Below are 60,948 nucleotides of genomic sequence, written 5' to 3'. Positions count from 1 at the left end.
ATATGTGTAAACATATCCAAATTAGTTTGGCAACACGAACCTTGTCATACAAATAAAATAAATAGAACCAGATACTGAGTTCTTCTAAATTTATATTGTAAATGGTTAAATGAGAAACGAGAAATAAAAAACCTACAAATTTAAACAAGTAAACATGTAAAGTTTGTTTTGTAAATTGTTAAATAGAAGAAAAAAAATCAAAGAACTTACAACTTTATGAAAGCCTAAATTTAAAAGTGAAAATTCAAAATTAAAACTAAAAGATAAGCTAACTAAAAGTAAAAAATAAGCTTGCAAATTGTTGGTATGAGTTTCCCCAATTAATGAAACAAGCCTAGAAGACAAAACAAAATTTAGAACACAAAAGACATAACAGTGGGAACCGAACTCGTAATGTTCAGTTAATCACATAACTCTTGCATCCATTAAGCCAAAGGGAGAACTTGTGTATTAACTTTCTACATCAAATTTATATATATTAAAAACATACATATTTTTTAAACAATATTGGGCCGTAGATGCTTTGGGCCCTGCGCGGTGGCACTTCTCGCACAGGCCCAAAGCCGGCCCTGAACGGCGACTACTGGTGGTCTAACATCCGTAACACTATTACACATTCAACAATCCGAACAAACTAACCACGTACAGTTAGCAATTCTAATGAGTCAAATACTCGTTGCTCTCACTTCTCCGGCTAACATTCAACTGCTTCACATTCTCCACGCGCCCACCAATGTATCTCCACCCACCCAAAATCTTCAACAAAAAACCCAAATTACACCATCATCAACAACCACCTGACAGATTAAAAATCCAATCTTTAGCTACCAAAACCCCCCCTCTTTCCATGAATAAAAACCCTAATTTTCTCCCACATTCTTTGCAGGTATCTTTTCTTGATCCTTTACATACTTATGGAGTTTTTGCTGTATCTTGTTTTCACGGGTTTTATGTGTTCACATCCGTTGTTTTAATATTCAGTTGGTTCACTTTATATAGGATTAGGAAACAGAAGACGGTATTTAGTGGATGTTGTGGTTAAAGATATAAGTTATTGTCACTTGCTTAGAATGATAATTTGCAGAATTTTGTAACAACAATTAATGTTTTCCCATTATGACAACTAGTTCTTGGAGACATACAAGTTGCTATAAATTTTCAAATCGGTATATTTGCGCTGCTATACGTTAGTTAAGCGTCAACGAGTTGTCATTGTTATAGTTCCTTCCTTTGATAAGTTTATATTATGATATTCTCTTTGACATTGAAGACTATATGATTAGGGGTTAGAGTAATGTGGTGCTTAACTTTATATGATACTTCATTACAGGGAATGTCTCTTGAGTTGAGTATAATGGACATGGATGATAAACTCGTTGCTAAAGGTGAGAACTTGACAAACGCTAATGTTCAGTTCATTGCCACTTACTACTGGTTTGTTAAAGATTCAAGATATAAGTTCTTGTCACTTGCTTCCAATGAAAATTCGTGGTAGTTAATGTTTTCCCATCATCAAACTAGTTCTTGTTGCTCTTCTATAGATAGCATTAGGTAAAAGATTTCAAATTAGTATATTTTCGGTATACATTAATTGTCATTGTTTGATTATTTTTCGGTTCTCATATCGAACACTGTACGATTAGAATTCAGGCTAATGTAGTGCTGATTATTCTTATGCTACTTCATTACAGGGAATGTCTCTTTGAGTACAATGGAAATGGATGATATACTTGTTGCAAAAGGTGAGAACTTGATATGTATTACTGTTCAGTTCATTGCGACCTAATAATGTAGTGCTGCTGAACATTTTCTTCACGGATTTAGACTTCTTACTAATGCGCAGTTAATTGCACAACAAGATTGGAAGGGGAGATAAAGTTCTTGGATAACAATATAGCATACCAAACTATATTATCAAGTTAAGTATTTATTATACTTCTTAAAGACTTGTTGGTAAAACTAAGATATATTTGTTAATTTTTCCGACTCATCAAATGTGTAGATTGTCAATAACTCGAAGTTTTTTTTTTTTTTTTTTTCTGTATCACTGTATGTGTAGATTGTCAATAGTTGACTCATGCGATTGAAACCCCAGGAAACCATTGCCGCCCACAAGCTTGGTTTTAAAAAGTGTGCCCTAGGCGCGGGGCACACTCTGGATAGCGAGAATAACGACACTTTTTTTAAAGAGTTAAATGCTATTTTAGTCCCTGTGGTTTGGGCCATTTTGCCAGTTTAGTCCAAAGGTTTGAAACGTTGCCATTTTAGTCCAAATAGTTTCAAGTGTTGCCATTTTAGTCCACTGGGTTAACTCTGTCCATTTTTTATGTTAGCTAGAAGGGTAGTTCGATCATTTTATATGGTCGAATTGCCCTTCTAATTAACAGAATTACATATAAAATGACCGAAATGCGCCCTTCTAGTCAACAAAATAAAGGGATGGAATTAACCCAGTGGACTAAAATGGCAACGTTTAAAACTATTTGGACTAAAATGGCAACGTTTCAAACCTTTGGACTAAACTGGCAAAATGGCCCAAACCACAGGGAATAAAATGGCATTTAACTCTTTTTTAAATATAAATAGCAATTGTATAGCTATAAAATAGCTGGGTTTTAGGTTTTTGTTAAATATACATGTAAAGTAGCATATATATACCAGTGTATTTTGATATAATATACATATAAAATTAATTTTTTTTTTCTAGTGTATCACTATTTATAAAATAGCCGCCCGCTATTTATCGCTATTCGCTATGTAACATATAGGTACCTTATTGCTATTTGTCGCTATTCGCCATTAACAACTATGCATATAGGTTACGTATATAAAAGTATCATATATAGACTATAGAGCTTATTGATATCAGTGTTTTGGGTACGTGCCATAGAAGCGTATGCGAAATGCAAGGAAATTTATATAAATACCTTGTGCGAATATATGAAGCGGTGCGCTTTAGCGCCTCGGCTAGGGACTCAATCGCCCCGGTGCTCCTCTCATTTTTCAAAACCAGGTAAGCAATAGTTAAGGTTCATTTTGTCATGAACTAATTTTTTTTTTGAATAAATCTGTAGGTGTCTTGGTTTTAAAAAACGAGAAAGGCACAAAAGCGATGGGGTCTAAAACCGAGGCGCGAAATGTACAACCTAAAAAGCACGTTGTATCACAATCTATTGCACAAAAATGATGGAAATACATGAGGCACGCTCCTCAGAGTCAACTTTTTGCCAAAAGAAACGCACCTCATGTGCGCTTCTTGTAAAACTCGTGCCTCGTGTAGGCTGATGGCGCCTCGCGCCTAGGCGCACCTTAGGCGCGAGGTAGGTGTAGTTTTTGTATAAGATTATTGTTGTTATAAACAATAAATTTGGTCTTTAATTTTCTTCATTTATGATTTATGAGGAAAAGTTCAAGACAAGTTTGTTGAAAAGGGGCCGTATCCTATGCCTGATATCCGCGTATTTACTTTCACAATTTCTATATAATGGTTGGTGTTGAGGCCTTAAAGGTATAGAATACAAAACCCTAGAAAGCAAGAGCGCCGACCGACGTCTTCATCGATACGCTGTTCTTCACTAGCTTGATTTCATTGGTCTGCAGTCTGCTCATAATTCGTTTTTTTTGAAACTCTGTAAGTATATTCACTTCTGTAATCTTTTCACACACGATTTGTGATCCGCTTTCTTGCATCTTTGTATGCGATATATATATATTTTGACAATGTGATTTTTACAAAGTTCTTAACTTCATATATTGCTGAATTAAATTGTGGATCTGTACGAATAAGAATATTTCTTGCTGTTTTTGGATTGTCGTATCGTCTGTTATACTCTCTAGGCTCTAGATTCTGATATCTGATAAGCACAGGGATGGAATTCTGTCTTCAATTGCATTCGAGTCGAGATTTATATTCCCGTTTTCGTTGTTTAATTTAATTTAGATCTACTGGTGTTTACCTAGAGATGCTAAACGGGTTGTGTTTGCGGGTGGCGGGTTCAACCCGAACCCAACCCAAAAATCGTGTCACACATGAACCCGAACACAACCTGAATATTCGTGGGTTGTCCCGAACACGGTCCGATCAACTCGAATTTTTAATTTTTTATTGTTGTATTAAAATTAAAATATTACTAAAAAACACAAATGTATATAATACAATTACATTTAATTTAAAAAATCTTATGTCAATTTCTCTTTAGTTATGGCATAAAATGCACACTCAATCTAAGATATAACATAAAACATATTGTTAAAAAATAATATATAATATAAATGGGTCAACCCACCAACTCGGTCGGGTCGACACGAACCCAGCCTGTTTTGCTAAATGGGTTTGCGGGTTCAACCTGAAATTGACCCCAACCTGTTTAGACTAAACCCAAACCCGTAAATTTCGTGTTAGGTTCGTGTCGTGTCAGAAATTCACACCCCTATGTTTAGACTTTCATCATTTCATGCTTAATTTTTATACAGAGTTAGTTCCATCTTATCATTCATAGGTAGGGTCAATTTAATTAATTATTTTATCATTTATTTATCTCAACTCTTGTGTATTTTTTTTGATAAAGCAATCAACACAGATGGATAAGAAAATTGCGAAGAATCAGGATTCAAAGAAGGTACCCGTGGGTCCTAAAGGCCAGCCATCAAGAAGGAACAAGAGAAAAGGGGCAAACCCTAAGCGAATCCCACAAAACACAGATTCTAGATTCTCAGGTACATTGATTTGCAGTAACTCCGCGTGTGGGGCTGTGCGTTGCGTTTTTTATCCCTTCTGTAAGAGGTGTTCATGCTACATTTGCCATTTATTTGATAACAACAAAGATCCTAGTCTTTGGTTGGAATGCGCATCTGATTCTCCATCAGACTCATGTGGGTCATCTTGCCACGTTGAGTGTGCCTTCCGACGAGGAAGGGTCGGTGTAGTTGATCATGGCCAAGGGATGCGGCTCGATGGGGGTTACTGTTGCGCGTCATGTGGTAGACGCTCAGGGATACTTGGGTGAGTCCTTCTTGAGTTTGGTTCGAAAATGTTTTTATACAAAAATTCATTGCAATATGTTTTTCTCCTTTTGAGTTTAGTTTACTCTTTTTGGTTGACATGTTATCATTCTAGGTATTGGAAGAGGCAACTGACCATTGCAAAGGAGTCCCGCAGTGTCGATATCCTATGCCATAGGATATATTTGTGTTTTAGGCTTCTAAATGGCACATCCAGGTTTAAAAACCTACATCAATTTGTTATAGAAGCAAAAAATAAATTAGAGGCGGAAGTGGGCCCACTGGATGGGGTCCATGGCAAGGTGGCACCATTTATTGTAAGCAAACTCTCTGTCGCAGGAGAAGTGCAAGCATTGTGTAATGCTGCACTCCAAAAGGCAGACGAATTTTCTGCCACACGTTCTAGTCCCCTGGGTGGTAAAGGTATCTCCTCCAACCTGGCTTCTTTCGCTTAAAAAATGGGTCGGGTTGGGTTGAATTGGGTATGCGTTTTATGTCCAAATTGTACTTTTTTAAAATCATTAGTACATCAATTAAGATTACAAAAACCGTACTATTCCTATGCGCGTTTTATTTAGGTGGTTTTGTGCTTCTTCTAGCTAGTTTTTTCTGTTAAAGACCCGAATTGACCCTTCAATTCCTATGCGTGTTTTATTTTTCTCTTTGCAGAAGGCTCCGTTCTTCAAAAGGAAGGAACATCTGGTGCCAATGATGCTGAACCAGACTCCATGCTTAAAGTCCGAGACTCTGGCAAACTGCCACAGCTAACTTGGGTTGAAGAACAAGGAGGCTTGGATGATATGTCAGGTCCAGAATTGAGTGGGCTTGGTCATATGGTCAGGCCCGACACTTCGAAAGCTGACGGGTCACCATCTACGTCAAATGGGCTGGACAGGAATATCGTCATAGTTCTTGATACAGATGACGAAGCTGCTCCAAATGATATCCCTAGGGATGACGCAGAAAAATCGGCCCAACATGGGCCCAATGTGGAAGTGGCAGCTGTTAACCCCCAGGCCGGGATGACAAGAAAGAGGCCAGCTAATACAGAGGCCCATGATTCTGATAACCTGGAGCAGAAGTATGAATATTTTGTGCTGTTCCGAAAGCTTGAGCGTGAAGGGCACATCACAAAAGAATTTAGACAGAAACTGTTCACGTGGTTTAGTCTGAGTTCAACCGAGCATGAACGAAGAGTGATCAATGCTTTCATCCGAACACTCGGGGATGACCTTCAAAGCTTAGGAGAACAGTTGGTTGACTCCTTTGGGGATATAGTGAACAGCAAAAGGCCCAAAACTTAATTCTGCCGTCAGCTTTGGCACTAAACAAGAGGGACTAAAATGTCACCGGCGGGCTTCTTGTGGGAAGAAGGGCATCCATCCGTATATGGATGTTGAGTTATGGGCTTGGGTTGGGTGGGTGTTGCAGTTGAGAGAGAGATGAAGAAGGGTATCAGTGATGGAAATTTGACAGTCGAAGATGGTTTCTGATCGACGAGAGAGAGAGAGAGAGCAAGATGAGTTGGATATGTTTTTAAAACTTTTTATTTTTTTAGTGCTATTTGGTAAAAAGACTGAAATACCATTTCATGTGTTTGTCAAGCACATGGCTAGAGTTTACTGAGAAATTGTATGGAGTTGATGTGAAGGATGAAGAGTGTAGCAAAAACTATTACAGGGAGTGAATGTAATCTTTTTTTAAGAGACATTCTCTAATTTGGAGCTAAATAAAGGACAAAATTGCATTTTAGTATAGTATTAATGTTATTTTATCGATATGGAATCTTACTATTCATTGGTTATGTTGAGCCCTATGTTGATTAATTTTCTCGACATTTATTTATGAGTAAAAACAATTAGGAGCGTTTGATTCGTAGAATGTTTTCAAAGAAATTGGAGTTATAAAGTGATTTTCAAATGTGAAAGGTGTTTGGTTTGTTTAGATAAAGAAGGAATTGAAATCTTCAAAAACTGAAACTATAAAAATACCCTAAACGAGTCGAGCCGAGTCCGGGTTCAAGCCTATTTAACTTAAAAAGCTCAAACTTATCTCGATTCAAGTTCTGTTTCTAAAGCTTGCACTCGGCTTATATGGAGTTTTTCAAGCTCAGGTTTGGCTCATTTATTATTTATTCATCACTTTATATTAGTTATTATTATTATTATTATTATTATACTATTATTTTGCAACATGTTAGTGTTGGTGTTAGTTGTACCATATGCATAAACTTTTTTTTGTGCTCATTTATGTTGTACAATTTACTTGGTTAAACTTTAAATACATGTAAAAGTATTGGAGTAAAGGGTATAAAAAGGATAAAAAAAGCAAGTTAAAAATATTTTGCAACATGTTAGTGTTAGGTGTTAGTTGTACCATATGCATAAACTCTTTTTTGTGCTCATTTATGTTGTACAATTTACTTGGTTAAACTTTAAATACATGTAAAAGTATTGGAGTAAAAGATGAAAAAAGCAAGATTAAAAAAAACCAAGTGAGGTAAAATCAAATATGCCAAAGTTACAACTTCAATTGATTGTTTTGGTGTCTTCTTTTGGTTGGGTGTATAATTTACTTTAATTTATTGTTGAATGGTTCACATTATCTAAATTTTGAGAAAGCTGATTTATTTGATCTTTTTCCCTTTCTTTTTTTATTGCCTCTTGGTCAAATCAAACAAGATATAAGTTAATTTACAATTTTAAAATCCATGTCCTTTTTAAAATCAAACAAATTGATGCAATGGTTGTTGTTATGTATGTATTATGGTTTGTATAGTGGTAATGATATATATTATATATAGATATAGATTACGATGAACATGTCAAACGAGAAAAAATAGACGCGGGTTCATCGCAACACACGTGTCCTAGATCAACTTAGTTATTTTATTCTATGTTTTACGTTTCACTTTTATTTTCTTCGCATTAGCAACGCGCGGGGTGCTTAATACTAGTTATTATGTTATTTTTCATAATTTTATAATTTACTTATTTTTCATAATCTTATAAACTGTAATTATTATTTAAACTAATAATATAACCCGCAAATGATGCGTTGCGGGCCTGTTGTAAACATCGAATGGATTAGTCCAGCGTAATATCATGCGTTAACCATATGAAAATACATGTTTCGACGTATTCAGTTCAACTCAATGTAACATATATAAACATTGTGGTTGAAATGTTTTAGCGTCGTTAGGTTACGACTATTGACAAAAAAGAGGACTTTCATAAACTAATGGCCCACTTTTCGCAAAAAAATGGTTCTCCTCGAAAAACAAAACATAAAAAATTTTACGTTTCTTCTTTCCAATTTTTTTCATGAGAAAATTGCTCGGATAGTCTCTGTGGTTTGTCCATTTTTCACATTTAGTCCCTAACTTTCTAAAATTACACCTATAGTTCTCAAGTTTTTGACTTTCGTTCACGGATAGTCCCTAGCGTGGATGAGGGTTAGTTTTTGGTGTTAGGTGCGTGTGAAATGACAAAAATACCTTTACTGTCATATTTTACAATTTATGTGGGATCCACCACCCACCCTACCCACTTCATCTTCTCCACTCCACACCACACCACCACCGCCATCTCCACCTTCAACCACCGCAACCTCCACCGTCGCCATCATCACCGCTCGCTCGTTCTGGCTTTGGCGGAGTGGCGTTAGATTCCTGCTTTTGGAACTTGAACTTTATTAAGAAACTTTATGACATAACATATATAACATAGTTATATCTTAATCCATATCTCGACTTGACCATGTCGCATTGATTCCTCAATAGAATCAAGAAAAAGCCAGAACGAGCGGTGATGATGGCGGCGGTGGTGGTTGTGGCGGCGATGGTTATGGCAGTGGTGGTTACGGTGAAGGGGGGTGGTAGGTGGTGGTGGTGGTTGAAGGTGGAGATGTTGGTGGTGGTGTGGAGTGGAGTGGGGAAGATGAAATGGGTAGGGTGGGTGGTAAGTCCCACATAAATTGTAAAATATTAATTATATTTCTTTTAACTTTTTAGTTATTAATTTGACAGTAAGGGTATTTTTGTCATTTCACACGCACCTAACACCAAAAACTAACCCCCATTCACGCCAGGTGTCACACCCCAACCGATGGCAGAATAATCGGGATGTGGCATGATGCGAATAGGTTGCTTGAGAGAATCCACAACGACTAATTGTGACAATATTTAATAAGGTTCAATTTCCCATACAATCAAACAAACATTCTCACAAAAACGAAACGGATTCCAGTAGTTTCTCAAGCAACAAAACATAACATAACAAAACTTGCAATTAAGTTTAGGCGGGTTTCTAGAGTCCTAAACCATTTCCAGCAGTATTCCATCAACCTGTCACATACGTTAAAATAAAAGTCAATACAATAATGTAAAGGTGAGTACACAAGTTTTGCATAAGTATAGTAATAAAGCGTTTACGCATAACCAGCATGTAACACGTAAAGGGGCGAATCAAGTTTGTGGTTTATTGGGTATGCCTATTAGTTTCTTATAAAATACTTGTTGGGATTTTGAAATTATTTTTTCTTATCATTCAAAATATTTAAAGTTTAATGTTCTTAACAACTACAATAAATTAAAATATGATTAATTACACACGTATAATTATCATTATAAAAAATTTAAAATAATAAAAATATGTTAAATTTAAGATGGCATAAATATCTAAAATAAAAAACAATCTACTTTTATATAACTGAAAACTGTTAAGAAAAAATATTCAAATAATAACAAAAAATCTAACAATAAAACAAAGAAAAAATATTCCATTTTACTAATTCCACAAACACGAACTTGTTCATACCTAAAACTTAGCAAACACCACCAAATCTCCACCCGATTTGTTCGGATATGAACCCAACAAACACGAACTTGCATCAACATGGATGTGTTCCTATTTGTTCAGATCTGAACCGAGTTGTAGAGATTTTCCGATTCGCTCAGAGCTAAAACCCATATGTTCCGATTTGTTCATATCGTTGACAACCACCACCAAAACATGTCTCACACGCCGGATTTGATAACCTTTTCTGCAATAGTAATGGGTGTTTAATTTGGAACAAATATATGGTGGTGGTGGGTGTTTTGGTTTAAAGGAGAGATGAATGAGGAGAGAAGTAGTTTTGGTTGAGAGGAGAGAAATAATGTGTGTCTCTGAATAAATCTTATTTAAACTCTTTAATGTGTGTTTTTGATAAGAAAGAAAAATCCATATTTAAAACTTAAAAAATAAATATACACATTTAATGCAAAAGCATGATGTTACATGCTCCTCCTTGTCCACACAAAAAATCAAATCCACAACTCACTTTCCATTGCTTTGAAAAAGTACGTAAGTGGTCAACCAACAACCTCTGCAACCTGCATTCTATAAACAAATATAGATCCGAAAATGCCCTTCACCACTAATGTAACAACGAAGACGCGTCTGAATCCGGACCGCATATAGAGTTTCTAAAGTTTTCTTAACTTTATAGGGTTTCCTCTATAATTGGCCTATATATATATATATATATATATATATATATATATATATAGGGAGCCGCTAGAATGAAAACCACCCCGAGTTGTAAGAACCGCGAGAACTACACCCCACGGGTGGGCGTTCACCATGATTTTTTTACAACTAGATGTGTGTATTATAAACACAGCCGTAAAAAAAAATTTTAAACGCCGCGGTCGAGGGGGTAGTTTTTTACACCACAAGTTTGGTGAAAAAAAAAGAAAAAAGAAAAAAAATTAAAAGTACCAAACTTTTGGTGTAAAAAACTACCCCCTCGGCCGCGGCGTTTAAAATTTTTTTTACGGCTGTGTTTATAATACACATATCTAGTTGTAAAAAAAAAATCATGGTGAACGCCCACCCGTGGGGTGTAGTTCTCGCGGTTCTTACAACTCGAGGTGGTTCTCATTCTAGCAGCCCCCTATATATATATATATATATATATATATAGGGAGAGGATCATGAGAAAACTACATCTAAATGAGCAAACTAGAAAACTAACTAAAAAAGCCTAAAAAAGGTAAAAAAAACTTACCAATTTTTTTTTACAATTTTTTATAAAAAATCATTATTTTTTATATATAAAAAAATTTCAAACTGCACATGTGCATTATATGTGTACTAAACATGTACACTATATCTGTAATAGTACACATGTGCAGCACACACTTTTTTTTTTGTGTGTTTTTAGGCTTTTTTAGTTAGTTTTTTGGTTTTCTCATTTAAACTAGTTTTCTCATGATCCATCCCATATATTATATATATATATAAACAAAATTTAATTATTGGGAGAAAACCTTTTTAATTGAGAAAACTTAGGAAACTCTAATCTCCCGACAATTTTTTTGAAAAAAATCACACGTGTAATATACACGTTTTTAAGAGTTTTGAGCGAAAAAAAAAAACAAAAGCACCGAAAGGATATTTTTTTAAAAAATAAACAAGTTTTGCGCAAAGCTACTGTAACATATGTTACACAAAAACTTGTTTATTTTTTTTTTAAATTTGGTAGGATTTTTTTTGATATTTTTGCTTAAACCCCTTAAAAACGTGTATATTACATGTGTGATTTTTTTCAAAGCAAAAAATGTCGGGAGGTTAGAGTTTCCTATGTTTTCTCAATTAAAAGAGTTTCCTATATATATAGTGGGAGTTGGCTACAAAGTCCATTTTCTACAAAGTGTAAAAAGTCATAAAACACCGTAATGCCAACCATAAAACACACTCAAAACCCACAAATAACAAAGTGAATATTACTAAAACGACATATTTGTGGGTTGTGTTGTGTTTTGGTTGGTAAGGCTTTGATTATTGAATGATTAACATTAGTGTGTTTTATGTTGATTATCATGTTGTGTTTTATATTCATAGTTTTACGATGGTCTGTTTGAAGTTTTTATAGACTGTTAGGGTTTGGATATTGTGTTTTAATGATATACACCCTGTTATTTGTGGGTTTTGAGGGTGTTTTATGGCTGAAATTGTGGTGTTTTATGACTTTGTATACTTTGTTTGAAAAATGGACTTTGTAGCCGAACCCCACCCTATATATATAGGATTCTGTTCAATTAAGAACCATCACGAGTTGTGAGAACCACGAGAACTCCTACTTTCCGCGCGAGTTGGGTCACCAATTTTTGTACAAACGTAGATAAAAATGTTATAAACACATCTGTAAAAACAAAAAAAAAATTGTCGAGTCGGTAGTTACGCCGATATAAATTTTATTTACGCCTGATGTATATTTTCTTTATGGCAATGTAATTTTTTTTTACATCGGAGGTAAATTTTTACATGCGATAACTTTTTTTTTTTATTTTTTACTCTTTTTGCTGGAACAAGTGACTTTTTACATATGGCTTTTAGTTTTTTTTATTCAAAAGGGCATTGATGAAACAGTGGTTAACCAAGGGAGGTTAATTCACTGGTCTCGTCAAGTAGGGTTAATCCCTTCTTTCCGAGGATCGGTGGCTGGATCGTCCGCTGGTCTATCTCCTGCACAAGGAAAACAAACCGTGACTCGTAACAAGGAGGATGGGGTGGGGGGTGCTCCTTGTTACCACTCTCCGGCGTGAGAATCAGTAATTTTCTTGTGAAGCAAAGTGTGTGATAGTAGTAGTAGTAGTGAGAGAGTTGAGAAGAGATACCTCAAACCTGGTTTGGGATGGGTATTTATAGCCGATGAGTGAAGGAGGGTAATTGAGTGGCTGGACTGACAATGCGCCGCCCTTATGCAGGTGTGTCAGGCTTGACGGTTGTGGAGGTGAAGCCACGTCCTACTGCGGTGTCAGTCTGTTGCTTATGTGTGGCTGACAGGCGACTGTCATGGGTGCCACTTGCACTGTGGTGTCAGTCCCACTTGCCTCGTGGGCAGGATGCGGTGCCACGCCGCATCGCTGCTTGCGGTAACTGCCGTTGTTTCCGCGTTTTCACTCTGGCTAGGACTGCGGGATGCGGTGCTAGGCCGCATCGCACTTGTGGTGACTGTTGCTGTTGTCCAGATCCCTTGTCGTGACGAAAATGTTCATAGGATGTGGTGCCAAGCCGCATCGCTATGTGTACACCCATTTTCATACACAAGGTAAGTCTTCTCATCACTTGACAGATTGGATTCGACCGCTGTGTTCGCGCGTGCCCGCACGGACACAGATAAGTTCTTGCCGGTGGGGGTTCTTGATGAGGGTAATGGTCACTCGCAGCCATGCTGGTGCGAGATCTGGGACCATACCCCTTCAAGTTCCCCCAGTCTAGTGTTGTTTCCTCATGCAAGTTGCATGTGGGAGGAATACTGGACTATGAGGTCGACTGGGTACTTTGGAAGTTGGAGAAGATTCTAGGCCAGACTGGTGGCTCCTGCTTCAAGTAAATCAAGCTGGGGATCTGGTAGAGTCATGTGACGTCTCTTCCGTATCGGTGAGCAAGTTCCGTCTGATGCGGAATTTTCAGCCGAGGATTTTGATCCGGTAGTATGGTCTTCCTTTTTCTGATGTCATCAGGGTTGGTTGCCACCTGTTGGTGTGCCGAACCGACCTTTGTGTGACAACCGGTGATTTACGGCTCTTAATTACGTGATTAACCGGTGATTAATGCGATAGTAAATAGTGTTTACAGCGCAAATTAACTTAATTAGGCCTTTGGAGTGCCCAGGAACGTTTATTCGACTATACAGTGCGCGTGTGGTGATTTACGGGAAAACTGCTGAATATTACGCGACAACCAACTGATACCTTACAAAATACTGACAACGCCGACAAGTATGAATGTTACACCAAAATTTTATGTTTATGAAATTAATATTGTGAATTTATGAGGCTTCCGTGCGACACAAATGCAAACGTGAATTGAAAACGCGAAGAAACGCATCGGCAACAACACGAAAGCAACGGAGACGCCTGTCACCTTCAGAACCTACATTTTACGCTATATTTAGCTCCGTAATGAAATTTTAGTAAGTACAGTCGAAACCGGATCGAGAAACGAATTAAAAACGTCAACGAGGTAATTCTTCGCGATTTTTACCACAACCGACTAACGAGGGGGGCCAACATCGAATACCGATACTATTTTTATATTTTTTTTAAAACCAAAAATTATGATTCACGATATTTTTTTTACGATAATTAGGTTATAAAAACGGGTCTTATAGAAGTAACGGGCCACTAAAACGCGAGAGTTGGGCTTGTGGGGCTTGGGCCCAAGCCCAAAGCCCATTAACAAACATCCTGCTTATAAAAGGGCCTATTACCCTTGACCTTTCTCATTTTTGTGCAGACATAACAGACCAAACACACTCACACACGCACAACTCTCTCTCTCCGGTAAAAGTTCCGGCCGGCTATGATCGGCGACAGCGGAGGTGGTGGCGGCGCCGCCGCAAGCGGTGGCGGTGGAGTTCTCCGGTGAGCCACGCTCTACACGTACCCTATAAACCCCCAAAACCACCCAGCTCCCTCGTTTCTATTTTTTTCCGGCGACTGGTGCGGTGGTGCGGTGGTGCGACACATTGAGAGGCGAGAGAGAGAGAGAGAACCGGCGGTCGGAGACTCGGACCGCCGATCGATGCATTTATCCGGTGGTCTTCTCCGACAAGCGAGACCTCCCCCCCTTTATGTGATTTTTGACCGGTGGTCACCCTGACCGACCATCGGTCGGTTCATTGATCCGACGGTCCTTGCTTCTAACCGACGGGTTATAGAGGTTGATGGTGATATTGTTGATGATGAAGATGGCGGAGAAGATGGTGGTGGTAGGGACGACGCCGACGGCGGGGCGGTTGGAGACTTGGACCGGTGGTCCTTGCCTCGATCCAGTGGTTCCTTTTGGTCCGACAAGTTCAAGTGATTCAGGTACCAGGTTCAGCAGGTTCCGGTTCGGGTGTTCGGGTAAGCCGCGGTTCAGGTCTCGGTCCAGCAGATTCAGGTCACGGTCCAGTCAACGAGATGATACGGGTTTTATTTTCGGGTTTGGTCAAGCTTTGGTCAACAGTTTCATGTTCGGGTCAAATTCCGGGTTTTGGTTCGAGTCAACTCGGTCAAACCGAGTTAACTCGGTTCGGGTTCTGGGTCAAACACGGTCAACAGTGGCCTCGGTTCGGGTTCGGCACGGCCAGATTCAGTTTGGTGCAGTTGGGTCGACTTGGTCAAACCGAGTCGACTCGGTCAAACCTAGTCAACTCAACGAGTTGACTCGGTCAACCCAGTCAACGCCTGACACAAGAAGATGGTAAAAATTTTACGGCGCAATACATTTCGTTATTCTTAAAGTTTTATTTATTTACATGTGAAACGAGCTCGAATCAATTATATTTTAGTTCGCATCTTGAAAATATTCGACAAATCTTATATAAATATTGTTATTATTGTTTGATAAATTGTTGAATTGAGATATAAAGACAACTTGTGTTGTCGGGGGCGTCTAAAAACAGAGGAAACTCTGCCCGTTTTTTCGAGAAAACCCGTTAAACAAACGCGTTTTATTATAAACGAAAACTATCAAATTCAAACAAACGACTATTATAAAAACAAACACCAATGTATATTACTTTTGACGACACGTTACAACATACGAAAACAACGTTAACGCGAACTTTTTTTATAAAAACAAATATAATGGATTACATTTGGTTCGAAAGTCAAAAACTTGGAAACGTATTATGACATAAAATATAATTACTTATGATTATTTCAAACCTCAAGGTTCGGAAATTCTTTTACAAAATAAATGTATTTAGTTATAAAGGGGAGGGCTATATAGAAAACCCTATATATATAGAAAACCCTAGAAAACCTAACCTCCCGACATTTTTTTTTGAAAAAAATAACACATGTAATATACATGTTTTTAAGAGTTTTGGGCCAAAAAAATCAAAAAAGCGCCGAAGGAATGATTTAAAAAAAATCAGCAAGTTTCTGTCTTTTGTGCCTAACACATGTTAGGCAACCGAACATTGCTGAAATTTGTTTATTTTTTTTAAAAACATCCCTTCGGCGCTTTTTTGTTTTTTTTTGGCCCAAAACACTTTAAAACATGTATATTACATGTGTTATTTTTTTCAACAAAAAAAAAAGTCGGGAGGTTGGGTAAAAATGGGGGGAGATTTGAGTTTCCAGAGTTTTCTAAAAATTTAAGGGTTTTTTGTCTAGCCTTCCCTTAGTTATAAGTATTTCAAACAACAAATATTCGGACATTCTTTACAAATAAATATAGTTAATTATGTTTAGTTAAGACATTGAAAACTCGAAATTTCTTTTTAAATATAATTATTATATTTATTTCCAAAGTCAACGACTCGAAAATCTTATAAACTAAACATGACATCTATATTTATTTTCAAACATCAAAAGCTCGATGATCCTTTATAAAATGAATATAATTTTTATATTTATTTCGAATGCCTAAACGACATATACATACAAGACGCAATATATAATGCGAGTTGTTATATATTACTTTTATACAAATATTCTCACATACACATACGACTTCTCGAGACGGCTAATGCGATTATAACGATATAGTTATATTTTATATAAATATTTCTTTATTTTTAAAGCTCTCGAGGATTAAGACTTTCCAAGACTTGTTAATCCTTATCAACGTTAAACGAGACTTAACAAAGTTAACTTAATCATTTTCATTAAGTTAATAACTTACCGTCGAATCGTTCGGTTAACGATTCGGCAGAGCTCGATGACACGTAGTTTAGTTACTGCGTTTATTTAGAAACTTATTAGATAATCCGTGTTAGGAATATTGTAGTATGCACGCTAGCAAGTCAAGTCCTGGAAACGACATCGTGAAGTCGTAATTAGCTAGCTTTGCACAAGGCAACTCAGGTGAGTTCATCACCCCACCTTTTTACGGTTTTACATTTTTGTAAATGTTTTCCGGGTGGAAAGACATGCACGATTTTCAGAAACATACAAAGTTTTCGATAAACAAAGACTGTATATTTTTAGACAAAGCACGTTTTGCAAGAACATACAAAGTTTTGAACAAACGCAAAACTCGTATTTCTAAATCATATTATGAATGGATTTCGAGGAACTCAAATGATTTACGAAAGGGTTATACTAAACATACCGGTTTTTACAAAACAAATGCGTATTATCGAAATGTGAATGATTTTCATAACTAGGGACGGGTCGTCTGGGGATAATATATAGAGACTAGGGAGTTGGCCTTAGAGGCTGGGGAGGTTCAGCATTAGAGGCTGGGGAGGTTCAGCCTTAGAAGCTGGGGAGGTTCAGCCTTAGAGGCTGGCGAAAAATACATGTTACAATTATTACAAACATTTATTTACATGGTATGGTTAGCGTAGGGAGGGTTTATACTACTAGATCATGTGAGGGGTGGGTACAACACTTAAGGCCATTAATCCTCGTTGTTAGGACCGAGGGACACAAGAGTGATAGATCTATTTGGGTGTAGCGAGCCCACACCCGTGAGGCCGGGGCGGCCCATAGAGGTGACTGTGTCTTACCGCCAAAGCCCAGTAACAAATTTTCTAGGTTTGAGTTTTCCTGCACTTCCTCACACATACCAGTGGCTTTGCAACCCATTGGTGATCTCTTGTTCCTTATTGCTACATACCAGGGATTTTTATCATACACACTTACAAAAATACTTGATTTATACAAATTAAATACCATGTTTTATACAAATTCAAAGTATAGGATTATACGGGCATAGAGTCAAAGTCAGGGTGGGCATTGACGGTTATACAAATTTTGCAAATACAAGAGTTTACAAATACATGGTTTTACGAACATAAATCGTTACAAATACAAAGTTTTCATATAGCTGGGCAAGAAAATGATTTTATATTCGTTTTCTCAATATTATTTCATAAACCGGTTATTCAAAAGATTTATTTCAAATCTTTTACAAACAAACTATGAACTCGCTCAACTTTATGTTGATTTTTTCGCATGTTTCTTTCTCAGGTTACTTTTCAGAAACTATGCCACGGTTGGAATAGGAGAACCATGTGGAGTCGAGTACTTAGTGGCGTTCAAATTTCTAGAAAGACTTAGATTATTTGCTTCCGTTGTGCAATGAAGATACCAGTCTAGTCATGCCAGATCTGATAATTTCGGGGTGTGACACTTTGAGACGGTGACTGAAGATGTCAGTGGCCGCAACTCTAGTTGTAACCTCTGCGGTAGCGTATGCAATGCTATAAGTGCCTTGCTATCGCTTTATGTTTATCAACTAGACATGGAACGATGATCCCTATTTTGTGGGGTGTTCGTGTTCTTCCAGTTTAGCTCTCAAGTAACTGCACATCCTTTTCGGTTACCTCGTTCCCTTACATTGTTGGCCGTGTTTGGTCGAACAATGTGGGGAACTTGCGTCATTGTTGGCCGTGTTTGGTCGAACAATGAGAATCGTTCACTTGAACTGTGGGCAAATAAACATGGTCATAGGTATGGTAGTGCCCACCATTGTTTATTCTATGCGGTCCATAGGTGGGCAAAAAAAGTCATAAGCAGACTTGTTACCACTGTTGCTTGGTTTGTTGCTCAAGGAGATTACCTTAGATAGTTAGGAATCTGAGTGAAACTCGTCCGCATTCGTTCTGTAGCCACTTTCCTTCACGCTTAGTTAGAAAGTAGTTTTTCTGGAAGTAGCTTCGCTCATCTGTGTGATGATTTAGTCGTGGCTCTTCCATAGCTACCGTTCGCGTAGTTACTTTCGCCGCAGCTACTCATGAGTGTCTGCGGTTTGTAACAGAAGACTCGCTTTAAAAGAGTGGTATGCTTTGATGTAGCTCTTGAAGGATTAGGAGTCAGGGTTGCTGATGTGCGGTCGCGCATCATACTTATTCCTTTTCCCTATGGAGAAGCTGTTTGCATTCCCTCTGTGGTTGTGAACCGGACACGAGGGATTTGAAGCTTGAAGAAGCTTGAAGGGAATGCGGTTTGCCTCATCCTAAGAAGCGGTTTTCGCAGTCCAAAGAACAACGCCGGTTCTGAGTATCTGACATACCTGTGCGGGCTCGTGTGTGTCATCTCCGCATATTCCACGTGTGCTCGTGGGTATATGAGGATATTGGTTATTCCCCTTTGCATAGTGTAAATATATATTTTCTCCTTTTTTGAGGGGTATGTAAAAAACGACATGCGGTATGGGTTATGGTGCGGAATACCAGAAACCGCATGCCGCTTAATTTTGAATGTTGTCGTCGCTTTTTTGTTGTACACGTGGTAGACCGCACGTGTGAGTTGGTAGAAGTTGGTGGGATTGACCTGGCATATGCTTAAACAAAAGGACGTTTGCACTGCCCAAGGCAACAAATGCACTGTAGCAGTAGTGTAAAAGTCTCTTTTATCAGGCGCGTGGGTGGCGACGCGCGCGTGGTAACCGTTAAAGTAACCGTTGCTCTACACGTGGCATCGCATGACTAGTTCCTTTTTTGCACGACGTTTCGGTTACTGTACAACATTAATTGCGATGAGTATAAAAGGGGAAACCCTTTGGGGTTTCCCCTCACTTCTTTGAAAATTCAAAAAAATTTTCGGTGAGAGAAAGTGAAAACCTTCGTCTTCTCCGATCAATCCTTTGCTTTTTCCGGTGAGGTTTTTTGGAAGTTCCTGAACTTATCCTACATTTTCTTTCTTCTTCTTCGTGATGGCTGAACCATCCAACCCACATTCTTCTCCGGGTGAAAACCCTGAACCTTCGTCACAGGTGGCGGTGGAGGAGGAGGCTAAAGGTGACGCTCCCGAAGAGAAGTTGCCGGTTTTGAAGTGGTCGAAAACGTTGTTCGACAATCTTTTGAGGGACACTCAGATGCCACCAGAATATGGGGCTATTTACCCACAAAAGGGTGACACCGCCGCTGATGCTCCGACGGGGTATGTCACCATGTGGGCTGACTTTTTCGGCGTCTGTAACCTCCGACTGCCGTTAACTGTGTTTGTCGCCGAGGTTTTGGAGTGGTATAAACTCCACATTTCTCAACTGAGTCCTTTCGGGATGATCCGGGTTCGAAACTTTGAGTATACGTTTCGTGCCCTTGGTATGGAACCCATCGTCGGAGACTTCTGGTGGTTCTATCAGATGACAATGTCGATGGGTTTCTTTTCTTTCCGTCAACGGGATGGTAGCCCTAAGTTGATGGTCCCTTCGAAGGGTTTAACGAAGTGGACAACAAAATTCTTCTACATTAAAGCTCCTGCTGTTGCTGCTAAGTTGACCTTTAGGAATGTGATAGACCCGATCATTCCAGAGAACATTAGCGTCCCCAAGGCGGATATGGTGGACTGGTTCCCGAGGTTGCGGATGATCGGGTGGAAGAAACTGAGTAACTCGTAGTTGTGGGTGTTGCGGATGATGCTGGGAAGGATGAGCATGAAGGTAAGGCCCGTTGTGCGGGAAAAAGTGGTGGTAAGTGTCCTTTTTCTCCTTTCGGTTTTTTGCTGTCTTGTTTTTATTACTGAGTTTTTGATATATGTGCTATCAGAGGATGCCCCCATTTGGAGAATGTTTCACCCGGACTTCAAAGGCAAGGTTGAGGTACTTGCTTGTGCGGATGGTGAGGGAGGGTTCAACTTCACCATTCGTGACAATTTCCGGTTGCCTGATCGGAAGGCAATGGAGGCAGAGCTGCGCAAGGCAAATGTACAATAGTACATTCTTCCTTTAGTGTTTTGTAAATAAGTTGGTCTTGCTGATTGTTTGTCGATGTACAAAAAACGCAGGAGATCTTGGGGCCTTGGAAGACCCTGATGCCACAGGTGTTCCCAAGCAGCACATGGAGAAGCATGGTGACAAGCAGTTCCGTAAACCCAAAAAACCGCATGAGCCGGTTGTTGTTCCTCCTTTGGTGCCGGAAGTGGCAGGTATCTCTCGTATTCGTTTACGCAAATACGACGATTACGTGGTAGTGTTTGACACCCTTGAGGGTTTGGGTGTTCCAGGTGGTGATGCGGCTGCGAGTTGATCTTCTGCGGGTTCTAAACCTGCTGATGAGAAGAAACGGAAAGAGGATGTCTCTGCTGCCGGTGGGCAGAAAGGTCCGAAGCTGAGAAGGACCCAGACGGCTCCCATCTCGCAGCCGAAACCTGCGGTTGTAACTGGTAAGTTGACCATATGTTTACAAGTGTTTGTCATTCTAGCTTGTAACTTATAGATGTTCTTTGCTTTGTTGTAGAAACGCGTGAGGAAAGTTTTTCCTTTTTTGACATTCGTTCTTCTCCCCCGCGAGACGCGGCTATGGACGTGGGAGTCCATGAGGAGGATAGGAGAAGCCCTTCTATCGAAGTAGTCACTCTGCCATCTGCGCATGCGGAGGATACTGGGAAGAAGGCTGCGGGTCAAACCATTGCTGATACGTTGGATTCGTCCAACAACCTAATTGACCCGCAGGATAGTGAAGTTCTGGGGAGTGAGAAACTGAGGTCCCCTGATGCTGAAAAACCGAAGTCCCCCGTTGCTGAGAAGACATCTGGCTCAACTGCGGCGAGCACGGGGGTTGAAGATCAACCGTCTGAATTGGAATTTTATTACCGTTCTTACATGGAAAACCAGAGTGTGAATTATCATCGTCCCCCTTGGACTGTATACAAGGGGATGATATATCCAACGATCCCTCCGCTTGCAGGGATATCTTAAGCGGTTTGGGTACACCTTTTGAGGTTCTTCGTGCTCGCGGTTTGCCTCGTGAGAACTGGATAAACCAGCTCTCCTCCATACTTGTTGGAAGTTCTATAATCGCGAACGCAATTATAGAAGATTACAAGGTCTTGGGCCGCAAAGAGGAGGAAACCAGTCGCCTGCGGGCTGAGGCTGAGGCAACGGTGAAGGCTGCTCGGGAAGGTGTGGAGCAGCTAGAAAGAGAGAAGGATGCTTTTGAGAAGCTAAAGTAGACTGAAGCTTGGGCTACAATTGCTGGCCTTAAACAGGTTCGTACTCTTGCCAAATTGCTTTCTGATGAGCGCAAGGGTTGGAGGGAAGCTTGTGCTCGAGAAAATGAAAAACTTTTCCGTGTTCGTCAGGAGCTGACTAATCTCAAGGCGACGAATGCTGCTTTGATGAAAGAGAAGGCCGCAGCCGAAGTGGTTGCCAAAGAGGCAAAGGAGGCGGAGGCACGCGGCGCTGAGGCGCTTGAAGAGGAGAATGTCGACCGCAACAATTCAAACAAAGCTGTTGAGGACCTCAAGGTATGAGCTGCGATTATACTTGAGTTTGTTTCCTTGTTCCACAAGTATAATTGATTGTCTTCCTATACTTGTGTATGCTTTGTTGTTTGAAAGGTTGAAGTGCAGAACCGGGTGACCATTCTTGAGGAGGTCACTGCCCGCGCGACTAAAGCTGACAAATCGCTAAATTATGGACGACCTTATGCTATGCCATACACTTATACTACACTACTCACTATACTATTCGCGAACGCTATTTTCGAACGCGCGTAGGCTTTGAATAATAGGATTCTGTATTCGGAGGCAGTCAGAATGCTCTATGTGCTTCTAGGAGAAATACGTGCCTATCTGCTCCTATGTGCTTTAGGAGGACTATGTGCTTCTGTGCTTCACGTGCTTATATGCTTCCGTGCTTATGTGCTTCTGTGGTTATGTGCCTATGTGCTTGTACGTGTTTCTAAGCTTTAGTAAGTATTATACGTGTGAGGTGAGATTCGATTATGACGTGTCTAAGACCTATGACGATGTCTGTTGCAGACAATGTCAACTGGACATCATCTGGACCCCGACACCCATGACTCTCTCGCCAAGAACAGAGGGACAAACGCCTTGCTGCCATCCTCGCTAAACAAGTGGCCAAGGTTGTGCCTCAGATCGTGAGTGAGATTTACGAGAATGTGAGCAAATCGTCTGAGGAGTCCAGAACCGAAGCTCCTAAAGATGCTACCAAGACTGCTTTCAGCTTCAAGCAGTTCAAGGCTTGCGGTCCAAAGGAATTCACTGGAAAAGATGGCCCAACGGCTAAGTCACTCTGTGCCAGAGTGGATGTCCGGAAAATCTCCGCACTCTAAATGCTACCGGCGTCTTCCAGTCCCGCGCACTAGACTGGTGGACGGCCGAGAGGAACAAACGCGGAAATGATGTAGCCTATGAGCTGACATGGAAGGAGTTGAAGGCCATCATGATGGACGAGTTCTGCCCTCCCCATGAACGCCAAAAGCTAGAGGACGAATTCTGGAATATTAAGCAGAAGGATGGTGACAACGCTGCCCTGACTGCTCGCTTTAAGCAGCTCAGCATCATCTGTCCCGATCAAGTGAAGACGTCTAATATGACGATCAAGAAGTACATTCGAGCTCTACCCGACTGTGTTGCAGATTTTGTGCATGCCGCAAAGCCAGCAACGATCGAAGAAACTTACTTGCTTGCCGCCGAAATCAACGACAAGCGGGTAAAAGCTGGTTTTTGGGATAAGCCTTCAAATTCTTTGCATCAACCGTCAAGGTCCTCACTCCGCAAGGAGAAGAACAACAACAGCAGCTCCTGCAACAAGAACTGTGCTGTCACCACCACTGTTGCTCCACTTCAAGCCATACCGGCTCAGAAGCAGTCTCACCACTGCCCAGCACCAGTTACCTATGCACCACCTGCAAAGCGTGCATACACAGGCACCCACCCTGTCTGCCCAACATGCTCATATCATCACCCGGTGGGTCTTGCCTGTCGTTTCTGCGCTCACTGCAACATGTACGGCTACTTTACTGCTAACTGCCGTACTGGTCCTCGTCAAGCACCAGCTCAAGCCACTGCTCATCAAGCTCTGCTTCCAGCCCCTCAAGGCCAACACGCGGCTCAGGCACCCGTAGTAAACGCCCGAGTCTGCTTCGCATGTGGTGATCCCAACCACTTTGTGAACACGTGCCTGAACAGGGTTGTGAAACAAGAGCCCCAGCAGCAGCATCACCAACAGCAGCAGCAACAGCCTCCACAGCAACAGCAAGCCGCACGCGCCAGAACTTTCAACATCAACGCGCGCCAAGCCCAAACTGACAACAACGTGGTCAATGGTACGTTCCTTGTGAATGGTATTTATGCTTCATATTTGTTTGATACTGGAGCCGATAACTGCTTTGTATTGTTTGAATTCGAGAAGCTCCTTAGTCATAAGCACTCCCATTTCCCTTCGACGTTCGATGTAGAAGTCGCCACCAGAAGAACTGTCGCCGTTAACTCTGTTCTTCGTGATTGTACTCTTGAGCTCAACAATCACATCTTCCTAATCGACCTTATTCCGATGCAACTCGGAAGTTTTGACGTCATAGTAGGCATGGACTTTCTTCGCGAAAACCATGCTGAAGTTGTGTGCTTCGATAAGATGATTCGATTCTCGCTCGCGAATGGTGATTTATTGTGTGTCTATGGCGAAACTGCTTCGAAAGGTCTCAAACTCATGCCGTGTGTCCAAGCTAGCAAGTATCTCCGCAAGGAATACAGGGCTTTCTTGGCTAACATTGTAGTAGCGGAGAAAGAAAAGAAAGGAAAGACATAAGTGAAAGACATAAGTGAAAGACGTTCCTGTGGTTCGCGAATTTCCTCAGGTGTTCCCTGATGATCTTCCTGGACTTCCGCCAAGTCGCGATAACGACTTTCGTATCGACCTCATTCCTGGAGCCAACCCTGTTGCCAAAGCTCCTTACCGACTCGCGCCTTCCGAAATGCGTGAACTCTCGAGTCAGGTTCAGGAATTACTTGAGAAAGGCTTCATTCGCCCGAGCACCTCTCCTTGGGGCGCACCGGTCCTTTTCGTCAAAAAGAAGGATGGGTCGTTCAGGATGTGCATCGACTATCGGGAATTGAATAAGTTGACAATCAAGAACCGCTATCCCCTACCTCGAACTGATGATTTGTTTGATCAGCTACTAGGTGCTACGTGTTTCTCGAAGATCGATCTACGCTCAGGCTATCACCAGCTACGCATTCAAGAGGAGGATATACCAAAACCGCGTTTTGCACTCGTTATGGCCACTATGAATTTGTTGTTATGCCTTTCGGATTAACCAACGCACCCGCGATTTTCATGGATCTAATGAATCGAGTGTGTAAACCTTATCTCGACCGTTTCATCATCGTGTTCATCGACGATGTCTTGATCTATTCCAAATCGAAAGCCGAACACGCGCAACATCTACGTCTGGTTCTCGAGCTACTCCAAGGGAATCGACTCTATGCCAATGTCACACCCCGATTTCCACACGTTTCACCGGTGGGCCCGGTGGGGGATTACCGTGACGTAGTTGGCAACAATATAGTCAAACCACACAATATTTAAATGCACAGCATAAGCATAAAGATAGATATATTTCAACCATCAAATGTAATATCCAAGTATCACAAGTAGTCGAAATAAATCCACAGGGGATCAAAATAAAAGAGGAAATAATTGTTCAACAGATAATGGCATCCCAAGCTTGCGAGACTCTAACGATGCTAAGGAGTGGCCAGCCTATTTCATGTAGAACCTGCATTTAATCTTTTTGGGAAAATACGTCAGTTTACACTGGTAAATACATTCAACCGAAACTTTTGTAAAAAGTTTAATAAAATTGATTTGAATGCACAAGGCACAAACTCTTTATAACTTGGGATAATTAATCAATCAAATCTTGTAAAAGAATTACATGTTCACTATGCGTTCAGTCGCCCGGGTCGTGCCGGGTTTAAGGTTAATTAACACACCACATAGCAAAAAACCGTGGCGGGAAAACCAACGCTCATACCTTTATAATCATGGACACATTGTCGGGTGTACGCCTACACCCGCGTGTCAAGGTCGTGGCCATTTCGTAAAATGATGCCAAGGATATCCGGGACATGGTCATTAAACTCCTAAAGGCGTAAAGCCAACAAAACCAATTTTTAAACGGGTCACATTGATAATACCCAACTACTAATGAGTTAGGGTCAATTGCCCGACCAAGCGGTATTTTATATACCGTACCCCAAGCCCGTATAAGGGGAAATAAGTTAAAAGTATTTACCTGAGCAAGTAATAATGACAACAAGCAAATGCAAGTATCTTTTACTTGTCTCCTATTCTGGAACGAAGGTTTATAATAACCTATTAGAATCCTAACGGGTCTTTAATTTAGCCTTAGCTTAGACCGGTCAGTTTCAAAGGATAAATACGGTTTAATCGCATGAAAGGCGAAAACCGGGAATGGAATGTGGTTTGGACCCAACAAGTTTGAAGACTTGTTTTATATGGGTAATACAAACACATTCTGGATTTTGAGGTAAAAACGATAAGGTTTGACCCGTTTCGGCTAGTTTATGTAAACTAGTTACATAAATCGAACCGGACGCGTAAAAGGCATAATGGGTAATCGTAAGTGTCCTACACAGGTTTCCTAAGTTAATATGCTCTAAAGAGGTTGCGGTATCAGTAGGATACCTTCCATTATGCCCATAACGAGTTTAATCCCAATATGCACCCCGTAGGGGTATTTTGGTCATTTTAAAGATTATAAAAGAGGTTTCCGAGTTCTACAGGAAATCCGAGTTTTCTGAACAGGTTATAAAGTTTAGAATACTTTATTTATTATTTAAAATCAGTAGCAATTGGATTCGGGTCAAAATACCATGTAGAACTCATTTTACGCCCGAAAAGGGTATATTCGGTATTTACCGAATCAATGCCATAACCGCAGGTTATGAGCAGGTTAAAAATAATTAAAAATCTTTAAAAATCCCAAAATATTATCTTACATCAGTGTGTAAAAGGGTTGGTGTTGATATTTGGGTTTAGATAGGTTTTATGCTAATTGTGCCGTTTAATTACTAAAGTTTCCGTAATTGCGCTATTTAGCATAACTCCTATTCTAGACCTCGGATTGACATGAAATTTTAGGGACATGCTTAGAAATCAGTAACTAAGGTTATTGTTCTTTCACATGTCCAAAATTCTCGTTTTAAAGTAAAAAGGCGTTATGGTCAACATTTAAGCATATAACGGAAATGTGCAAACGACTCGGATAAACAACGAACCGGTCACAAAGGGTTATACCATCATGTAACCTGGTCCTAAGAGAGTCCCAAGGCATATCTAAAACATACCGTAACGGGTCAGAACTGAAGTCAAAGCAAAAGTCAAAGTTTTGCGACTTTCGGTTCCGAACTGGGTCAAAACAGTAAATTGTCGGATCAAACAAGCTTAGACCAGTTATAATACTTACTATCATGTTATATGAGTGATAAAACAGGTTACACGCCATCTACGTTGTTAATTATGCATTAAATCGCAATTTAGCATTCTGTTGACTTTTTCTAAGCAAATTTGACCCGACATTTGGACTAGTTAGAGTGGGAATCAGAGGGTGCCCTTTTAAGGGTTTAATGCCCACATGATTACCAACATATAACTACCTTTGTTTCGATTAATCACTGGACCATTTGTGATTAACCGTGAAGTCAATCGTTAATTACGACGGATTGACTTTTACGCTATAACTAAGCAAAAACTAAACTACGAAGGGTCAAGCACACTTACAAGAGTCCTATGCACGACCAGGGATGAGTAGTGAAGGCACTTGAGCTCCAGAAATGATCAATGGGCAGATGGAAGGTGTGAAGAACATTGTTGCAACTAATGGCCCTTTTATAGTAAATCATACACCTTAGATCATTGACAACTAAGGCTACAAGTGTTCTTACATCATCAACATCTGTCCCTGAGTGCTAGGGGACGTTTAGGGGGCGCCCATGCTCATAATAATGGCTCATATGCCGGTTAAAACACCAAACAGTGCTTCTGTCCGAATTATCAGCATCTGGGAGGCTGACGCGGCCCGCGTAAAGTCCTTCAAACCTTTACGCGGCCAGCCTGAATCTTAATGTCAGAGCCCATATCTTCTACTGTCAGCGCGGCCTGCGTAAGACCCTTTGCTACTTTTACGCGGCCCGCCTGAGACCTGTTAATAAGATTTTCAAATCTTTTTCATTATTGCAGTCGGCCTTTGGCGTTTCGAAGGGGTAACTTTGCACTTTGGGCCTCTTTTATTTATGTATAAGGGCCTCGTGACTTTTACCCGTGCCGTTAAGTCCTCGGTTAGTTTATTACTACCCGAAAAGTCCTTTCTTTCAATGTTGACGCTCTTAACCCCTCGCATACGAATTTGATCATAACTTTCTCATTTTAAAACGGAACCTTACGAAATTTTTATCGTATATTCTAGTGAGCGTAATTTACTGTTACAAAGTCTTGGTTTTGTTAAAGGGTCACTCAGAGGTATAACTTAAACATGTTGACACATTTAACCCCTGTAGTTTGTAATCTCTCACTTTCTTCCACATTTCGTTCCGTATGATCCATGATTCATTCGTTTGAAGGTACGAGCATCATTTAGGGTTACTGTAAAGTATATTTATCCCTTGTTGACATTTTGAACCCTCGGATTCACATACTTTCTATGTTTGTCAACTTTAGTCCTTATTTAGTATCTATTACCACGTGTAAACTTATGACACGTGTCAATACATTATAGGACGCAAATTTTCGAGGTGTTACATCCTCACCCCTTAAAAGAAATCTCGACCTCGAGATTTACTGAAACAAATGAGGGTACTTTTCTTGCATCATGGATTCTACTTCCCACGTGTACTCGGGACCTCTACGGGCATCCCATTTTACCTTCACAATCGGTATATACTTCCTGCGAAGTTTCTTAACCTGTCGATCCTCGATCGACACAGGTTTTTCAACAAATTTTAAGCTTTCATCGATGTGCACATCTGTATGCGGTATAACTAGTGATTCATCAGCGAAACACTTCTTTAGATTGCAGATGTGGAACACATTGTGGATACCACTGAGCTCTTCCGGTAAGTTTAATTTATAGGCAACCGATCCGACACGTTCGATTACCTCGAAGGGTCCAATATATCTCGGGCTTAACTTGCCTTTCTTACCGAATCGCATCACCCCCTTCCAGGGTGATACCTTTAGCAATACCTTGTCGCCTACTTCGAAATTGAAAGGTTTACGCTTCAAATCCGCGTAGCTTTTCTGCCTATCTCGGGCAGCTTTCAATCGATCGCGAATATGGACAATCTTGTTCGTTGTCTCAAAAATTATATCAGGTCCTGTCATCTGGACATCTCCAACTTCTGCCCAACAAACGGGCGTTCTACACTTTCTACCATATAAGGCTTCGAAAGGTGCAACCTTAATGCTCGTATGGTAGCTGTTGTTATATGAGAACTCGACTAATGGTAGGTGGTTATCCCAATTACCATCTAAATCGATCGCACATGCACGAAGCATGTCTTCCAATGTTTGGATTGTACGCTCACTCTGTCCGTCTGCCTGAGGGTGGTAAGCCGTACTGAAGTTTAAGCGTGTGCCCAAAGATTGTTGGAAACTTTTCCAAAAGTGTGACGTGTATCTGGTATCTCTGTCAGAGATAATAGACACAGGCATGCCATGAAGGGATACAATCTTATCTACGAACAACTGGGCTAACATATCGGAGCTATGAGTCTCCTTAATGGGTAGGAAATGTGCTGACTTAGTCAGTCTATCAACTATTACCCATATCGTATCGTTTCCCTTCTTTGTCTTTGGCAACTTGGTGATGAAATCCATCGTCACCATTTCCCACTTCCACTCGGGAAGTTCAGGCTGTTGTAGCAAGCCTGACGGCTTTTGATGTTCAGCTTTTACTTGCGCACAAGTCAAACACTTTGCTACATAGGTGGCTATAGACTTCTTCAAGCCTATCCACCAAAAGTTTGCCTTCAAATCCTGGTACATCTTATCCGCACCAGGATGAACGGAATATCGGGAACTGTGGGCTTCCTGAAGGATAACGTCACGAAGACCTCCGTACACAGGAACCCATATCCTTCCATTTAGTCTCAGAATTCCGTCTTTGCCACAGGATAACTGTTCTTTAGTTACTCCTAGCTTTGCGTTAGGATAGTTAGCTTCTGACACAGCTTCCTTCTGTGCAGCTAACAATCTCTCATTCAGACTGTTCTTGATTTCAATGCTCTTGGCATTGATCCTTATTGGTTTCACTCTTTCTTTTCTGCTCAAGGCATCTGCGACTACGTTGGCTTTGCCTGGATGGTATCTTATTTCACAGTCATAGTCGTTCAGAGTTTCCATCCAGCGTCGCTGCCTCATGTTCAAATCTTTCTGATTGAACAGGTGCTGGAGGCTCTTGTCATTAGAATAGATCACAAATTTAATTCCATACAAATAGTGCCTCCATAGTTTTAGTGCAAATACAACGGCACCTAACTCCAAGTCATGGGTGGTGTAATTCTTTTCATGCACTTTTAATTGTCGTGAAGCATAGGCAATCACCTTGCCCCTCTGCATAAGCACACAACCCATCCCGGTGTGTGATGCGTCACAATATACTACAAATTCTTCCATTCCGTCCGGCAATGTCAACACAGGAGCATTGCTTAGCTTCTATTTAAGGATATCAAAAGTTTCTTGCTGCTTAGGGCCCCAATTAAACTTTATATTCTTTCTAGTTAAAGAAGTTAGGGGTGCAGCAATTCTTGAGAAATTTTCGATGAAGCGCCTGTAGTATCCTGCTAGACCTAGGAAACTGCGAATCTCCGTAGGCATCTTCGGCTCCTGCCAATTCATGACGGCTTCAACCTTGGCGGGATCCACTTGGATACCCCGCTCACTGACTACATGTCCAAGGAATTGGATTTCTCGTAGCCAGAATTCACATTTAGAGAATTTGGCATAAAGTTTTTCTTGATGAAGCAATTTAAGGATACATCGAAGATGCTGCTCGTGGTCAGTTTGGCTTTTTGAGTATATGAGGATGTCATCGATGAAGACAATGACAAATTTATCCAAATGAGGTTTACAAACGCGATTCATGAGATCCATGAATGCGGCAGGTGCATTAGTGAGCCCAAAAGGCATCACTAGGAACTCGAAATGACCATAACGAGTCCTAAATGCAGTCTTGTGCACATCTTCATCCTTGACCTTCAATTGATGGTAGCCTGACCTTAGTTCAATCTTGGAAAAGTAGCTCGCTCCTTGCAACTGATCGAACAGATCGTCGATCCTGGGCAAAGGATACCTATTATTGATAGTAACCTTATTAAGCTCACGGTAATCGATGCATAGGCGCATCGAACCATCCTTCTTCTTAACGAACAAGATTGGTGCTCCCCATGGAGACGAACTAGGTCTTACAAAACATTTGGCTAGCAGGTCATCTAGATGCATTCTCAATTCTTTCATTTCTGTTGGTGCCAATCTATAAGGTGCTCTTGCAATAGGTGCTGCTCCTGGAATGATATCAATACTAAATTCCACTTGCCTATCCGGTGGCAAGCCAGGCAGTTCTTACGGGAAAACTTCAGGGTAGTCAGAGATGACTGGGATGTCTCCAATCTTGGGTTTCTCCTCACCAATGGTCACCTGTGCCAGATAAATGACACATCCCTTCTTCAAACATCTGGATGCCTTTAGCATAGACACTTGCGCAGGCAATCCATGCCGAGTATCTCCCTGAATGGTAAGTGGTTCTCCAGACGGAGTCTTGATCACCACTTGTTTCCTGTTGCATACAATCTGGGCTTGGTTATGCGATAACCAATCCATACCCAACACTATGTCGAAACCAGCTAGTTTAAAGGGTAACAGGGATAAAGGAAATGAGTGGTTCCTAATGGATATGACACATCCATCTAACACGGTTGAGAGTGTTTCCATAGTCCCATCAGCTAACTCTACCTCAAAATTCACATTCAAGGTTTTAACATGCAATTTTAACAACTCACAAAACTTATTATCCACAAAGGATTTATCTGCTCCAGAATCAAATAATACTCTTGCGAATACATCATTAACGAGAAACGTACCGGTTATGACATTGTCATTCTGGATAGCCTCTTGAACATTCATCTGAAAGACCCTGGCATTGGTCTTTTTCCCTTCTTCAGCCTTCTTCACTAGCTTTGGGCAGTTAGTCTTGATGTGCCCTTTTTCATTGCAACTATAACAAGTTGCATCCTTGAGTTTCTTGCACTCAAGAGTCCTATGCTCAGAGGACTTGCAAATTCCACATGCCTTCGGCTGGGATTTCTGTTCATACCTGCACCTTCCAAAATGGTGCTTCTTGCAAACATTGCACTTGGGCCTATCATGTCACACCCCCAAAATCCCACACGCGGAGTACCACCGCTTGGGAGCGTGACATGACCAGGATCTTAACCACCAATCATATTGAACATGTAATATAGTTAAGTATAGCGGAAGCATTTAAGTAAAACCCAAACATAGGTGTTAACGTATGAAATATCATAAGTGCTTAGTAAGCATTCATGAATCCATGTCCACAACGACCTGCTCCTCCTTGTGCAAGCTCCATAAAGTACCTAAGGTCCTGCAAGGCATGCAGCAAATAATCAACAAACTAGTTGAGCGAGTTCACAGAAAGTAAGTTCGTAACAGTAATGCGTAAGTTCATCTAGTGGGGGCTTCCCATGCAAGTATATCTACTGGTGAGGGATTCTCACAAATTATCCTTAACAATGGGGGATTCCCATTATGGTACTTACTAGACTAGTGCAACCATGTGTTCTTCTTAAACCGAGAACAGGAATACGTACTAGGTCACGTAGGCTTTACGTGACGTGCCCTTCCCCGAGGACAGTGGTACGCGTGGGGCTACGTAGGCTTTACGCAGCGTGTCCTTCCGACCCGGAAGACAGTAGATGGTATTGGGTTACGTAGGCTTTACGTAACGTGTCCTCCCGACCCGGGAGAAAAATGGTAATTACTGGGTTACGTAGGCTTTACGTAACGTGTCCTGACTATCCTGAGGACGATGGTCTATAGTCTAGTGATTGCGTAAGTACGAGTAATCATATCATATCAACATTCCAACCCAATTCCCAACCCGGGAATCCCATGCCTTGGCTGTGTGAACTCACCTTGGTTTGCTCGGCAGATACACAATAAAAGGTTCTTGAACTAAGATGGTCAACCTCGTCCTAACAGGGTTACCACACGAGTCAGGTTTTGACTAAGGTAAAACACGTATGCGTCACATAAGTTAACACGTTACTATCACGTATAAATCATGGCAACGTTTGACAGTTAAGCAATACATACAACTTGTATGGTTTAAACAAGTAAGCCCAAAACTATCTGGCCCAACATGTTGTGCGATCCACAACATGTTGTGCGATCCAACCAAACCCGGCCCATCAATAATATACAATCCAATAGCATATCAGCCCAATACACCAAACACATAACAGTCTTGTGCGACTAAAGATATAAGCCCAATGTGCTCGGCCCAAAACAATTAGACATCAACCGGCTTGTGCGATTCAGATCTGTTTGTGTGACTGACTTTGGGCTTGCACGGCCCAAACGGCATAATGGCTCAACTTGTGCGATTAGAGTGAGCTTGTGCGTTGGGAGGCCCTTGTGCGACTGGGGATTATATTGTGCGATTAGATTGGGTTGTTCGATCCAATCCATCTTGTGCGCGTGGAACCTTGGGCGGTCCAGCCCAACACAACACGGTATAACAGGCCCAAATAAGCAGACCTTGTGCGATCCAGGAACCTTGTACGAGTGGGCTCCCTTGTACGATCGAGAGGCCTTGTGCGGCTGGTCTTAAGTGAATCCGATTTTATGCTAAACAGTTATGTTATTCCCATAATTCAAGCAATATTATTCCAATCACCAATTAATTCGGTTGACCAAAATAACCGTTTCCTTAGTTACAATATTCAATTAACACAATATCAACCAAATCACTTAGTAACATATAGATCAAACAGGGAAATCAAGTATCAACCTTACATGAACCCTAAGTTAATCAAAACATAATAACATGTCCATCATCCAATCGAATATTATCCTATCACAGCCGATTAGCATTTGATAGATTCTATTTCATCATACTAACAATTCGGGAACAATCTATGCTAGCCGATTATCAATCGTTTAATCTAATATTATCATACAAACAATCCAAACATATATCATGTTAACCGATTTATCAAGCATCAACAATTACTATCTGAATAATATCATACATCCGATTTGTGTGAACATACATAAGAGCCGATTTAACAAAACACTTATCAATTAACATCAAAATCAAGCATGGCAACAAGACTCCTCGGTTATCATGTAGGATCGCTAATAACAACAACATTCAATCAACACAACACTAATCACTAACATACAAACAATATACACTAACCGATATCAAGGAGGGTGAACTGGAATTGATCCAACTTGTGATCTTGGTGTCGTCGGCTTCCAAGCAAAACGAGAGGGAGAGAAAGTCGTCTAGGGTTTGTGTGTGTGTTGTGTGAATTGTAACCAAAGAGGTGTATACCCTATACCCTAATTGTTATACGCATAGATGGAGTGGGCCGAAACCCCTTCATGAGTTGTTCATGGTCCGAGTATGAGTGGCACGGCCCAAAGTGGGCTTGTGCGGTTTAGCTTATGTTGTGCGTTTGGTTCGTGAAACATTCACTTAACATACATACATACCATGCAATACATACACATATGCACATAATAACAAAACATTCATTAAATCATGGTATCACATAGACACGTAACGTTACATCAAAGCAAGTCTAAAGTCCGAGTTGTCACATTATCCCCAACTAATTGGAAATTTCGTCCCGAAATTTGGTATGCACTCACTGAGGGAGCGTTCAATCGTTCACTGGTTTTCCTGGGGTGTCACATCCTCCCCCCGTTGATCTGGAATTTCGTCCCGAAATTCCGAAGTAGTAGCTTCAGCCTCAGTAGTGGTTGCATCGGTTTCGAATATCTGAGGGTACTTTTCTGTCATCCTGTCTTCGCGTTCCCAGGTGTACTCTGGGCCACGTTTGGAGTTCCAATGTACTCGAACAAGAGGGATTCTCTTGTTTTTGAGGACCTTCACATCCCGGTCCGTGATTTCAACTGGTTCCTCGACGAACTGCAACCGCTCGTCGATAGTGAGTTCCTTGAAAGGAATGATGAGGGTTTCATCTGATAGGCACTTCTTCAGATTCGACACGTGAAAGACATTGTGAACTGCCCCGAGTTCAGCTGATAGGTTTAGCTTGTATGCTACTTTGCCAATCTTTTCTATGATCTCGAATGGTCCGACATACCGCGGATTTAGTTTGCCCCGTTTGCCAAAACGAACCACACCCTTCCAGGGTGAGACTTTTAATAAAACTCGGTCCCCGACCTGAAATTCCAATGGCTTTCTACGCTTGTCCGCGTAGGCTTTCTGACGGTCGCGTGCTGCCGCCATGCGTTGTCGTATCTGTGTAATCTTTTCTGTGGCGTCCACTACAATCTCCGGACCCGTGATCTGACTATCCCCCACCTCTGCCCAACAGAGAGGTGACCGGCATTTACGTCCGTACAATGCCTCGAATGGAGCGGCTTGGATGCTGGTGTGATAACTGTTATTATATGAGGACTCCACCAAAGGGAGGTGCTTTTCCCAGCCGTCGCCGAAATCAATGACGCATGCCCGAAGCATGTCTTCAAGAGTTTGGATCGTTCGCTCAGACTGCCCATCCGTCTGAGGATGATATGCTGTGCTCATGTCTAATCGTGAGCCGAAAGATTTGTGCATCGCTTGCCGAAGCTCTGACGTGAATCGTGCATCCCGATCCGAAATGATGGAGGTGGGCACCCCGTGCCTCGAAACAACTTCTTTAAGATAAACGTCTGCGAGAGTGGAGAACTTATCCGTTTCTTTTATAGGTAGGAAGTGTGCAGGCTTGGTGAGTCGATCCACGATCACCCATATGGTATCATTCCCACGCTGGGATCTAGGTAAGCCCGTAACAAAATCCACGGAAATTTCTTCCCATTTCCATTGAGGTATCTTAGGCTGCTGAAGTAGGCCAGCTGGTTTCTGGTATTCAACCTTGACTCTCGCACAGGTCAAGCATTTTCCAACGTACGTAGCGATGTGGGCCTTCATGCTAGGCCACCAATAAGTAGTTTTGATGTCGTGGTACATTTTATCCGCCCCTGGATGTGCCGAGTAGCGAAACTTGTGAGCTTCATCCATTACAAGTTCGCGTAGACCGCCATAAAGTGGGACCCAAATACACCCCGTTACATAGTAGGCGCCGTCTGCCTTCTGTTCCATTCGTTGTCGTGAGCCGCGTAAGGCTTCAGCTTTGACATTTTCTGGTTTTAATGCTTCTACCTGAGCATCTCGTATCTGTGCAGGAAGGCTAGACTGAATCGTAAGCTGTAGCGCTCGCACGCGCCGAGGTAAAGTGTCTTTCCTACTGAGGGCATCAGCCACAACGTTGGCTTTGCCTGGATGGTACTTGATAGCGCATTCGTAATCGTTCAGTAATTCAACCCATCGCCGTTGACGCATGTTCAAATCCTTCTGCTTAAGGATATGCTCGAGACTCCTGTGATCGGTGTAAATTGTGCACCTGGTACTGTACAGGTAGTGTCGCCATATCTTAAGCGCGAAAACAACAGCTCCCAGCTCTAAATCGTGCGTCGTGTAGTCCCGTTCGTGAATCTTGAGTTGACGTGAAGCGTAAGCAATAACCTTGTCGCGCTGCATTAACACACATCCAAGTCCCCGAATGGATGCATCACAATAAACTACGAAGTCATCTGTGCCCTCTGGCAGAGAGAGGATAGGCGCACTACAAAGCCTATCCTTTAGGTGCTGAAAGGCAGTCTCCTGGGGCTCTCCCCAGCGATAGGTGACACCCTTCTGTGTCAGTAGCGTAAGCGGCTGAACAATCTTTGAAAAGTCTTTAATAAACCGTCTGTAGTAACCTGCCAAACCCAAAAATTGGCGTATTTCCGTTGGTGTATGTGGTGCAGGCCAGTTTCTGATCGAGTCTACCTTGGATGGATCGACATGGATCCCATCCTTGTTCACTACGTGGCCTAAGAAGTGGACTTCACGAAGCCAGAAGTCACATTTCGAAAACTTAGCGTACAGCTGCTCCTTCCGTAGGAGTTCCAAAATAAGGCGTAGATGCTGCTCGTGCTCCTCCTGACTCTGGGAGTAGATCAGAATGTCGTCGATGAATACTATGACGAACTTGTCTAGGCAGGGTTTGCACACCCTATTCATAAGGTCCATAAATACGATAGGTGCGTTCAATAATATCAAACCATCCACCATATCAAACATAAAGTGTAGCAGTTAAAATAATTCATAAAACCCAATACGATTGATGTTCAAAAACTTTGTTTGAGTAGCAGAAACATAATAATGAAAACCCAACATAAGTTATAAGTTCAAATATCGTTCATTGCGTCTCCTCGTCCTAACACGAATGCTCGACCTCTTGCCTCGTTGCCATTGTTGTTGTTGTTTCCCCCGTTGTTGTTGTTGTTCCCGTTGCTCTGGTTATTGTTGTGGTTCTGGTTCTGGTTCAATTGAGGACAATCGCGTTTGTAATGACCTTCTGCTCCACACTGGAAACATCCCCGGTTTCCACGCTGTGGCTGCTGCTGCTGTGGGTTCTGCGGAGCTGGTTGTTGCGGTTGCTGGTCCTGATTTGCAGGCCGTGGGCTCCTACAGTCTTTGGCCTCGTGACCCATCTTGAGACATCTCTGACAACGGCCCTTGTTGCACTGGCCGCTGTGATGCCTGTTGCAGTTGTGACACTTGGGGTGAAACCCTTGATACCTTTTCTGTCTAGGACCACCAGAGGATTGCTGACCAGGACTCTGGTAGTGGTCAGTCTTCTGTTGCTGAGCTTGAGACTGAACGGATGCTGAACCTTTGCTTGAATCCCCATCCCACTTTCTTTTGTTATCACTGGGTGTAGTGGGAGTAGCAGCTGAAGTGGTAGCACTGATGCGTTTGGGTAACTTGTTTTGATCCACCGCCTGATCCGTGAGGCGATGAGCAAGACGCTGAATGTCTTGGATGTTATCGAGGTTAGCCGACGTAACATGGCTCTGGATCTCTGGCGCAAGTCCCTGGAGATACAACTCAATGCGCTTCACTGGAGGGTCCACCATAGTTGGACACAGAATGGCCAGTTCGTTTGACCGTTTCGTATAGGCTTCAATCTCTGACCCCGTCATTTTCAAGTGATAAAGCTCGTTCTCCAACTTGTGGATGTCATCACGCGTGCAGTATTCCCTCTTAATGAGTTCCTTGAAGTCGTTCCAGGGTGTGGCGTTAGCAGCTGCCAACCCTAAGATCTGAACTTGGGCGTTCCACCAAGTTAGTGCTATTCCTTCTAGCGTGCCAGTGGCGTATTTCACCCTGCGAGCCTCAGGGCATTCACACATCTCAAAAACTGACTCTAGCTTCTCGAACCAGTGGAGGAGTCCAACTGCTCCTTCAGTGCCACTAAAGGTACTTGGACGACAGTCCATGAAGTTCTTAAAGGTGCAAACTTGCTGTGCTGGTTGACCTATTGTGTACGGATAGGGCAAAGTTTAAATACAAGGGCTAGTTTAGGAATGTAGGATCTAATGATCCTAGCGTAAGTTATGACTACAGGATATACTACCTGCTTGAGCAGCTGCAAGTGCCGCAGCAACTTGAGCTTGGACGAGAGCCTCTAGCTGGGCTTGTGTCATGTTAATTCTTCCAGACATGATCTTCATAGTAAAAGTAACGTGAGTGAGAGTGGTTCGCGAGTGGGGCGATGACAGAAAAGTGTAAGCACGTAGGGATTCTCATGCTATAGTATCATGTGTATCTAAACGTAATGCGAGCAAAGTTCTAAGCAGTTCTAGCAAACAGGCAATAAACATAAACCTTATCACCTAGGATGTCGAGTCTTGCACGTGGAGCGAAGCGTCGTTGTGGATCGTTGAGAGCACTGTTCTGGTTATAGTCTGGTTTAATTAAAAACGTTTTCCCATATTAAAACCAAGTTCTCTATAACCAATGGCTCTGATACCAATCTGTCACACCCCCAAAATCCCACACGCGGAGTACCACCGCTTGGGAGCGTGACATGACCAGGATCTTAACCACCAATCATATTGAACATGTAATATAGTTAAGTATAGCGGAAGCATTTAAGTAAAACCCAAACATAGGTGTTAACGTATGAAATATCATAAGTGCTTAGTAAGCATTCATGAATCCATGTCCACAACGACCTGCTCCTCCTTGTGCAAGCTCCATAAAGTACCTAAGGTCCTGCAAGGCATGCAGCAAATAATCAACAAACTAGTTGAGCGAGTTCACAGAAAGTAAGTTCGTAACAGTAATGCGTAAGTTCATCTAGTGGGGGCTTCCCATGCAAGTATATCTACTGGTGAGGGATTCTCACAAATTATCCTTAACAATGGGGGATTCCCATTATGGTACTTACTAGACTAGTGCAACCATGTGTTCTTCTTAAACCGAGAACAGGAATACGTACTGGGTCACGTAGGCTTTACGTGACGTGCCCTTCCCCGAGGACAGTGGTACGCGTGGGGCTACGTAGGCTTTACGCAGCGTGTCCTTCCGACCCGGAAGACAGTAGATGGTATTGGGTTACGTAGGCTTTACGTAACGTGTCCTCCCGACCCGGGAGACAAATGGTAATTACTGGGTTACGTAGGCTTTACGTAACGTGTCCTGACTATCCTGAGGACGATGGTCTATAGTCTAGTGATTGCGTAAGTACGAGTAATCATATCATATCAACATTCCAACCCAATTCCCAACCCGGGAATCCCATGCCTTGGCTGTGTGAACTCACCTTGGTTTGCTCGGCAGATACACAATAAAAGGTTCTTGAACTAAGATGGTCAACCTCGTCCTAACAGGGTTACCACACGAGTCAGGTTTTGACTAAGGTAAAACACGTATGCGTCACATAAGTTAACACGTTACTATCACGTATAAATCATGGCAACGTTTGACAGTTAAGCAATACATACAACTTGTATGGTTTAAACAAGTAAGCCCAAAACTATCTGGCCCAACATGTTGTGCGATCCACAACATGTTGTGCGATCCAACCAAACCCGGCCCATCAATAATATACAATCCAATAGCATATCAGCCCAATACACCAAACACATAACAGTCTTGTGCGACTAAAGATATAAGCCCAATGTGCTCGGCCCAAAACAATTAGACATCAACCGGCTTGTGCGATTCAGATCTGTTTGTGCGACTGACTTTAGGCTTGCACGGCCCAAACGGCATAATGGCTCAACTTGTGCGATTAGAGTGAGCTTGTGCGTTGGGAGGCCCTTGTGCGACTGGGGATTATATTGTGCGATTAGATTGGGTTGTTCGATCCAATCCATCTTGTGCGCGTGGAACCTTGGGCGGTCCAGCCCAACACAACACGGTATAACAGGCCCAAATAAGCAGACCTTGTGCGATCCAGGAACCTTGTACGAGTGGGCTCCCTTGTGCGATCGAGAGGCCTTGTGCGGCTGGTCTTAAGTGAATTCGATTTTATGCTAAACAGTTATGTTATTCCCATAATTCAAGCAATATTATTCCAATCACCAATTAATTCGGTTGACCAAAATAACCGTTTCCTTAGTTACAATATTCAATTAACACAATATCAACCAAATCACTTAGTAACATATAGATCAAACAGGGAAATCAAGTATCAACCTTACATGAACCCTAAGTTAATCAAAACATAATAACATGTCCATCATCCAATCGAATATTATCCTATCACAGCCGATTAGCATTTGATAGATTCTATTTCATCATACTAACAATTCGGGAACAATCTATGCTAGCCGATTATCAATCGTTTAATCTAATATTATCATACAAACAATCCAAACATATATCATGTTAACCGATTTATCAAGCATCAACAATTACTATCTGAATAATATCATACATCCGATTTGTGTGAACATACATAAGAGCCGATTTAACAAAACACTTATCAATTAACATCAAAATCAAGCATGGCAACAAGACTCCTCGGTTATCATGTAGGATCGCTAATAACAACAACATTCAATCAACACAACACTAATCACTAACATACAAACAATATACACTAACCGATATCAAGGAGGGTGAACTGGAATTGATCCAACTTGTGATCTTGGTGTCGTCGGCTTCCAAGCAAAACGAGAGGGAGAGAAAGTCGTCTAGGGTTTGTGTGTGTGTTGTGTGAATTGTAACCAAAGAGGTGTATACCCTATACCCTAATTGTTATACGCATAGAAGGAGTGGGCCGAAACCCCTTCATGAGTTGTTCATGGTCCGAGTATGAGTGGCACGGCCCAAAGTGGGCTTGTGCGGTTTAGCTTATGTTGTGCGTTTGGTTCGTGAAACATTCACTTAACATACATACATACCATGCAATACATACACATATGCACATAATAACAAAACATTCATTAAATCATGGTATCACATAGACACGTAACGTTACATCAAAGCAAGTCTAAAGTCCGAGTTGTCACATATCACCCGACTGTCGATCATTCTTCTTGGTCTCTGATCCCTTCTTGTGGTCACGATTCCCCTAATGCTTCTTGCTTGACCGACATGAATCATCATCTTCACATTTCCTCTTCTCAGTGTCAGCATTTCTCAGAGATCTCTGTCTCACTGCATCCAGTGTGAGAGATAGAGATATATCTGCTACGGATCGAAATGTAGCGGGCCAAGAGGCCTTCACGCTAGCTTTTATCTCTGGGGCCAAGCCCCCAATGAAACGTGCGATCCGTTTAGGTTCCGGGGTCACAAGATACGGAACCAATCTTGACAGGGTGTTGAAACTCGTGAGGTACGCCTGGCAATCCAGGTTCTTCATGACCAGTGATAGGAAATCAGATTCTATCTTCTCAACCTCGTGTTGAGGGCAGTAGTTTTCTTTGATGAGAGCAATAAATTGTTCCCATGTCATGCTATACAAGCAACCTTTCCTGAGGCTTGAACTAATGATCTCCACCACGCTAGGGCTTCACCCTTAAATGATTGTGATACAAACTTCGCCACATCCCTTTCAGCACAACCACTATGTCCACAACTGTGTCCATTTCGTCCAGCCAAGTCATGCAATCCACAGCGCCTTTCTCCCCAGTAAAATCTCGGGGCTTGCAGGAAACAAAATACTTATACGTGCAACCCTTGGCGCGAGGTGCATGATCGAACTCTATTTTCTTGGGACGGACACTATTCTCATTTGATGAGTGCCGATCGTCATCTTTCTTAGGTTTAGACTGGGTCGAGGGTGGTTTGCTATGAGATGCAGAATGGGTTCTTGGTTTTGAGTGTGGTGCAGATAGGGTCCTGCTTCGAGACTCGCTATATTCTTCGTACTGCCGTTCTAAGGCCGTCTTAACAGTGTCGTCTACTAAAGCTTTTAATTCAGCGCCCGTTATATTAATTTGGGCGTTATCGTTGTCATTCTCCTTTGAGTGACTATTAACTCCATTTGGGTCAGCCATCTTGATCTGCTACAAAAGAATATGACAGAATTTTATTTAGGAGTTTATTGTGGAATTGTCTTTTATGGTAATTCATTAACCATGGTAAACATAGACCATATTTGGTTAATTTGTTACTCACTTTTATTTAGGATTTGAATATAACTTATCCTATTTACAAACAATATTGTTAGTGGCACAAAAGCCTAGTCACAAGGACGTTTTATATTATCAGCCAGGATTTCAGAGAATCAAGGCTTGAAGGTTTGAACATAGTTCTTTTACCCTTTCTGACAGGGAGTCATAGACTACAACTGTCCTTTGTCTTATATGGCAATTAGTATGGCCCGTAGGCACTACATCACTAATGGGTGTTTGATAAGCAATCATCTTAATTGATGATTTAAACCCATGATTTATAAACCATTAATTTAGGTTTTTGGAATCCTTTAAATGATTCTTATATAAGAATGACACGTGTGATTTTAACGAATCACGCCTGCCAGGGAGGTTAACAGGTTTACAGAGGTTAACCGGAATCTGAATCCTTTAATCAGGTCTTACCATCTTGGCCAGGTCTTATAACGACACCAGGCTAGGTTTCACCACTAAGATTCTTTATTTAATAACTGGTAGGCAGATTGATTTTAAAGGAATGATTTTTGATTTATTTATTTCATATAATTATGCATATAAAGACAGAGATGAAGTTTATAAACTTAACATTCCAATACATGTAAAAGATTACATACTGCCCTAAACGGGACTTTGAAATAGACAAAATACCTACTCAGAGGTTTATCAGAAAACAAGTCCACACAGGGACCGAATACAAGGATAGATGTCCTCACAGGGACTGAAAGATAAGTCCTCGCAGGGACTAAACACACAATAAATGTCCACGCAGGGACTAAAACAAGTCCATGCAGGGACTAAATACTAAGACAAATGTCCACACAGGGACTTGATTGAAATAGGGAATACAATAGAACATATAAAGACTAATGATCTCGCTTCTTCTTCCCCTTTAGCAGGTTTGCTAAGCCCTTGCGGAATCCACGATTGTTCTTTCGTTCTTGCTCAAAATCTCGCTCTACCCTATTTAAACGGTGGAGGATTTCTTCCTGCTCCGGTAGGGAAAAACGTGGCTGCTGCGACGGTTGCTGAACCGGAGGTCTAGCAGGTGCTGGATACCCATGAGCTGCATATCCCAGCCCCCAAGGATTTCGATAAGGTCCTTCGGGATGGAGAGCGTTGTAATTGGCCGCTACCAAGTATGGGTCGGCATCAGCATAAGTATAGTGGGTGTGAGTTGGCAACTCAAACGGGTTATATGCTGTGGATCTGGCGTATGTAGGTATTGGGTTATCGTAACCGAATGGTGGCGAAGGTGGTGCAACTGGTGCAGAATTCACCTCTGCTGGGTGGTTCGAAGGTTCACCCATTTGTGGGTCTTCAGGCAATGGCGGAAAATGACTTCCACTCGAGTGGCGAGGGGTGCTAAAGTGAAAATCCCCTCCTCCTGTGGACATCCGTGCGCCTGATCTCCTACGCCTTGGCGGATCCGGAGGTGCTTGTTGAACTGGTGGCGGAGGAGGCGGTGGCGTAACTGCCACGAAACGTGAATCCTCGGAAGGATCCTGCTGTTGCTGCTGGTGAGGTGAAGAATGGTGAGAGGGTGTAAAGTACCACTCACACTTGTTAAACCTTGCTTGGAAACTGTCTGGACCCTGATAAGGTGTTCCATGGAAGGATGACCCATCAGAGATCTCGATAGGATGGTTGGGGGTACCTCTTGCAGGTTCGATGGGATCCGTATCCTCGTCCATGTCTACCGCATTGTCTTCGGAGAAGTGGTCCTCTGGTCCTAGAGGGTTAAAACCTACTGGTTCTTGGACATAGCCTGCCGGGTTGAACTGGCCTTGGAAGAAAGGAGTAGGGTCGCCATAGGAACGGTGCGAAACAGAACGCTGGAGAGGTATAAATGAAGGTTGAGGGTTATCGGGCTCGTTTTCCGGATTCGGCCCAAATGAGTGACGGTATGAAGGTGTCGAACTGTGTGAGGTAGACCGTCTAGCGGGCTCAAAGAGGTTCCTTCGACGCCTCTGAGGTTCTTCACTCCTTGTGCTGGAAGGAGCTTGCATGTTTGAAGGTCCGGCCTCGTGATCATTGTGGGTAGTGATCGTCCCTTTGCCTCTTCCTCCTCTTCTAATTGCTGGTGGCATATTTCCTGCTTTCACAATTTTAAATCAACAATATACAATAAAGGACAACTAAAGAAACAATTCGAGATTGTCCTAAGTTCTTGTCTAGACTCGATTATGTGCAATTGTGTCATTGAGATTAAACACAAAAGACTAGTGTTTAATTCACTCAACGTTGGCTCTAATACCAACCTGTCACACCCCGATTTCCACACGTTTCACCAGTGGGCCCGGTGGGGGATTACCGTGACGTAGTTGGCAACAATATAGTCAAAACACAATATTTAAATGCACAGCGGAAGCATAAAGATAGATATATTTCAACCATCAAATGTAATATCCAAGTATCACAAGTAGTCGAAATAAATCCACAGGGGATCAAAATAAAATAGGAAATAATTGTTCAACAGATAATGGCATCCCAATCTTGCGAGACTCTAACGATGCTAAGGAGTGGCCAACCTATTTCGTGTAGAACCTGCATTTAATCTTTTTGGGAAAATACGTCAGTTTACACTAGTAAATACATTCAACCGACACTTTTGTAAAAAGTTTAATAAAATTGATTTGAATGCACAAGGCACAAACTCTTTATAACTTGGGATAATTAATCAATCAAATCTTGTAAAAGAATTACATGTTCACTATGCATTCAGTCGCCCGGGTCGTGTCGGGTTTAAGGTTAATTAACACACCACATAGCATAAAACCGTGGCGGGAAAACCAACGCTCATACCTTTATAATCATGGACACATTGTCGGGTGTACGCCTACACCCGCGTGTCAAGGTCGTGGCCATTTTGTAAAATGATGCCAAGGATATCCGGGACATGGTCATTAAACTCCCAAAGGCGTAAAGCCAACAAAACCAATTTTTAAATGGGTCACATTGATAATACCCAACTACTAATGAGTTAGGGTCAATTGCCCGACCAAGCGGTATTTTATATACCGTACCCCAAGCCCGTATAAGGGGAAATAAGTTAAAAGTATTTACCTGAGCAAGTAATAACCACAACAAACAAATGCAAGTATCTTTTACTGGTCTCCTATTCTGGAACGAAGGTTTATAATAACCTATTAGAATCCTAACGGGTCTTTAATTTAGCCTTAGCTTAGACCGGTCAGTTTCAAAGGATAAATACGGTTTAATCGCATGAAAGGCGAAAACCGGAAATGGAATGTGGTTTGGACCCAACAAGTTTGAAGACTTGTTTTAGATGGGTAATATAAACACATTCTGGATTTTGAGGTAAAAACGATAAGGTTTGACCCGTTTCGGCTCGTTTATATAAACTAGTTACATAAATCGAACCGGACGCGTAAAAGGCGTAACGGGTAATCGTAAGTGTCCTACACAGGTTTCCTAAGTTAATATGCTCTAAAGAGGTTGCGGTATCCGTAGGATACCTTCCATTATGCCCATAACGAGTTTAATCCCAATATACACCCCGTAGGGGTATTTTGGTCATTTTAAAGATTATAAAAGAGGTTTCCGAGTTCTACAGGAAATCCGAGTTTTCTGAATAGGTTATAAATTTTAAAATACTTTATTTATTATTTAAAATCAGTAGCAATTGGATTCGGGTCAAAATACCATGTAGAACTCATTTTATGCCCGAAAAGGGTATATTCGGTATTTACCGAATCAATGCCATAACCGCAGGTTATGAGCAGGTTAAAAATAACTAAAAATATTTAAAAATCCCAAAATATTATCTTACATCAGTGTGTAAAAGGGTTGGTGTCGATATTTGGGTTTAGATAGGTTTTATGCTAATTGCGCCGTTTAATTACTAAAGTTTCCGTAATTGCGCTATTTAGCATAACTCCTATTCTAGACCTCGGATTGACATGAAATTTTAGGGACATGCATAGAAATCAGTAACTAAGGTTATTGTTCTTTCACATGTCCAAAATTCTTGTTTTAAAGTAAAAAGGGCGTTATGGTCAACATTTAAGCATATAACGGAAATGTGCAAACGACTCGGACAAACAACGAACAGGTCACAGAGGGTTATACCATCATGTAACCTGGTCCTAAGAGAGTCCTAAGGCATATCTAAAACATACCATAACAGGTCAGAACTGAAGTCAAAACAAAAGTCAAAGTTTTGCGACTTTCGGTTCCGAACCGGGTCAAAACAGTAAATGGTCGGATCAAACAAGCTTAGACCAGTTATAATACTTACTATCATGTTATATGAGTGATAAAACAGGTTACACGCCATCTACATTGTTAATTATGCATTAAATCACAATTTAGCATTCTGTTGACTTTTTCTAAGCAACTTTGACCCGACATTTGGACTAGTTAGAGTGGGAATCGGAGGGTGCCCTTTTAAGGGTTTAATGCCCACATGATTACCAACATATAACTACCTTTGTTTCGATTAATCACTGGACCATTTTTGATTAACCGTGAAGTCAATCGTTAATTACGACGGATTGACTTTTACGCTATAACTAAGCAAAAACTAAACTACGAAGGGTCAAGCACACTTACAAGAGTCCTATGCACGACCAGGGATGAGTAGTGAAGGCACTTGAGCTCCAGAAATGATCAATGGGCAGATGGAAGGTGTGAAGAACATTGTTGCAACTAATGGCCCTTTTATAGTAAATCATACACCTTAGATCATTGACAACTAAGGCTACAAGTGTTCTTAGATCATCAACATCTGTCCCTGAGTGCTAGGGGACGTTTAGGGGGCGCCCATGCTCATAATAATGGCTCATATGTCGGTTAAAACACCAAACAGTGCTTCTGTCTGAATTATCTGCATCTGGGAGGCTGACGCGGCCCGCGTAAAGTCCTTCTAACCTTTACGCGGCCCGCCTGAATCTTAATGTCAGAGCCCATATCTTCTACTGTCAGCGCGGCCCGCGTAAGACCCTTTGCTACTTTTACGCGGCCCGCCTGAGACCTGTTAATAAGATTTTCAAATCTTTTTCATTATTGCAGTCGGCCTTTGGCGTTTCGAAGGGGTAACTTTGCACTTTGGGCCTCTTTTATTTATGTATAAGGGCCTCGTGACTTTTACCCGCGCCGTTAAGTCCTCAGTTAGTTTATTACTACCCGAACAGTCCTAACTTTCAATGTTGACGCTCTTAACCCCTCGCATACGAATTTGATCATAACTTTCTCATTTTAAAACGGAACCTTGCGAAATTTTTATCGTATATTCTAGTGAGCATAATTTACTGTTACAAAGTCTCGGGTTTGTTAAAGGGTCACTCAGAGGTATAACTTAAACATGTTGACACATTTAACCCCTGTAGTTTGTAATCTCTCACTTTCTTCCACATTTCGTTCCGTATGATCCATGATTCATTCGTTTGAAGGTACGAGTATCATTTAGGGTTACTGTAAAGTATATTTATCCCTTGTTGACATGTTGAACCCTCGGATTCACATACTTTCTATGTTTGTCAACTTTAGTCCTTATTTAGTATCTATTACCACGTGTAAACTTATGACACGTGTCAATACATTATAGGACGCAGATTTTTGAGGTGTTACAGCCAAGTTCTCCAAGTGTGAATTCTGGCTAGAGGAGGTTCAGTTCCTGGGTCACATTGTCAATAGTCAAGGTATTCATGTCGATCCCGTGAAGATTGAAACAGTTAAGAGTTGGATTACGCCGAAGAACCCGTCTGAAGTCCGTTCTTTTCTCGGACTAGCGGGCTATTACCGACGATTTATCGAAGGATTCTCAAAGATCGCTGTGACTCTTACCACTCTCACTCATAAAGACAAGCCTTTTGTTTGGGGAACCGAACAAGAATCTGCCTTCCAAACCCTCAAGCACATGCTTTGCAATGCTCCTGTTCTCGCTTTACCCGACGGAAACGACGGCTTTATAGTCTATTGCGATGCCTCGAACCTTGGTCTTGGTTGTGTTCTCATGCAACAGGACAAGATTATAGCCTACGCATCTCGTCAGCTCAAAATCCACGAGAAGAACTATACAACCCATGACCTCGTGCTAGGCGCAGTTGTTTTTGCGTTAAAGATTTGGCGATACTACCTTTATGGTACGAAGTGTACGATCTTCATCGATCATAGGAGCCTACAACATATCTTTGATCAGAAGGAACTTAATATGCGTCAACACCGATGGGTTGAGCTTCTCAACGATTACGACTGTGAGATTCGTTATCACAGGCAAAGCATCCCCAATGTTCAAGCCCAGCATCATCTCGAAACTCTCATCCGCGAAGCCCAACATGCATGTTTCAATGAACGCATTTTGAAGAAGGAAATGATACTGTTGGTGCACTACATCTGTCGACTTCGTCTTGTATCGAGTTCCCAATGTTCAAGCCCAGCATCATCTCGAAACTCTCATCCGCGAAGCCCAGCATGCATGTTTCAATGAACGCATTTTGAAGAAGGAAATGATACTGTTGGTGCACTACATCTGTCGACTTCGTCTTGTATCGAGTCTTAGATTACATTGTATAGATTAGGGCACATTTTACGAGAAAATAGGATAGTATATGTGTCGTGGTTGCTGATTTCGCTCATAGGGTTTTAGCTAGGGGTTTCGCTCATATGGACACCAGCTGATTTCGTTTATGTGGTCAGATGGTCATTGGGGCGAAATCTCAAGCACTATATATATGTGCACTTGGGCGAAATCACATATGAGTTGTATGAATTCCATACCGAGGTGCTGCCGGTGTGAAGACTGACTGTAATTGCTTTCAAATCAATACAATCAGTAGTTAAAGTGAAGAATCAGCTGTTTCTAGCTTTGTTTCTTGTTTTCCGCACCTGAAACAGAGTAAAACTTCTCTGAACGACTCATTCGGGTCAGGTCACCGATCCTACAAGTGGTATCAGAGCATCAGGAGGAGGAGTTCTGCAGAGATTAGCTGGATTTCATCAAGTTTTCTTACTTCTACACCTTCTTTCTTCACCAGAACGAGATTTAATGGTCAAAACATGTTCAAAATTTCACAGACTGTGCGTAATTGGACATAGACAAGTCCCTGAAAGTTTGAGATCTAAATTCTCAGTAAAAATGGACCAAATTACCCTCTGAGTTAATTTCGCTTATATGGACATGTATGATTTCGCTCATGATAACCTGATTTCGTTCCTGGAAATCTTGTAATTTTGCTCCTGGAAGCCTACCAGACAGTAATTTCGCTCTAAAGTACATAGGGATTTCTCTCCTGGGGTATATTGATTGAGGTTTTGCTTTTGTGCACACCTGATTTCGCTCCAGAAGTCCATTACAGTCTGATTTCGCTCATACACACATTCTAATTTCGCTCATGTGATATATTGATAGAGATTTCGCTCCAAATACAAGTGTAATTTCACTCCAAGTACCCAATCACTTGATTTCGCTTCTGTAAACACTGTAATTTCACTCATAAGTCACTGTTATTGAAAAACGTGTTGACAAATCATGGATACCGAGTTCTATAACGCGTTTGCGACTCCGTCTGCTCCGAGCGTCATTGCTCAAGTTATGAATTTAGAAAATGAGACGGGAACCACCCAAAAGCCCCCTAAATTGATGAGTATTGAAGAATACTACGGGTGGAAAGACAGATTCGAGAATTGGGTTCAGGCAAATCATCTTAGATCCTGGGAATGTATACTGAAGAAATACGTGTTGCCTAGAACAGAGTTGCAGGTTCTCAAAGAATTATCTGAGTTTACTGATTAAGAACGGGTTATGTATAAAGCTGAAAAGATGATGATCAGTCTGCTACAGCAAGCCATCAAAGAAGACATCTTCATATTGCTTCAGCAAGACAAAACTGCAAAATCGATCTGGGATGCACTTAAAGTCAAATTTGAGGGTAGCGAGAACATGATTAAGAGCAAGAAGGCGTTGCTCAAGAAAGAGTTTGATTTGTTCAGCAGTCTACCGGGTGAAGACACGAAGAAGCTGATTGAACGTTACTGCCACTTAGTGCGATCCATGTCAATGCTGAGTATTACAAAAGATCGTGAGGAGTGGGTGGACAAGTTAGCTGATGCACTACCGCAGAAAGAGTGGGGAACATATTTGATGATTCTGAAGAATACGGGTGTTTATGATGGGTTGACTATTTCTCAGTTTATCGAGAAGATCGAGAGTCAGGATTTGGAACAGCAGAAGATCGCGAGGATGAACAGTCCAAGTGGTCAACAGGACGTAAAAATGTATTACAAAGGTAGTGTTCCGGTTCCAGAAGCTGAGAGAAGTCCGAAAATTCAGACTGCGTTTAGTGCTGGTGACTCAACAGAGAAAGCTGATCAGACTTCAACCAAAAGCAGCAGTGGTTTCTCATCATTTCCGAGCGTCAATACAAAAGAGACTACATCAAGCCTCCATTCACAGAGCACTAAAACTGGAAATGGTTGTGTGATTCAGTGCAACATAGCTTTGAATCTTCCAGAAGGTCAAAGTTTTTCTGAGGAAACCGCGAAAGATCACATGGCGCTTCTTGGTTCAGTGTTGCTATCTTATGAGGGTCTAGTGGCTGGACGGATCGGGAATCCTATGCTTACCAAAGAGGATTACGATCAAATAGATGCCGAAGAGATGGAACTAATGGATATCAAATGGTGTCTCGCAAGTGTTCTTAGACGAGCTGAAAAGTTCAAGCTTATTACTGGGAGAAATGACTTTCTTGATGCTCATGTATCTACTTTAGGTTTTGACAAATCTAAAGATACTTGTTTTCGATGCAGGGAGAAAGTCTATTTCAAGCGGGAGTGCAAGAACAGAGAAGCTAGTGGTGCTCAGAATCCGTTCGGAAAAGACGACTACTACCGGAAAGCCATTTATCAACAGGTTGGTCAATAGCAAGACTCACAGACGGCTCATGGTAGAAAGATTGAAGATTCAAAGAGAGCATGTTTAGTGAATTTTAACTGGAATGATTACATATCACTTGAAAGCAAAGTCTGTTTAGTTGATCAAGATGATGAGAGGCTACCTGAAGGCTTTAGCTGGGATATGTTTGTTGATGAAAATGGAGGTTTCAAGGCTTTTATTGCAAAGATTGTAAAAGAACCTGATATGTTCACTACATGGATGAAATCTATCGGTGAAAATCTGAAGTCTTTTGGTTCTGATGAAAGTTCACTGAGTGGTGATGAAAGTTCACAGAGTTCTGATGAGAGTGTTCAAAATGATGTTAGTTCAGAAAAGAAAGTTGTTTTTGATCAAACACCATCAGATTCTGGTCTATCAGATGCTGGTTCTGAAAAGTCTGCACAGTTTGATCAGTCACCAACTGATGACAGCAGCAGTGATGATGAGGAAGAAAAACATATTAATATTTCTAAATCTCATCTGTCTCCTGAAAGTTTTCATTTCTATTTTGCAGATCGCATGGAAAAGCTGAAGGTAAAACGAGCTACAAAAGTGCAAAATGAAATGAAGACTGAAAGTGATGCTGAAAAAGATGAGAGTATTCAAACTGAAGAAATCAAAGTTACTGCTGAAAAGACAGTGAATACAGAAGAAAAGGTGTCTGATGCTGAGAAGGTGATTGAGATAGAAAAGGTGGTAGAAGTGGTGAAAACAATCGAAGTTGAAAAGATTGTTGAAGTTGTCAAGCCTTGCACGAAGTGTTTGGAAGGATGTAATGAATGTGCAGCAAAGGATGATATTATTGCTGAATATGAGAAGAAGAAAGAGCAGTTACTGTTCAATCTCAACTATGTGAAAGAATCTTATGATGTCTTAAACAAAACAGTAACTGGTCTTCAACAGACAAATTCAGAAAGAGAATAAGCACTAACGATGATGAATGCAGTCATGATGTCGAAACAGAAAGCGATAAACTTTTACATCGAAAGAATCTTATGATGTCTTAAGAAGAAGGATACTGGTAAGAAACCGACTGTTAGCTATAACAAGTGTCCGCCTCCAATCTGGGAAGGGTATTCGCCTAGGAAACCGAATGAGGAACAACTTGAAAAGGCTGTCAATATAAAGCTTAAAACCGACATAACTGATGAATTACCAGAAAACATTGATGTTACGTTCACCTCGTCTGACACTGATCATGAGTCTGAATTAATCAAAAAGGTGGTCGATTAGGTGTTGGATACTGATGAGGAGTCCGAGTCAAAGTCTGAGTCTGGAGGGTCAAATTCATCAGTCAACAGTCAAAAATCGTCGGTCAAACGGTCTTACAGTAAAGAATTTTTATTATCAAAGGCAAATTTGGATGATGAAACATTTGAAGTTGCATACACTTTAAATGATTCTGACAAATTATACTCTGACAAAGAGTTTCCAATAAGAAATGTTCATTTTGACATGATCAAAAAGGTTTTCAAAATGACAGAAATTAATATTTCTGAAATAAAAGATTTAAATCTTACTAAAAAACCTAAAAAATACACTTCAAGAGTTCAATAACGTTTAAACAGGAAAAAAGGTTTCAATTCTGGTTCTGGTTTTCAAAAGAAACCAAACCAAAATGGTAAACTCAAAAAGAAAGGTCTTGGTTATATTGCACCAGAAAATTCTAAAAATAAGAAAAATTCTAAAACAAAAACAGAATTCGTTTCAGGTGGAAATTCAGAAGATGAACAGAAGAACCCGTTCTGGAGACAATCAAACCAGGAGTTTCTTGCTGAAAAGAGAAGGAATAGAACTGAAGTTCTTCATTCAAAGGAAACTCGAACCTATTACAAATGCAATGAAGCTGGTCACATTGCATGGAACTGTCCGAAAAATGCCAAAACAAAACAGGGAGTTTCTAAGAAATTGAAAGAAAAAGTTGTTGATGTTGAACCACCAACTAAAAACTTCAAAATTTTTGAAAATTCTATTCATGAAGTTGGTGAGTGTTCTAAAAAGAATGTTTACAAACAAAAGGCTGAGAACAACCAAGTGTGGGTTGTTAAAAAGGTTAGTGAGAAAGTCGGCGATGAATCTGGTTCCACAAAGCCAGAAGAGCCACAGGTTGAAGTGAAAATTTCAGTGAATGATGATGATTTCCATCACTGAAATTTGAAGAGGTTAAAAAGAAAGTTGGAAAGGTTGAGATCTCGAATCAGTTTTACAACGAGAAAAATGAATTTGATGTCGAGAAAACATTCAATGGGAATGTTAAGAAAATTTTTGAGAAAATGCTGAACGGGAAAGCAAAGGGGGTTAAAGATTTTTATGCAACTAAAAAGGCAACTTACAACCCTACTGCGCAAGAATTGAAAACCATCAAGTCTGAGAAGACTTAGATGGAAGTTTGTTTCCCTTAATTGTCTTAGGACTATGCCGGAGATCCCAAGTTTATATCGTGGATCAGGAATCAGCATCTTTCATGATTAAAGAGATTGTTTGAAAGTTTTTGATAAATGAGTTTAAATTTTACAGGTTGAATGACTACGCCGGAGCTTCCAGGTGGGTAATTGCGAAGCAGGAATCGGCATTTTCAATTTGGTAAAATGATTGATGTAGACGTAATATTCCTACAATTGGTAATAGTTTGGATATACTTACAAGTGCTTATTCTTACAATTGGTACAGAGGTTGCTTATTTGCAAATGGTAAATCAGGGACATTAATTTGTACTTGATTTACTACATACAAGTGGTTGATGAACAAAATGATGAACCACATCCCCATACTTAATAAGTGGTAAACTTACAAGTGGTAAAAAAAACAAACTCATTTTCCGGAAAAATCATTTTGATTAAAACAAACTTAAGTGTTTTGAAATCTAAATGAGAAAATGGTTTGTTGATAGGGGGAGTTCAGATTGTTTATGCTTAGTGAATGGCGATTTGATGCGATTCGATATCGGTTGTCAAGTTTCTGCATAATTTGTGTTGCATTTTATGTTTCCTAGTGGGTCAAGAGTTTAGTTGCTTTCAATTTTTCTTTAATGTGTTTGCATTTTAGGGGGAGTAGAAAATTTTCAGAAAATCCAAAAACATTAGAAAATTTGAAAAAGCCAAAAACATGATAAAATTCAAAAACGAGTTTTGTTGTATAAAAGAGGAGATGATAGTACATCAGTGGGCTGTCACAACATGCTAAAGAATTGGAATGTTTAAAAATGTGATAAACAATCTCACTGTGGATGTGTCAGTAGGTTTTTACACACTTAGTAGATTGTGACGAGATATAAACCTAAAAAAATCAAACTTGCTTATTCTGTGGGTAACAACTTCTTGGATATATAGATAACCCCTGAATCTTGTTTGAAAGGTCCCTTATTCTGAGATACTAGGTCTTTATGCTCAGTGATATCTGGGGTATTATCCCCGGACTTCTGTTGTATGGAAGTACTGACCTAGTCCCCGGATAATGCTTTCCGCAAGTGCTTGAAACATAGCATCGCCCTCAGCAAGCTGATGAAACAATAAAATTGATAGTCGCTACTGTTGAAATCAAAAGATCCTCTAAAGGGGACACACCAAAAGTCGAAGCCGTCATCTCTCTGCGTATACGGAAGTATCGACCTGAGCTCTCACGGCCCTTGCACCTAACCCCTATACAGATATCATCTGTGGTATACTCACCTGTAAGACTGAATATTGGGATCTGGATACGGGAGTATATTCAAGTAGTGGGACACACGGATAAGTTCAAGTCATTAAAACATTAATATCATATCTCGGATTAGTTGAAATTTGTGTGAAAATTTAAGTGGACAAATATACTGACAATCTAGGTGAATTGTTTAGAACTTAAAATGTCATAAAGCTTAACGGTGTTGGTGACATGTCTTAAAACTGATATGATTCTCTTACGCAAACTCACATTGTATGTAAATATTTTGTTTACTGCTTTTATTCTCTGCAATTACTTTCTTTCAGAAAATCCAAAAAGATTTTGTGTGTGTTTTAGCATAAACTTTTGAAAAAATCAAAAAGATTTTCGACAACTGATGTTGGAAAGCTGATTTTCAAAATTCGGAGTGCTAAACATGATGACATTGTTGTGAGGGGGAGTGTGTTTTGAACTTCAAATGTTTTAAGAAAATCAACAAGTGGTTCATCATAGAGGAAGTTATTATGAGAGGGAGTCATCTGACTATATCAGCGTGTTGGTGCATGTATATATATTCAAATTGTTAAATATGTAAATCTTACTTCTGGGTTAAGAATGTGCAGGTGTAGCCAGGTTTCCATCTTGGACCTGAAGATGAAGAGCCAGGCTGATCGATCCTGAAGTCTCTGTGGATAGATCTAGAGCCAGGATTCGATTCTGTGAACAAAGTTAAAACCAGGCAACAATCTTGAACATGTAAAAGCCAGACAACGATCCTGAAGAAGATGTTGCTGAAGAACAAAGAAATGCCAGCAAATTGAGAGGGGGAGTCTGAAGATATTCAAGCAGATATTGTTAAAGGGGAGTCTGTTGGTGAAGATAGAGAGAGAGAAAAGCCTAGAGGCTGATCAAGACTGAAGAAGTAAAGATATGACGTTGTCAAAAGACTCGATGTACGACTCGTCAACATTTGAGGGGGAGTCTGTTGGTGCACTACATCTGTCGACTTCGTCTTGTATCGAGTCTTAGATTGCATTGTATAGATTAGGGCACGTTTTACAAGAAAATAGGATAATATATGTGTCTTGGTTGCTGATTTCGCTCATAGGGTTTTAGCTAGGGGTTTCGCTCATATGGACACCAGCTGATTTCGCTTATGTGGTCAGATGGTCATTGGGGCGAAATCTCAAGCACTATATATATGTGCACTTGGGCGAAATCACATATGAGTTGTACGAATTCCATACCGAGGTGCTGCCGGTGTGAAGACTGACTGTAATTGCTTTCAAATCAATACAATCAGTAGTTAAAGTGAAGAATCAGCTATTTCTAGCTTTGTTTCTTGTTTTCTGCACCTGAAACAGAGTAAAACTTCTCTGAACGACTCATTCGGGTCAGGTCACCGATCCTACAGATACACTACAATGGAGCCCAACTTGTTAATAAGTCAAATGGGATATTCCATTATCTGGACCGAATTTGGATCCCTAAACGGACTGATTTGCGAAAGATTTTGATGGACGAAGCCCACAAATCTTGGTATTCTATTCATCCCGGTGCCGACAAAATGTACCAGGATCTTTGCTACAAGTACTGGTGGCCGGACATGAAAAGGGATATCGCTCTCTACGTTGGAAAATGCCTGACTTGCTCGAAGGTTAAGGCCGAACACCAAAGACCCTCTGGCTTAATCGAACAACCGCCAATACCTATGTGGAAGTGGGAGAGTATAGCTATGGACTTCATAACCAAGCTCCCGCGCACGTCAACAGGTCACGATAGCATTTGGGTTGTCGTCGACCGTTTGACCAAATCTGCTCACTTTTTGCCAATACGAGAAGACTACAAGGTAGAACGATTAGCCCGAATCTACACTGATGAGATCATTTGTAATCATGGGACGCCTCATGACATCATCTCTAATCGTGATGCTCGATTTACCTCGCGACTGCGGCTCTCGGTACTACGCTTAATCTAGGTACTGCATTCCATCCTCAAACCGACGGTCAGACGGAAAGAATGATTCGTACCCTTGAAGACGTGCTCCGTTCATATGTCATGGATTTCAGTGGTAATTGGGACACTTACCTGCCGTTAGTCGAATTCTCGTATAATAACAGTTATCATTCCAGCATTCAAATGGCACCATTTGAGGCTCTATACGGAAGAAGATGCCGATCGCCTATTGTATGGCATGAGATCAGTCATGTAGGATCGTTTGCACGACCAAAACGAGTCGTTCAGAAGAGTTCTAATCAATATGAGAGGCGGAAACAAACGTATCGACTTTGAATCAGCTTGATTTGCACAGAGAATCACTTAAAATAGTCTTGTATATTGATATAACAACGATTACAGGCAGTAGACACTTCGGCAGCACCTCGGTACCGGAATCAGAACTATCCCAAACAAATTGGCAACTCAGGTATATATAGGCGATGCATTTCGCATGGAATGACTATGAACCATTTCGTGCGAAATGGACAATTGTCATTTCGTACGAAATGGCCTAGCCATTTCGTGCGAAATGGATTTTCATCACACAAATCCTATTTTCTCGTACTTTGAGCTTTGTTCCATCTAATCTATACATAAGACTCGATACAAGACGAAGTCAACAGACATATGCACCAACAGACTCCCCCTTGGATGTTGACGAAGTCTTCAGTCTCGAGTCTTCAAAGTATTCAGTCTTGATCAGTCTTCGCGCTCTGTCAAAGTATCTGACACTGTAAGCATCCTTCAATCTTTTTCTTCTTCTCTCTTTCTTTTCCAGAATCGCAACCTGACTCTTCACATTCTCTTGATCAGATCTCTTGATTCCTTAAGTTCATCAGCATCAGCAGCTTTCGTGAACATCAGGATTTAAACCTGGCTTTTTAACATTCAAACTCCCCCTTGAATGTTGTCCCATAATCTGTATCAAACTCTGCTCATGCTTTGCAGCCTTCACATGTTCAGGATTGAAGCCTGGCTCTATATATGCTTATGTAGAAACTCTTCAGGAATCAGAACCTGGCTAACCTGCACAGTCTCTACCTCAAAATAAATTTCACAAATTTAAAATTTAACAAATTTATATCACATGTAGAATCAATCTCAAACTACCACTTGTAGAAATCATCTCAAAAAGATTTAACATTTAAAATCTCTGACGACCACTTGTAGGCAAAATATAATTTTTCATTTCAAAATCTATTCTCATTTCATACACACTCCCCCTTACCTGTTGTTCAACATGTTTAGCACTTGGAATTTTGAAAATCAACTTTTCATCATCAGTTGTCGAAAATCTTTTTGTATTTTCAAAAAATTTTTATGCTAAAACACACTTAAGATCTTTTTGGGTTTTTGAAAAACAGTAAAGAAATATTTACAAACAATATTTTTGCGAGTTTGTGTAAGAGGATCATATCAGATTATGAGACAAATCACCAACACCGTTAAGCTTTAAACATTTTAAGTTCGAAACAATTCACTTAGATTGTTAGTATATTGATCCACTTAAATTTTCACACAAAGTTCAATTGTTTCGAGATACGAGATTAATGTTTTAATTGACTTAAACTTATTCGCGTGTCCCACCTCAGAATATACTCCCGTATCCAGACTCCTATATTCAGTCTTACAGGTGAGTGTACAGTAATGATATCTGTAAATGGGTGAATGCGAAACCATGAGAGCTCAGGTTAGAACTTCCGTTCAGACAAAGAAATGATGGTTCGACTTTAGGTGTGTCCCGTTTGGGGATCTTTTCTTCAACAGCACATGATTAGCATTTTTCAATGTTTCATCATTTTTTATGCTGAGGGTGAGCTTTAAAATTAAAGCAATGCAAAGTATTATACGAGGACTAGGCTATTGCTCCCGCAAAATCAGAAGTCTTGGTATAATACCCCAGATATCATCACGCACAAAGACCTAGTATGTCAGAAATAGAAAGCCTTTCAAACAAGATTTCAGGGGTTTCCTATATATCCGAGAGATGTTCCCCACGAAATAAGTAAGTATTGATATTTAGGTTTATATCTCGAAAACAATATACTAAATGTGCAAAAACCTACTGGCACATCCTCAGTGAGACCGTTTATCACATTAGACTTTCCAATTCTTTAGCGTGATGTGATAGTCCACTGATGTACTATCATTTTCTCTTTTTCACAACAAAACTCAATTTGAATTTTCTCATGTTTTTTCTTTTTCAAAATTTTCTAATGTTTTTGGATTTTCTGAAATTTCTTACTTCCCCTAAAATTCAAAACCATTTAAAGAAAATTTGACAAACTGTACAAATAAAACTGACAAACTGATTTTCAAGCTTCAAATCGCCATCCTCTTGGCATAAACAATCAGAACTCCCCCTGACAACAAACTATTTTCCCATTTATGATTTCAAAACACTTAAGTTTGTTTTAATCAAAATGGTTTTTCCGGAAAATTAGTTTTGTTGAAAACACTTATAGAATAGGGAATATATTCATCACTTTGTTCTTCAATCATTTAAATGAAAGTTAAATCAAGTTCAACTTAATGACCTTGATTAACCACTTGTAGATGAAACCCCTTTTTCAACCACTTGGAGGTTCACTTATCACCAATACCACTTGAAAATTGAAATATGACAATTTAAAAGAATGATACTACCACTTGTAGGCCGAAATATCACGGATGTGAATTTCTCAAGAAAGATGCCGATTCCTGCTCCACGATTACCAACTTGGGAGCTCCGGCAAGTCAGGGTTTTAAGTTGAAAATGTTGTCACCCAAGCCTGACCAGCCTTGGGTGATTGTGATTCAACTCTATCCCACCATCTTTTTGATTTGTAAAAATCTTTCACACCCTTGACCTTCCCGTCAACCATCTTCCCAAAAATATGTTTCACTTTTCCATTAAAAACTTTTTCAGCATCAAATTCTTCCTTATCAGAAAAGAAATGATCTGAAATTTCAACCTTACCAACTTTAAACTTCAAGTTTTCTTTTGACAATGGCGGAAAGTTTTCATCATTCATTTCTGGAACGAAATTCTTTTCACTTTTCTGAACAAATGAGTCCTCCGACTTTGACGAGTCAGATTCTTTGTCAGAACTACTCTCTGATTTAACAACCCATCTCTGTTTGTTTAAATCGGCCTTTCTTTTATAAAAACATTTCGAACTTTCACCAGTCTCGAAAGTCGAATTTTTGAACTCTTTGAATTTTTCCATTGATTGTTTCCTTTTATCAACACGTTTCTTTTTCAAATTAGAGTTAGAAGCAACTCCCTGGTTTATGTTGTTGGACATTGGGCAGTTCCAAGCAATGTGTCCAACTTCTTGACATTTGAAACAAGTTCTTTTGTCAACTCTTTGCTTTGAACCCATCCTCACATTCTTTTTCCTTTCTACGAGAAACTCTTGATTTGACTGTTTCCTGAACAGTTTCTCCTTCTCTTCCTCTGAACTTGTACCTGAAACAAATTTAGTTTTTGGTTTATAATTTTTCTCATTTTTATAATTTTCTGGAGGAATAAAACCCAATCCCTTCTTTTTGAAATTACCGTTATGATTTGGTTTCTTTTGAAAACCATAACCAGAACTGTAACCTTTTTTCTTTTTCAATCTCTGTTGAACTCTTGAAGTGTACTTTTTAGGTTTTTCAGTAAGATTTATATCTTTTATTTCAGAAATATTGATTTCTGTTAATTTGAAAACCTGTTTGATCTGTTCAGTTTTGACACTTCTTATTGGAAATTCTTCATCAGAAAATAATTTGTCAGAAACATTCAAAGTATATGCCACTTTGATTGGTTCATCATTCAATTTTTTTTCGACAACAGGAATTCTTTATTATAAACCCGTTTGACTGATGAACTCGGACTCTTGTCTGATGAACTCGAACTTTCAGATTTAGACACCGATTTCGACTCTTCATCCATATCCAACACCTGATCGACCA

The 60,948-nt window shown here is 40.7% G+C and overlaps 1 protein-coding gene and 1 long non-coding RNA gene across 9 annotated transcripts; one reads left to right on the top strand and one right to left on the bottom strand.

The window, feature by feature from the left end:
* The first annotated feature begins 659 nt into the window (after window positions 1–659).
* On the top strand, window positions 660–6,756 carry LOC110865600 (VIN3-like protein 1). Of its 8 annotated transcripts, XM_022114911.2 has the most exons (10): window positions 660–886; window positions 1,331–1,385; window positions 1,692–1,742; window positions 1,844–1,918; window positions 3,075–3,320; window positions 3,409–3,436; window positions 3,515–3,631; window positions 4,569–5,002; window positions 5,117–5,424; window positions 5,671–6,756. In XM_022114911.2, the coding sequence occupies exons 8-10, from the start codon at window positions 4,581–4,583 to the stop codon at window positions 6,303–6,305; spliced, it is 1,365 nt and encodes a 454-aa protein (XP_021970603.1). In that variant the 5' UTR covers window positions 660–886; window positions 1,331–1,385; window positions 1,692–1,742; window positions 1,844–1,918; window positions 3,075–3,320; window positions 3,409–3,436; window positions 3,515–3,631; window positions 4,569–4,580; the 3' UTR covers window positions 6,306–6,756. The 8 variants fall into 8 exon arrangements, with proteins under 8 accessions (XP_021970603.1, XP_021970600.1, XP_035830711.1 ...); XM_022114908.2 differs by having other exon boundaries at window positions 3,409–3,631; XM_035974818.1 differs by having other exon boundaries at window positions 3,075–3,436.
* A 2,400-nt stretch (window positions 6,757–9,156) lies between these two features.
* Window positions 9,157–10,203, bottom strand: LOC110864046. The gene is made up of 2 exons (XR_002549574.2): window positions 9,819–10,203; window positions 9,157–9,346 (listed from the first exon to the last, which is right to left on the bottom strand). It is a non-coding gene; the product is annotated as an uncharacterized LOC110864046 (long non-coding RNA).
* Window positions 10,204–60,948: the final 50,745 nt, after the last annotated feature.

This window comes from Helianthus annuus, chromosome 6 (genome assembly GCF_002127325.2).
Source record: "Helianthus annuus cultivar XRQ/B chromosome 6, HanXRQr2.0-SUNRISE, whole genome shotgun sequence".
Taxonomy (NCBI): domain Eukaryota; kingdom Viridiplantae; phylum Streptophyta; class Magnoliopsida; order Asterales; family Asteraceae; genus Helianthus; species Helianthus annuus.
This window is presented reverse-complemented; position numbering and strand designations above follow the sequence as displayed.

Coding starts and splice junctions, on each gene's coding strand:
- LOC110865600 (XM_022114911.2), top strand. CDS start 4,581: ATGGATAAGAAAATTGCGAAGAATCAGGATTCAAAGAAGGTACCCGTG. Junction 5,003..5,116: donor AGACGCTCAGGGATACTTGG/GTGAGTCCTTCT, acceptor TTATCATTCTAG/GTATTGGAAGAGGCAACTGA. Junction 5,425..5,670: donor TAGTCCCCTGGGTGGTAAAG/GTATCTCCTCCA, acceptor TTCTCTTTGCAG/AAGGCTCCGTTCTTCAAAAG.